Source organism: Rhipicephalus microplus, unplaced genomic scaffold (assembly GCF_043290135.1).
Source record: "Rhipicephalus microplus isolate Deutch F79 unplaced genomic scaffold, USDA_Rmic scaffold_25, whole genome shotgun sequence".
In the NCBI taxonomy this organism is placed as follows: domain Eukaryota; kingdom Metazoa; phylum Arthropoda; class Arachnida; order Ixodida; family Ixodidae; genus Rhipicephalus; species Rhipicephalus microplus.
In genome coordinates, this window is record NW_027464598.1 from 407,950 (window position 1) to 480,038 (window position 72,089).

Genomic DNA, 72,089 nt, shown 5'->3' on the forward strand with positions numbered 1-72,089 from the left:
AGTATTCGAGTTTCCGTCTTTCACTTTACTTTTTTTGTTTACTTTCAGAAGCTTGTGCTATTAAAATCAAATAGAGTGCATTTCGTGTGTTAGTACAAACCACTATACAAAGTAAACATACGGGAAGTTTTACAGCTTTAAATTTTTGAGGAACCTTCCCTCAAAAATAACCAATCGAAGTTAAGTTCATTAGACTTACCTGTAATGTTACAGTGAAACTCGTGTTCTAGTAGATCAACAGAAAACAATCATTCGTAACAGGAAAAAAAGGTAACACAATTTTGAAGGGTGGGTACGAACCCACGAAGCAATTCGCTGTTTTAAATACACCAATCGACCCTCTTCAAAAGTGTAAAGTTAGCTTTGTGCTATAATGTTTCAGCAACTAAAGACGGTTTGTCATTTAGTGAAAATATCCTGATCAAGTGCGGTTTGCATACGCAATGACGTAGACAATGGTGAGTTGCCTGTCATACAAACACTCATAATAAACATGTTCAACATGTCCAGCATGGTAAACTAGGACCGCGTCTCCGCTTAAGGCACAGCAGGTGCCGCCATTACTTGTTTAAACATGCAATGAAGATAAGTGTACTTGTAAACTATGAAAAAGGGTCTATAGAAGTGCTGTTTCGAATGTAAGAATTATGTGAAGCAGAAACATAAACAGCATCTGTTCCGTAATCTCGAACAGCAATATATTCGGTATATATTTCTCTAACTATGAATGCCCTGGAGGCGGAAATATTGTAGGCCCGTGTTCTCAGATAAGGGTGCACGTTAAAGAATCCCAGGTGGTTGAAATTTCCGAAGCTCTCCACTACGGCGTCTCTCATATGGAGGTTTTGGGACGTTAAACCCCACATATCAATCAATCAATTTATCTATCTATCTATCTATCTATCAGTAACTATGAATGTCCATATTTATATTGTCCTTTTTTGCTGTCATTCTTACTTGTTTGGTATTTTCATAATATTTACTCTGTATAGACGTTCCTTGTTTTCATTCCGCAAGGCAGGTTACATCTGATCAGGGCGGCCATTGGTGTCTACTTTGCGCGAAATTGGCTACGTTTTTACTCGTTTGGCACAGAAAATTTTCTGTTGGCGCCTTGACTAATTCCTAACTGCTTTTAAATCTCTTCTCTTACTTATTCGAAATAGATTAATTTAACCTTCAGTAGTAAGGACTGTGTTCACAATAGCACTGCTGTTTGATCTGGGTACAAATTTGACGATGATATTAACTGACATTGCTACTTTGCGTATACATTCAGCTCGAGTTCTGGCGTCTTTTCAATTCCATCCAACGACAACCCTGCATCCATTATGAACGTCGAGCGTGTCGATTTGCGCGAATACAGCGAGCGAAATACAGCTTTAACGGTGCCCTAGCTACAGGAGGCTGGCACTTGCTGGAGACCTCGCAGATATTTCTCGAACGCAAACACCGCTACAGAGCCGGCCTAGCGAGCGTGCCGTAATTCATGCATATTCAGCGAGCTTTTGCGGCACCCCTGGCTGTCCAGGTTCTGCGCCTTCCCCTAGTACAGTAGAGAGATGGCAGTATTACTCCTTAAGAGTAATTATGTTGTGTTAGAGATGTATTCCGGCTAAAGAAATGGTGTTACATTAACATTACCCTTAATCATGACAATTTATCTAAAGTGTGGTGCGCTCAGTTGATCACCTGTTCATGTATTCATCTCTTATTTATTAACAGTGCTTATGCTGGGAAATTCCCGAAATCTTTGTTCAGCTTTCCAAACTTGATGCTGTGCCATCCCATAACTCGTCTTTTATTGTTTCCTTTTTTCACCAATTTGCTTATCCCTAAAAAAGAAATAGCGGGCATACTACATCGTAGTAAGAGGTAACTGAGAAAGTCTCAAATTACTCACTTTAATAAAGGCATTGTATCAAGCTAATACCTTAATTAGTGTAATCTCGGAAATGTATTTGCTACAAAGTCAGCAAGAAATAGAACAACTGAATTTCGCTAAAATATTTATTTTTCGTCAACCAGACATCAATAAGTAAGTTTTTCTAGAGTAATTAATTTACAGGAATCTGTCGTCAAGTTGGTAAATTATTTACAAGACAGTAAATTATTTACAGGACCCTGTTGTCGAATTGCGCAGCCATTCTGGATAGCTCACATCCATGTATACGTTAGCACTCCAGCAAGCCCGCGACGGGGAGTTGAGGCAAGGCATTCGCGTTTGCCCGAAGGAGGCAAGGAGACCAAACCAACATGGCGTTAAGCCTTGCCGGGCATTCCATAAAGTTTTATTCATCCTTCTATTGATTGCACTACATTACTTCTACCACATATGCTGTTGATTTAATGCTGTAATGAAAGATGAATAGCTGCTTGGTAATTTTCTAGAAAAAGTGTGCCGTTCTTACAGCCAATGAAATCAGCTATCCGCACTACTTCTGGCTGATGTACTTATCCGCTAATCCCAATTTGACTTTCTATGCATGTTCTCTCAAATAAGAGAAACAATGACAACTGAGCAGCACATTGTTCACTGCAGGTGTTTTACCACATAATAACCTGCAATAACACTGGGGTTCATTATTTTCAGACATTTCTATCAAGTTTTCAAATGACTCTCCATTTCGATTATTTCCTTTAGTATAACCATCTCTGTACTGCTCGATGACAAGCTGGACGCGATGCTGTGGCCACGCCAGTTGGAAGTTCTGCAGTTGCAGAAGCGTAATTGCATGGGATGGAGAGAGAGAGCGAGTGGTGGGGGGGTGGCAAGGGAAAGTAATTTGCATATCAGGACACCAAAGTTGGCACAATTTATCACACGTATGAAGCATACTGTACAGATTTCATTATTTGCCATGAAGTCTAGAGGTGTCCGAGTATATCGCATAATAAATGTGCTTTCCGAATCGGATATACCACGAACTGTTCAACTTACGAAGTTTCGAATATTAGCACAGCCCTACTTCGAACGAGGTCTTTACAACAGCGGCTCAAATCCCTGCTCCGAAAAGATGAGTTTTCACGGCACCCCCAACCCATAACATCTGCGCCAACCGGTAGATGGCAGCAGTTCCCACGGGACGCATCGAACGGGCCAGCACCAGTCCTCCATTGAGCTTGCGCGGATCCACGCCAGGGGTCTCCCGTTTCGCAGGGACGTCCAGTTCGTGTGAGTCCTTTCTGCTGGGTGCCTTGTGCGCCGGACGCTCTGAGCGAGGGTGGTCTCGCGCGGCTCTGCAACCGCGCGCGCGAATCTAATTCGGGTTTCGTTGCGCCGTGTGCTCTCAGCTTACTGTGAATCCTTCATTTTAATCCAAGCCAGCGCCTGGGATCGTCACATAAAAATTTTGCAATGCGCAGTCCCGTCGGCGGATAAGGAGAATGGATTTGGTGTTGTGCATACTTTTCTGAGAAGGGAAGATGTAGATTCAGATGAGCTCGGGTGCAGGTGCGAGCACCGGAAAATGTCGTGTATCTTTCAGTGCGGCTCAACTAACGTTTAGGGGTCCACGGGGACATGCGTTCCAAAGGATGTACCAGTAGTATTCAAGTAGGTTTACGTTTTGTTTGATTTTCTTTTAGTCTCTTCTAAACTTTTACTCACGGTGCACTTCGTTTTCTTGTTGTGATAAGCATGTGTCGTCAGGCGTTCGCATCCCCAAACGGAAACGGACCGAAGGTGTCTACCACCATTTATTTGCTGTACCGACCGACAATCGCATCTCTGGAACGGATTTACCGAGGATTACCACGCTGTGTCACTGACAGTGTCGCACAAGACCATTGTGAGTGGACATAGGCATCGAGTCTCTTCGCCGGCCAGGAGTAAGCTGTCCGATGCTACCACGTGCTTCGGAAAGTGACGAATCTTCCCACCACGTTTTCGCTTTGTTTGTGTGCGCGCCTGTGTAGTTTATCGACTGCTCTAGCGCCGTCCAAGTGTATTGTTTGAAATAATAGTGCGACGACAGCGTGCCTGTTTTGATTGTGTTGTGTGGCTTTGGTTGTGTGGATCCCGAAGATGGCTGTAGGGGGCTGGTTGAGCGGAGGTGCGCAATCGTCCCTGCTTCACGCCTACCTAGAGTCATCTGCAAGTGCGTCCACCGCGACGGCGCTTTCGGATTACTCTGACGGCGATCGGAAATGCGGCCGTCCGTACACATGGCACAAACGTTGTCGCAGTAAAACAACGAGCACTGCGGACACTCTGCGTGCGCTGACTGGGTCGCTGGGCGCCCTATGTGCTTCTGTAATCGCGAGGATGCGTTCTTACTTTATATTTTCTACGAGACTACGTGCGGCCAGTTCGAGTGCGGTACCAGTTCAGGACGACAACCGCCAGCAGCGGCAGTCATCATTCAACTGCCAAAGACGTCCGCGCCTCACGCAACAACAGTCGCAAAAGAGACGCGACAAGGCAGTTGGTGCCGCCGATGAACCGGTGTGCGGCACGGCACGTAGGCCCTTAACCACGTGGATGCCCGCGTTGTGTGCCGGTGTTGTGGCGGTGCTGTGTTACGTGAACTCGCTGGATGGTGATTTCGTGCACGACGACATGGTGGCCGTCGTTGGCAACCCCGACGTCACCGGCGAGAGTAGACGGCATGCAGTAGCTTCGTCGTCGACGTCGTCGTCGTCGCTTTGGATAAACGATTTCTGGGGCCGACCAATGGCGGATCCTCGAAGCCACAAATCGTACCGGCCCCTCACAGTGCTCACTTTCAGGTGAGGTGTATGCGTGTTTAGAAGTAGGTAAATGTAACGTGCTTCTCTTTGTAGAATTATATGCGCACGCTGTATCCTAAAATGAATGAGTACAGGTATTTCTACATCCTCGCCAGGGCTCGCTAACACCCCCCGAAAGTGAATTCTCAGACAGCAACGTAAATTATTCCTAGACGACTATTTTACTGCGGTGGAAGGCGCTTGCGGTGCCCGGCTGCTGACCCCGAAAATCATGGGCCAATATTGGGGAAATGCTAGAGGGTCATGCTCTGTATTCAGTTTAAACGCACGTAAATGATTTCCGTAACCGGCCACACAGGCTTGCCTTATTGACATATTGTGAATTTTGAACGGTAAACCATAGATGTTAATACTTTTCGTATCTAGGATACACAAATAGTCCAGATGAAGGACATTGAGAACGGCCAGACATAAAGGTGCGATTCGTCCACTGATGTGAATTCCAGTTGAACTGCGTGGAAAAGCTTCGCCTAAAACTCTCTTCTGCAGGTGGTAGGATAATCATAAGATGAACAGGTGAAGTGCAGGTGGTATGTTACATATACGTGATGTACTCCTGCAAGCATTTATTGAGCCAGCGTGAAAGAAGTATCATTAGTACAGCTAGTTGTTACGTAAGGACTTACTAATAATTCCTAATACGTTAAAAATGCGATTGATGATTGATTGATTGATATGGGGGAGTTTAACGGCACAAAACCACCAATGACAATTATAAGCGCCATATTGAAGGGCTTCGGAAATTTAGACCGCCTGGGGTTCTTCACCGTGCAGCCAAATCAGAGCACATGGTCCTACAGCGTTTTCGCCTCCACCGCAAACGCAGCCGCCACAGCCGGGATTCGATACCGTGACCTGCGGGGCAGCAGCTGAGTACCTTAGCCAGTATTGGTACCACGTTGCATGGTAGTGATAGAATTGTATCTGTTGTGTATCGCATCCCGGATGGTACAGAGATGTGTACTAGATGCGTTATATATTAGATACTTCATAGATAACCAATAGGCCTGCCATGCAACCTTGGTTGGTAGGATCGTATTGCTGGTGTACTGTTAATTTTGAAAGCTTATACAATAATTAGTATTAACCAACTTAACATAGTGGCATAAGTTCTACATTATTATTATTATTATTATTATTATTATTATTATTATTATTATTATTATTATTATTATTATTATTATTATTATTATTATTATTATTATTATTATTATTATTATTATTATAATTATTATTATTATTATTATTATTATTATTATTATTATTATTATTATTATTATTATTATTTTATTATTATTATTATAATTGTTATTATTATTATTACTATTATTATTATTATTATTATTATTATTATTATTATTATTATTATTATTATATGAGCACACAGTAGAGTGGGTGGACGACACGAAGAGTACAAATACCCACTGTTCGGCCAATATTTCTCGCTCAGAGATCGTTCCAGTCAGCTGCGTTTAGCGTACACAGTTTTACAATACATCCGGTGTTTTTCGGTTGAAATGTTCACATTCCCGCTTGTCGAAAGCGCTTTTCGAATTTTGCTCTAATTCAGTTTTTGTTTTTGAGCTTCTAAGGAAACTCTCTTTTTCTATAGCGTTTGACTCGCCCCGAAATTTAACCTCGCCGTTGCAAGACTGTGTTATGGTAATTCACTGTAGGCTTTGGTGCTTGGTCAGCATACATTAAATGCAAATAGGGGTCCCGTTTCGTACGTTTATCCGCGCGCGCGTCGGCTGGCGTTCGATGGGGTGCCTAACCTTTCAGTATTGTTCAGTATGCCAGTTTACATTTTTAGCAGAGACTGAGAGCAAATGCTAAAAAGAAAAAAAACACCCAGTAAGAATAGTGCTGAAACGCCATTTGCGCTCCTAATGACCAGCGGCATGCCGGTCGGTCACGCTAGCCCGGTGGCGTAGCGGAACGTTTTCTATTCTTGCGGGTAAAGGCTGCTGTGAAAGCCTGAAAGAGTGTGAGATGCACGTCTTATTGTTTTTATTTCGCATCAACTGTACCTGTGTGGCCAATAGAACCACGGAAAATCTGGGAAGCGAATGAAAGATTCTGGAGTGTATTGCAAAAATCGTCCAGTGAAATCGCGACGAGTTATCGTCGCAGAAAACGTACGCGACAGGGCTATCACCAGAAATTTCTTCCCGGAGTTCTACTACAATTTATGTCATTCGTGCCGTGAGTTTGTGTCATTGTCTATATACACGATTCATATATATATGATGAAATTGCATTGTTGAGTAACTCAGGGGACGAATTGCAACTCATGATTACGGAGTTAGACAAGGAGAGCGGAAAGGTGGGTCTTAAAATTAGTCTGCAGAAAACGAAAGTAATGTACAACAACCTCGGAGGAGCAGCGCTTCGAGATAGGTAATAGTGCACTTGAAGTTGTAAAAGACTATGTCTACTTAGGGCAGGTAATAACCGCAGAGCTGAACCACGAGATTGAAGTAACTAGAAGAATAAGAATGGGGAGGAAGCACATTCGGCAAGCACTCTCAAACTATGACAGGTAGATTGCCACTATCTCTCAAGAGGAAGGTATATAACAGCTGTATCTTGCCGGTGCTTAGCTACGGAGCAGAAACGCGGAGACTTACACAGAGGGTTCAGCTTAATTTGAGGACGACGCAGCGAGAAATGGAAAGAAAAATGGTAGGTGTAACCTTAAGATACAAGAAGAGAGCAGAGTGGATTAGGGGACAAACGGGGGTTAAGGATATTATAGTTGAAATAAAGAAGAGGAAATGGACATGGGCCGGGCATGTAGCGCGTAGACAGGATAACCGCTGGTCATTAAGGGTAACTGACTGGATTCCCAGAGAAGGGGAGCGGGTTAGGGGGAGACAGAAGGTTAGGTGGAAAGATGAGATTAAGAAGTTTGCGGGTATAAATTGGCAGCAGCAAGCACAGGACCGGGTTAACTGGCGGAACATGGGAGAGACCTTTGTCCTGCAGTGGATGTAGTCAGGGTGATGATATATATATATATATATATATATATATATATATATATATATATATATATATATATATATATATATATATATATATATATATATATACATACATATATATATATATATATATATATATATATATATATATATATATATATATATATATATATATATATATATATATAGTAAACTAGAAAATAACGTGAGTCAACGCCTTTTCCATCGCCACCTTGGTATACGACACGCCTATGTAAATATCGACATGCGAACTTGAAAATTCTTAAGGGTTCGGAATTCACCCCCTCTCGTCAACTTACCTTTGTTCGGGCTAATGATACTCTGAGATACACAGATCGCGTCGAAACCTCGCAGAATAGGATTTCTTTCACACACACACACACAAATACTTTGCAAACTGGTGAAACAATGCGGAACTATAAATGCTGGCCCATTTACCCTAAGTAAGATTTAACCATTGTGGTATAGCGCAAGTAGTTAACACATTCGCGCAAAGCGTATCGCGAATCCTGCGCTGTAAAATGGCAACAACAAGCGCACAATAAACGCTGGTACTCAATATTATCTTCTTCAAAGCGTCGACATTTACGGAGACCAACGGCACGATTTGCGTTCCCCCGTAAAGGGGTAACCGGCGCCAATGCTCAAGCATACACAACACTGCACTTCAGCGACACAGAAGGCCGACGTTCACAGCTTGAGCCGCGAACGGGCAGAGTATAATATTGCGTACCGGTGGCCTCTGCCTCGGTCCACCAAGGCTTGAAATTGGCCCGTCGATATCATCGCCTTTGCGCAGCGCTTGTTGCAGCAATTCGATGCATTGGTGTTATCCCCCTGAGATAAGTCGGCTGCGGAGATACACCGTTCGCGCTCGTGGAAACTGCAACACTAGGACAAACTGTCACACGCTAGTATGAATCGTAATGCAAAGAACGTAACTGCGTTTCGCCTTTTAGGTCAGTTTCAACGTAGTAATAGCAGCAGCATGTACGGCTACCCAAGAAACTTACGTTCACTTAATTTATTACTCTCTAACGCCGAAGCATGAATATTGTGTTTTAATTTTTACTGCAGTAAAAAAAGCACTTTCTCTGCTTTCAGGTAAAAGGAAGGTGCTCAATGCGAAGGACGAGCTCTTATAATGTTACATCTAGCTTAAAAGAAAGAGTATTTGAAATATATGACTGGAAACAGGGAAAAATATTTTGAAAATGAATGGTCTCCTCGTTAGACCTTCAGTTCCTCCTCAATACTGCTGGGGTATACGCCGGCACACAGAACCGGAAGCCATCCAGCACCTGTAATTGTAAACAGAGACAGGCAACTCTCAGGCGGCAATGCCCCGGGTGCTCCTAGCTGTGATCGAGACGCTTTAACCATGACCTTATATACTTTAACCAGACCAAGCTTCAACTGCGTCGCCACCGAATCGTTCCCTATAGCCGCTAATAAATGTCAAGGCACATTACTTCACTTTACCGCTCATTGACGAGGCAGGAACCCATGCCCTCTTGCTGGACCCAACGCAGAGCCCCATTCGCTAAAAAAATATCCAAGCTACAGAAGGCGTGTTTGTGGAGTGTTTTGCATGCGACTAGATAGCTTAGACAGTAACGTAAACAATAAAAAGGGCGTTTGGTAGCTTAGTTGGAAGAATGCCGGGCGATTATCATCATGATCCACGAGATCGTATAGGTGTGGTTTCTGGCTGTGCAAATTTCTGAGATAGTTATTTTTCACTTTCGTTAGCGTTCACTTTGTCAACCTCGTATCTGTGACTCATATACGCCACTGAAGTATTCATGTACTGCGGCATGAAACATTTTTTGTGTTTATATTTATACACTGGTTCATACAACACTAAAAGCCCGGTGAAATAACTATGACGCTGCTCACAACACATGCATTCGCTGAGAGGGTCTTATATGTAGCCGTCATAAGTGCATTCAGTAATGTTAGGAATATTGATGTTGTCTGAAGTAGTCGATCAAATAATAATGAATGTGTTGGCAAATCCGGCGTTGAGAGTTTAGTTTTTGGGCTGACCTAAAGAAACGGTAAATTGTAAAAAAATACAAACAAGAGACAGCACCCTTGCTGCAAGCCCACTGTTCTTGATGATGATAATCATGATGATGATGATGATGATGATGATGACCTGGATGGCGCTCACCCACAAAGGGGTATATTCCAAGAACCGGGTGGTAGGATACTAAACTGAAACTAAAACCGATGTGAAAAGGTAGTTTTGAGACAAAAGTATTGACATTTTTAGTTGTTCGTTCTCAGCTTGTTTCTACTAGCCGAGCTAGCGCGACCAGCAGTGCCGATTTTGCTTCCCTAGGACATATACATACGGGCAATCTTCAAGCCAGGTCTTTGTTCGAGCTCTAAACGAGAGGGAAAAACAATGCGTACAGTCAACTTTTCTCATACCTGACACGCAAGGGACTTTAAAATGTGCGTTGCTCAACCTTTTATTCTGTATTTTTAGTCTATTTGTATATACCCCAGATCTCGCAAGCTGATAAATATTAATCGCCAACATCACTTCGTGACCAACTTGTACAAACTCGGTAGCTGTATACTTCTGACTCACCCGGCATTTTTGAGAATGGCAAGCTTCCACATTGCCTAGTTTTCTGCGAAGTTGGTGACAGAGAGGCATTATTAATGTGCGAGGCAGGGTTGCTTTCTTCGAAGTTTCGTGTTCGGACCGCTTTCGCTGTGGTAAGCCCACTATAAGCTTCTGAAACAGAGGTGAAAACAGAGGGAACAAAACAACCACACGCACTCGGAGATGCCACCCACGTGGAGCGTAACAAACGATTACAAGCTGCATGAAAAAGTGGCCGGCAGGGAGCCCTCGCCATGGCGGCTCGAGGAACATGTAGGGGCCGAACGTTAACGCGTATAGCTCGCTGCCGCAAGCGAGCTTATGGGGAGGCCCCCGACTCGCGCGGGGCTCCCTTACTTTCCCAGAGTTCTTTTTTTTTGTCTTATCTCCGCCCTCGGTTTCGCGACAGGACGTTGCAATAGACGAGAAAGAAAAAAGGAAATGCACGTGTCGAGGTGTGCGAAAACGTACCCTCGTTTTAGCTGCCACCTTCGAAAGGAACGCCTTTTGCAGAACCATAACGTGGGCCGCAGTGCGGCCGCCACGATAGGACGTTTTCGAAAGAAGTAGCGTCAAAGCCACTGCACATGCACAAAACCCAGACCAAGTTTAGGTTTTGCACATGTGCAAAAAAAATAGCGTCCGCAATCCAGAACCCAAATCGATTATGGGTTTAAGGTCTGGGACGCTATTTTTCTAATTTAGCGGGAGCCCTGAAGCCTGCCCACAGAAGTTTTGGGTCAGACAAATGTGACGGCACCCACTGAAGGGACGGCTCTCGGCTAAGACTAGAGTGACATAGATAGGGGGAGCGTCCGAAGCGCTGCAGACTCTATTCGCTGCTGCTTCACCCAAAGCGCCCACACGCAAAGGGCTTCCAAGCTTTTTAGGCCCCTATATTCGACAACTTGCTTATGATGCTTCCGTGAATAATGCGAAAAAGAATGAATAAAGAAAGCACGCAGCTGGCAAATTGACTTTATTTTGTTGTCCTTGCAATATGTATGTGTATCCTGTTCATAACGAAGCGAAGAGGGGCTGACTTGATTTGATTTTACTTTTCTCTTGTTACGTCTCTCGTTGCACCTGGTCCCATAAATGGTTGCAAGGGTGAGTAAGCTATTGACAGACAAGCTGTTTAAGGCAGCAGTAATTTGGACTGTCTAGACTGTGTGGCCTGTCCAGCGCCTCCTATCAGTTATGTGCCAAATAAATTGGATAAACCCCAATGCAGGCTTACCACTGGTCCCCTAACGATGAATACGCCAACATTTAGCACAACAAACGGGTATTTGTCACGGAAACATTCGCGGTCTATCAGAAAGTTATCACATACATGGGGGAAGTCTTGTTGCTCACCACTGGTCAGTTAAAAAAAGGAGGCAATCGTTAGCCCTAAAGTAGCAAACGGGAAAGGCAACGGAAACTGTGGAAACACCCCAGAAGCGACAGAAGGCTTACGACAACGAAGACGAAGTGAAAGCCGAGTAATTCCATCACCAAGAAGACTGCTTTTGGCATCCGCATACTCATTCGCACAAGGCATTGTTTTCAGCAACACATTCTAAAATCACTTTACTATGCTTTCATTAACAGTCACCTAACCTACTGCATTTCATCCTAGGCCAACACCTACGCCACACACCTAACATCTCTCATTCACCTTCAGAAAAGAGCAGTCCGAATTATCACACATAGTTCCTAGACAGCATCAGCAGCACCCATCTTTAGCACTCTGGAAATTCTACCGTTCATTTCCACCTTTCAAATTGAACTTGGAATTTTATTATTCAGAAGTAGAGTCGGTGACATTCCCACTGACATACTTCCCCTCACACATCTCCACAATACTAATAACACACGGTTTTCTGAAAATAGTAACCTTCTGCTTCCAAAAGTAACCACTAACTACGGCAAAATGACAGCCTTGTTTTCTGCAATTTCCTTCTGGAACTGTCTACCATCAATTATTAAATCAAGCCCCTCATTACATTGTTTCTGGCAGCATCTAAAACAGTTCTTACTAACTACATGCGACATCTGAATATATATGTATGTGTATATATATATGTGTGTGTTTAAATACGGTTATATGCATTTATGTGTACGTGTATAGGTTCTGAAGTGACACTGTAGTAGTTAGTGATATGTATGTGTTATGTTATAGTCATTTAATCCAATTAGTTATCTCCTGTTTTATCACTTACATGTAAATATCTAGAACTACCATAACTTTCAATAATAATTTTCATTACGTTCATTTTGTTTTATTTGTTTGCTGTTTTTTTTAGTTGCCAATCTTTGTTCTATATTTTTATACATAAATACACAGGAGGTCCCACTGACAGTTTTTACTTTGGGACCTCTTTCTGTATTATATCAACTTTTTACTTGCACTGTGTAAAAGCGCCCATGACTTAATTTCTAACGCGCGATTCAGTGCCTACAGTGACCGGTTATGGAGCACAAGCCGTCGTTTTTTTTTTAATTTGTTTTTACTATCGCAGACTCTGCCAGTTTCGGCTTTGCGAGGCGAGAGAGGGAGAGGAAAGCGATAGTTCTGAGGGTGCCTTCCTGAGCCCGCACGAGATGCGAGCATGCGCAGTGCGAACGGCGCTGCCGCCGACGCCAAGCGTGACATCATGCGACTAAGAAATGCTCTGCACTAAAGAAAAAGTTTTCAGCTTATAGAGAGATTGAGAATTATTGATTATATTGAACATTATATTGAACATTGTACTTATTTAGTTATTTGTGATGAAAGAGTCTTACAGAACGTGAGTCATTTTATAATTTTGGGATGATTCATTCACAAAAAATTCGCCATGACAAAAGTAAGTCTGCATCGCTGTGGCAGGATCTTAAACTAGGAAGCTATAGTTCGCATTAATCTGCAGCGATTCATTTATTCCAAGAACATCAGTACACTTGAACCGCCTTTCAGGATCTGTGGACATCTTGACTGATCATCACTTGTTTTGTTCTGCGCTTACTAGCATTTTATAAACACACTTACTTGTTCTGTTTGTACACAATGCTTATATTTTGTTCTTTATTGTTTGTCATTTATTTATTTGTTATTATTAGCTAACATTGTATGACTAAAAATTGTGTTTCACACCCTCTCCACAATGCCTTTGGCCCGGATAGTATTACGAAATAAATAAATATATAAGGCGAGCAGCTGTAAACAGAAATGCAGAGAAAAAAGCATCGGAGCTTGCTCAGTGCTGAAGGTTTCATTCGAAGACGTGTGACGTGCGCGCAACTAGTCGCGAGGACTCGGAAGTTATTCGCGTGCGCGTGTTCCCTGTTCATGCCCATTATGAGGGATGCTCCTTGCCGTCTTTAGGCTTTACCTAATTTTACAGCGCAAGAAAGCTGTATAGCAGCCGTTAGCTGTAAAGCGCCACGTTTTACGAATGCGTGCAGACGTGAAACATACCAAGTACTGAATTACGCAACTTAACCGGCTCCTCACGTTAACGTTATATCAGCTACCGTATTCGCAGGCAAGACGTCGTGCGTGCTCTTCGGGTTTGCAAAGCGTGCTCACTGAGTTCTTCAGATTGGGCATCCGCTATCACCCTACTTGATGACTATTCCGTTTTTTCCGTCCTCCTTTCACTTGTAGGGTAGCATACTGCCCATAGTCTGATTGGCGTCGCCGTTTTCGCTGCGTTCCCTCTTTCTCTAGACAGCGAAGTCGAAAGATCTATAGTTGTAATTTATACACGTTGTCTCCGTGGCAGTGGCTAATCGTTGCCCGATCATCTGAAAAAAAAAATCCTCATGATTTGCAATCTTCGTATCAAACAAGTACCAGTACTGCACACTTCGAATGACGTTGTACTCTATCATTATTGGTGTTCACCACTACTTCTTAGAAATAATATTATTTGGGTTTTGCTATTCAGAACTGCGATGTGATTACGAGAGACGTCGTAGTAAAGGGCTCACGAAATCTGGTCTCTGAGTAGACTGGTCATGACCGACCTACTCAGGACCGATTGGTCAGGACCGACCAGGTCCTCTTTATTGCGCACTGACATCGCACAGTACACGAGCATCTACCTTCTCACCTCCACAGAAATACGACCGTCGCAGCTGGAATTGAGCCCGCAACCTTTAGGTGAGCAACCAGCCACTGTAACCGCTGCACCACCGCTGCGAACTGCTTGATAGAAACACGTACTACCACTTTGCTTTTACAGTAACCATAGCTCGTGAAATACAGTGAAATTTAAGTATACGATACGTAAGATTTCTTCACAACTTCTACATGAAGCTACAAGAAGCGGGAAGGTAGATTTCTCGTTCGCGCATGAGCACTCCACCTTCCACCCAATCTACTTGCCGAGAAACCACAGAGCGCGAAAAGAACGGCGCCGTCTTTGGCTTCGTGACTTGGGTGCACGCGTATATAAAGCGGTCGACGCCACCGCACAATGGGCACTTGTCTCACAGCGAGACGGGACGGGGGGTCCACCCAACTAGGAGACCACAGAGCGTCCGTGCCGCCACTCAACTGAAAAAAAAAAGGGGGGGGGGGGACTCGTGCCGCTCGTCTACTCTCCCATCTGTACACGGTGGGGCGAGGGGCACACGGCGTCTCCGTAGGCGGGCTGCTGCCCTTTGGGATGTCCTGTTCTGGCAAAAAACTAACCGTAAATCCTCACTACAACTCCCCCCCCCCCCATTCTACATGCTTCGATGCGTATAGCGCCCAGAGGACCCCACACGAACGTCCGGTAGGGTGCTCCTCGATCGTGCCAGCTTTCTCGCTTGCTCCTTGAGTTGCTTTTCTTTTTTTTTATTTGTGTTAACTTGCGTGTGTGTGTGGCGGGTGGGGAAAGGGGGGTTATTTCTTGCCATTCTACAGCGAACACGAGAAATGAGGGGGACGAGCTGGAGGAGAGCAGGAGAGGTGGTCCCCTCTCAGCAATGTTCTCGACGAACCGATGCGTACACTTTACTGCCTTTTCAGGCGTGATGCCATGTATCATCGTGACAGGCTCTTTTTACAATCATCCTTGCAACCCTCAAGAAACCATATATACACTAGAACTTGCTGTCGAACTAGCTGATGATATACCATCTTCAAAAGTAGGTGCGACTTGGCATTCCCCCATTCATACACGCATTCAGAGTTGCAGACTCGCTAGACGATGTTCGAGGAGTGTGCTCGTCAATAGGTGTGTGTGTGTGTGTGTGTGTGTGTGTGTGTGTGTATGTGTGTGTGTGTGTGTGTGTGTGTGTGTGTGTGTCAAGTAAGGAGTGCCAAGGAGTTGCGTCTAATATTCAAGATGTTTACCTACGCGAGCAAAAAGGCTCACCACTGAACGAGAGGTTGTTCCTTACGTCCGAGGTGTATGTAATAAGACCTCAAGACAAGATCAACACCATTGTTCTATTCTGTTTTGCTATTCTTTTCTGTGAATACGTGGTTGACCCATCCAGTGGCGCTCTGCCCGAACTATCATTAGGTAGACCCTTCCGTGAACGATACATTTAAAAGCAAGTGAAGCTACTCGCGAAAGAATAAACAGGTACCATGGCAACGCTTCTATTCTGCGAGCATATATTCAGCATTAACTATTGATTATCTGAACAAAACAACAGCATATAATTGAGCTTCTTTTGTTCAACTTTTGCGAGCAATTTTGCGTCGGCGAATGGCAACGCAATTAAGTAAAAACATGGCGTCTACCCGCTCTTGCCTTTACAACAAGAATAGTGGCTGTTGCAGCACACAGCAAATAAAAGACTGGATAAAAAATGACAAATGCGCCCCTGCGAGGCGCGACTAGTTTTGCTTTTGCGTTGACCTGCACCACAACGAGCGAAGCACAAAACAATTGAGCCTTGTCCTATCGGTGTCTTCACACCAGAGGGCGGGGCGGGCTTCTGTACACCGTTCACTTGTCACGCTTGTCACGTACCTGCCATGGCTGACGCATACGCTGGCATGAACAGGCCAACTAGCGCTGCGAGCGCAAGGGCCAATCTCAAACTCCGAAGTGGCGCGATGCACGTGATAATAACACAGGCGCGTGCAGCATGCTGCAGGCTTCGTGGCCAGAGCCTTGCGGTTGTCGTTAGCGCTCCTATTGCATTTTTTAAAGGGGGGGAGGAAGACGAAGTGATTCGTTTACGGAACGAGCCATGAATTAGAGGATACAAACAAACAAACAAACGGAACACACCTTGCTTGTCTTTGTGCTTTTCTGGATTTTTCGCCGCAGTTGTGGGGTCTATCGCCCCATATATCATAGTGATGAATGTTCAACCTCACGGGGCACCGTCCGAGTCCGGTTCGACCGCGGGGACTGCTTTGAGGAAGCGAGGAAACGCGTCCAGTGGGAGTGAGGACACTGAGCTGTACTCCGCATCAAGCGACGAGTCCTCGGATGACGGCTTCCAACCCGTCCTGTACCGCAAGGCTAAACGACGGATCGTCAATGCATCTTCGGCATCAAGCACGACCACCGTGAAAACTGCCCCTCAGTGATGGCCTCACTCTATCCTGTTTGTGCCGCTGAAGGCTACCGACAGTCTACGTGGGCTGAACAGGCAAGCGCTCTCTGTGTATCTCGAGAATATTACGCCAAATCAGATCAAAGAAGTACGTCTAAACGCAAGAAGGAACATCTTGGCAATCGATGTGCTGAACCAACGTGCGCTAAACGCGCTTCAGAAAGTAACGCAACTGGGTAACATCAATGTCAAGTCTATAATACCAGCTGATAGCACCACTTCAACAGGAGTCATTTATGACATCGCCACTGAAATTCCAGACTCGGATCTTTCAGTGCTAATAAAACCGGCAAATGAAGATAACGTCATTGTGAATGTCAGCCGCCTTGGTAACACACATTGTGTGAGAATCACGTTCAAAGGGGACTGTCTCCCCTCCCATGTGAAGGTTGGCAACTTTCGTCGCTAGGTCCGACCATTTATTCCAAAACCTATGCGATGTCATAAGTGCCAGAAGATCGGCCATGTGCAGGGAGCGTGCAGGAACTCTGAAGTGTGCCCCCGATGCTCAGAACCACACACCGAGGACAAATGCAGCGCAACCATACTAAAGTGCCCTTATTGTCAAGGTGCCCACAGTGCATCTTCCAAAGACTGTCCACGCATAAAGAAGGAGTTTACTATTCTTAGACAAATGGTGCGAGACAGCTCCACCCACAAAGAGGCCGCGGAAAAAGTCCGGCGAAGACGACGACGTTACCGTCGAAGATATTCGCGAAGAACACAGTCAACTACAAGAAGTAAGTCAACACATCTAGAAACGGCGCCCACTGCAGGGTACACCGCGGCGAACGCAGACGATGGAAGAGAAAAAAACAAGTAGATCTCTCTCTACTGAAGAGTGGCCGCCACTTACGCGCACGCAACTTGTGGAAGAACCGCATCAGAAGCCGCATTCATCAGAGCAAGCTGCGACAACAGAGGAGCAGCGGAACTTGGATAAGCAAGTGAATGCTCTTCTACGACCCATAATTAATGCCATTCGCACGGTGTTAAACAACATGCGCACAACGTCAGCCAGAAGTGCACTTCAAGGGCTGGACGCTCTGAGTCCAGTACTGGCGGCTCTTGAGTAGATAATGGCCCACCAGCCACTGTCTTTCAGGGAAGAGGTCAAAAAAGCAACAATTTTTCAGTGGAATGCACGGGGAATGAAATCACGCATTGCAGATTTCCGTCGGTTCGTTTCCACCAATATATTTCCCATCATCGTCATCTGCGAGCCAAATTTATCGAGCGCTATCAGGCTCTCCGGATACGAATCTTTTATGTCGGCTTGTTATAGTGGAAACAGCAAGGTACTGCTGTTTATTCGACGTGACCTGACCTACATTCTTCGGCCTGTACCACCTGACAACGATAACCAATATATATGCTTAACAGTGAAGAAAAATGGTCTTATTGTCACTGTTGTCGGTGCATACCTGTCGCCATCAAGTAGATTTGACCACAAAAGACTAGGACACATCCTATCATCCACTCCTGGCTCATGGGTGATCATCGGAGACTTCAACGCCCACCATACGCTATGGGGGAGACCGAAGATCAGCGCAAAGGGTAGAAGTCTGATAACGTTTGCTTCAGACAACGAGCTGTGCTTGTTAAATGATGGCACCGCAACATTTTTACGTGGCCCTGGATACAGCAGTTGCCTTGACTTGGCTTTTGTTTCTCGAGGTCTCGTCAGATGTGCCGGATGGTTTGCGGACATAGAAACACATGGGAGCGACCACATCCCCACATATGTCAGGATCAGAGGGTTATCACCTTGCAAGGTACGCGAAACTATCCAAAGAGCGGACTGGACCAAGTTTGAATCTCTCATGGAAGAACGCTGTCAAAAGAACACCTCATTTGACTTAGAAGATGTGATCAAGTCCACAGTTCAAGACACAGTGTGCACCCTCACGTGCTCTTCGAGAGTAACCGCATTTGATGTGGAATTAGAACGACTTCGGGCTCTCCGACGGTTTGCGGAACGAAAGTACCGACGCACGAAAGCAATCGACGATTTACGAATCGCTAGACGTCTTCAGAAGAAGATACAACGCCGCATAGACAAGCTAGAGTCACAACGTTGGGCAGCCTTCTGCGCTTCGTAAGATCCTCGCAAGCCTTTATCACACTTGTGGAGGACGATAAGAGGGCTCCGGAGAGCTCCCATTCAGCGGTCTTCATTCAAGGCTCTAGCCCTCTCTCAACAAAGATCGGAGGTCGACGTGGCAGAAGAGTTCTGTGCCAACTTATCTGGTCAACTCGCAGATCCCAACATCTCCACGCTCTCACGTGGTGGCACGACATCACACGATCACCACATGGACCAATTTTTTTCTACTCATGAGCCTAAAGCAGCACTGGCTTTGTGTAGACGGACATCAGCACCCGGGCCTGATAGAATATTATACAGAGCACTGTGTCCCCTTGGTGAGTGTGCGAGGACTGCCCTCCTCGAGATATACAACGATGCGTGGGGAGAGGGCACCCTCCCAGTTAACTGGAAGACCAGCCGTTTGGTTCCATTACTGAAGCCTGGCAAGTCACCATTGGTGCTCATATCATACCGCCCGATTGCACTGGCTAGTCGCTTGGGCAAAGTGACAGAGAGGATGGTACTTGGACGGCTAGAATGGTTACTGGAGCATCACAACATATACCCGGACGCTACGACAGGATTTCGCCGTGGCCGGTCATCAATTGATAGCGTCATAGACCTGGTCAGCTACGTGCAACACGAAAAAGGCCGTAAGCGTCTCTGCGCTTCTGTATTTCTTGATGTTAAAGGGGCGTACGATAACGTCACACATGAAGCTGTCCTCACCGCTCTCAAAGAGGTAGGAGTGGGTGGTCGGATGTTTCAGTGGCTACGCAGCTATCTCTCTGAGCGATTCTTTTTCGTGAGAACCGAGGATGGTGACACTTCGCTACATTACAGCCACCGTGGTGTTCCCCAGGGTGGCATACGTAGCCCTGTACTATTCAACCTGACGCTAATAGCTCTCAATGAGCATCTGCCTAGTACTGTCAGATTGTCAATGTACGCGGACGACATCTGCGTTTGGACGTCTGCAGTAACACGTCTACAGCTGCGAGCGCGAATTCAGAGAGCTGCCACTCAAGTTGCTATTTACCTCCGTCAACGAGGTCTGGAAAATTCCTCTGAGAAATGTGCATTTGTGGCATTTACGCGCAAACTAATGCAGAACTACAGCGTTCTGATAAACAGCGAAAGGATACGTCACCTCCGATCATACAAGTTCCTAGGTGTTATAATTGACAGAGAGGTCTTTCATGGAGCTCACATGTATCATACATGAAAAGGCGATTGACAGACATCTGTCGTTTGTTCAAGTTCTTCGCTGGAAAGAACTGGGAAATGTCCACAACTGCTATGTTGCGACTATACAAGATTCTTTTCCTTGGATTCCTTCGGTACAGCCTACCTGTGTTAACCAACGCAAGTAAAACAAGCATACGAATGCTTCAAAGTGTCCAGGCTCAAGCACTCCGGATATGTTTAGGCTTGCCCCAAAGTGCGTCAACAGCGGCAACTATCGCCATCACAAGGGACAACATTATCAAGACCCACATTAATGTGGAAGTGCTGAGGACACATATACGACACCTTGCTCGAACCTCTCGACATCACCTAGCCTCTCTACCAGTGGTCCGACCATGCACATCTTACTGCAAAACAGTGACCGCACATGTTGAGTCGTTCCCAATTTCTCTGAGTCGTTCTCTCCTGCCGCTAGACCTGTGACTCCGCCATGGTGCCTCGCTCAACCAATGATTAATATTAACATACCTGGCGTCCAGAAAAAGGCCAATTTGTCGTCACCGGCTCTCAAACAATTAAGCTCACACTACTTCTCTTGTATGATAAATATCAAGACTCCACACATATATACACTGAGGGATCGGTTCAGCCGGACAGCTCTACAGGAGCAGTAGTAATACCAAGGTTGGCCACGACAATTAAATTCAAGACATTTCACGCAACAACATCAACGGCAGCCGAATCGGCAGCACTTCGTGCCGCGTTGCAGTTTGTAGTTGATCAACCTACACGCAAGTGGACTATTTTCTGCGACTCGAAGGCAGCACTGCTGTCTCTACTATCAGCCTTACGCCGTGGACCACATGAGCAGCTGGTACTAGAGATAGCAGAGGTTATACACCACCTGACTGAGAAAGGGCTACAAATTACATTTCAGTGGTTGCCCAGTCACTGCGGAATCATCGGCAATGAACGGGCCGATCAAGCTGCCCGCTCAGCCCACACAGAAGATCAAAAACTGCGAGTATACCACTTTCTAGGACAGATGCTGCACGAAAGCTCCGCAGGCTTGTTCGCCAGCAAACCACATCACAAAGGAATCAGCCACAGTTCAAGCATGCCTGACTGAACTCGCTTAACCCTACACTAAGTCTTCAAGTCCCGTCGAGGCTTTGCCGAGCAGACCAGACCCTGTTATGTAGGCTGTGGTTGGGCGTTGCGTTTACCAACGCCTACGCTTTCCGCGTTGGGATGGCCGACACCGCAGCCTGTGGCCACTGTGGCAAAAAAGAAACAATTCAACATATTCTTTGTGAGTGCCTAGCGTATAGTAAACAACGACTATGCCTTCGCAAGGAACTCAACAAATTAGATGATCAACCTCTGTCGGAGCAGGGAATTCTGCAGTATCGTCAGGATGCGACTTCACAGAAGAGGGCCCTGAAAGCGCTACTAAACTTTTTGCGATCGACCGGCCTTACTGAACGGTTGTAGCTAGGACGCCCTTCCTGTGTGTGTTTTCGTTTTTTTTATGAGCTTGCGTGCGTTTTTTGTTTTTTTTTCTCCCTATCTACCCCCTCTTTCTTGCCCCTACTTCCCCGCCCCCAGTGCTGGGTAGCAAACCAGATGCTAATATCTGGTTAACCTCCCGGCCTTTTCTTTCTCACTCTCTCTCTCTCTCTCTCTCTCTCTCTTGTTTTATATGCAGCTGCTACATATGTCAAACAGAGCGCACAAGCTTTGGTCACATTGGGCTAAATGTTTTTAGATAATGCGCAGCAATACGCTATTGCGGCAGATGGTGAGAAGTCATATTCTGATGTTCGCCTTATGGCCAGTTCGAACGAATCCGTGCTGCTACCATCATTTCTCGTCAGTGGCGAAAGAGTCGGCATTCTTGGTACTGCAGAAAGCACACACTTTCGAATATTTCTTCGGGTAGCGGACAAATAAATGCGTAAAGCACTGAAAAAGGCCAACCCGCTGTAGAGAAACCACAGTGAATCGAGGTTACGCGGAACGTGCCAGGGCACGATCATGCGTGCTGGTGTTCCTCAGTTTAAGGTCACAGAAGGCTTTACGTATTCGGTCAAGCTTGCGTCACTGCCGTGACTCAGCACGGTCAAGGTGCAAATGGTGTCGCTAAGGGTACCGTTCATGAACATTACTGTTTCCGAGCACATGCTTTGCCCTTCTTTTTATATCCGTATATATTTTTGCTTGCAAACATGGCCTAGCTCTCCGCAGAAGTTTTTCCTTCCATAGTTTGGATTCAAGTGGCGTGTGTATTTTTATGACTATTTGCAATACAGTATTGTTTCATGAGATTATACTGAACCAACATGTCTATTTATGCGAATCGGTTGAAATGAGCCCGGTGTCAGCTTTGCTCATTTAGTAAAGCGCGTGTAATAATAAATTTGTCGAAAACTTAAAAAAAAACAGGAAAATGAGTTGTTTCCACTCTGCCTTCTCAATTAATTTTTTATATAGCTAGGCAGCTTCAGATGATTTAGCATATTATTAAGAACACTATTCAGGAAGGTTAAATTTAATAAATGTTTAAATATTGTAGTTAGGATGTTATGTGAAATGGAGATCTCGAGACTGAAGTTTTTCACGCGAAGAACAGATCGCTGCGTTGAGATATAGAAAAAGCGGCCTCTAACAGTTTTGGGGGCAATGAAATTCAACATAGTTAAGCGGTGAAACTTAAACCAAAGTGCCAATGAGCGCAACATGCACATCCCCCCAATAACGTTATTGATCAAGCAAACGATTATAAATGTGTGTTTCTTCCGCGTTTTTGAAATCAATGTGGGCCATAAGGGCTGAAATTGCAAGCGTAGTCCGCACATCTACGCTCAAAAAATGCCTCCTCGTGATTGCTCTAAGAGGATCATTCTTTTTGGAAAGCTGCTCCACACTGGTCTACACTCTAAGCCAAAACGGAGCAACAGGGGTATAGGGGTTGCTCCTTTCATGGAGCAATTGCATTGCCACTCCCATTACTCTCCTAAAAGGAGTAACTGCAGAGGGAGGAACCGTTGCTCTCCTTTCAGTTCCTCCTTCGGGGGATGAACAGTTACTCCCTCCAGTTCCTCCCTGCAGACCAACAATTACTCCCACCAGTTGCTCCCTGCCGACCAACCCTTACTCCCACCAGTTGCTCTTCTAAGAGCAACAGTTACTCTTTACCGTTCCTCCCACGTGTTTGCAGTTACTATCTGAAAACCAACTGCACATGCTTCCAGTTACTCCTTGGGGAAATGAGTATTTATCTCGAGTATGCTTGTCACACGCTTAACACATGGCGAGAGCTCCTTGGAAGAGCACTGCTTGGGTGCTTCTAACACAAAAAGTGGACAATATTGAAAGGAAAATAAATGCTTTATTGTTCTTTTTATGAGGCGACGTGTGACCACACGTAAAAGTAGACTTCGCCACACCACAGCCAGCACTAAACAAACACCATAATACATCAAAGCTTTTCTGCGTCATCCGTGGAAAAACAATCTTGAATTTCTAGCATAGGGCAGTCTGTGTCATCATTGGTGAGAGAAGGGCAACTTCTCCAATTCTGAAGAACTCAAGTTTCGCAGCTGGTGTTTCCATCAGGCTAGCGCAGCAGAACGTCACCGCAGGCATATGTGAAGCATCTCATTGCTGCAAGAAAAAAAATAGAAGTGTGAGGTTAAACATGCCAGAATCAATTCATAACAATGAGTCACACACACTGAAGCAGCGCTTACATTCTAGGATGTCTACTGCAAAACGAAATGTGAAAAAAAGGAAGGTTCGGCCAAACGTTACTTGGCAAGCCATATAAATGCTGATGTGGTAGACGCTCTTCACATGATGTCTCGGACAGCAATATTCTGGAAGAAAATGTGCAGCACCTCAACAAGGCATATTTGTAGCAGTTAAAGATACCCTTAAGTTCAGTTAGCTTGTTTCCTTTACACAGCTGAGTTACATTTCTATGAGCCCAGTCACCAATGGGCATTCTAAATGAGGTCATGTGTGTGGCAAAAAACACCTACTGTCCGCTCATGTTAAAATACTTATTTAGCTCGTGCACATAGTTGCTCTCGATTCTACTGTTCTATCATACGCTGCTGCGTCTTGAATTGTGCAATACCTGTAGGCACAAGCCAAGCATGCAAAGCCTGCTTGAAAGCAACCATTTGCAGAGGCTACATGATAATCTTCAGTATATTTCTTTGTACCTGACGCAAACGGCTGGACAAAACTATAGACAAATAAATGTAGACCGTGCTACCTTCAAAAAATGCTTTAAATTTAGAAAACTAGGGTGCATTTGTTCACTCGGTTGACGAGTCACAGCCACGAGATATGTAAACGAAGCAATATATCTTAAGGCATGCACAGATATTCTGATTCTTTGTTTGACAGTGTCACGGATAGCTTGCCAATACATATATATTTGAGAGCAACAAGATGTGAAGCTTTTATTAGTTCAACGTCTTGTTGGTTCACAGCCAAACAGGTTACTGCTTGTTAGACAAATTGGAATAAGCACACCATGGTTTCCAAAAAAAAAAACATTATCAGAAGTTAGCTCCCGGTGTGAATGTCTGCCTATTTATTTTGTACTGCCTTCTACGTGTGCCACAAAGACATTTGTTGAGGATGTGCTACCAGTCAAGCCAAGATCGCATACTTGGTCAATGTGATGGAAATACAAACATTAGAAACACTGCCACCTCTAGTAAGAGCATAACACTTCAGTATCTTGGACTAGCAAAGAGGTGCACAAGAAAGTTAAGCCCACTCTTGCGGAACTTTGAACGCGAATATTTCAGAGTGGGGGAGGTCAACATGCTGTGGCACTTTTAAACCCACGAAACATCTGCAGAAAACAGGGTAAAGGCAAGTCAAGAAACGCTGTTATGAAGGCCTGCGCATGGACAGCTTTGTGAATCTAGGCCCAAGTGTTATGCTTTGTGCAAGCCAAAATCCTTGTAAATAGGGAAAGCATACTTTTAGGAGTACCAGCGTAAACAAATCTTGGCAGTTGGCTTTTTAGTACAAACAGCAATCCCTGCAATGAAAACATAAACATTTTATCTTAACGGTAACAGTGTGAGCACACACACGGGCCAGCGGAGCCATGTCGAATTGTCAGTGCCAGTGTAACCATGTGGCATAATGAACTATTCTCTGGCCAACACATGCACAGTTTGCCCCTAAAAAGCGATGCTTTCATATACGTAGTACAAAAAGTCTGCACTTACCAAAATTCACTTGCTTTCTGTACTTTAGCATCGTTGGGAGCATCTTTATCTGCAGTATAACCAAATTTGTGTCATATCCCTGAAAAAAAAGTAAAAGACATGCATCAAATATTGTTTCATTTGGTAGCAGTGAAGTCAGGTTAAGAACAGCCAAGTGGGAATCAGCCGAATTATGTGCATGCGGCAAATCCCAAACGGCGTTATTGAGGTTGTCGAAATTTTCGTCGATTGGTATTAACGTCGATATGTGACTTCAACGGCATGCCAAGTTTTCACAGCGCATAAAGATTTCATGATGCAGAATAATGACAGCGCTAACGAGAACATACAGCATTTATGATTGTCTTTTACAATATTCAGTTTTGCTAAGGTTTTACATCACTAAAGAAATCTGAAAGATTTGGGTCATTCCTCCTCCAATTGTTTTGTCAATATGTAAACTGCTCGCTTGATGGTGCGCTTATAAAATAGTACGTTCAGCGCAGAGGTGAAGCAAGTGACGCAGTGATGTGGGCAGATTTTTTTTTTTAGGCGTGCGGGGAGGGGGGGGGGGGGGTCCGCTTATCTGAATAGGCCGGGCAAGCGAATATGGTCGTCAATTTGGGCTCCCTACGCCCGGCCTAAAAAAATTCTGTGCGCAACCGCCTGGCTATGCCAGTGAAGTGATGCGACAATGATTTGTTCACTTACTGATTTACATACACTTTACATCTCTAAAAAATGCGGCCCAAGGCCCCAACACTCAGCCGTTAACATTACATAAAGCCAATGGTAGAAAAGTGCCAGTATGAATGCAGCTACAACCCCGCCCCAATGTTTTTTCAAGCGAGGTAGTGTTGCGGAAATGAACTTTTAACTGCAAAAGTACACTGGCACTGCAGTGGTGACAGGGGAAGCAAGAGGGTATGCAGGCGGTAATAATAGAGGTAATTTAGTCCGATACGGCTAGCAATGGATACGGTGAATAAGAGCAAATCATTTCTCTTTCAATAGCGCAACCACTCAACAATGTATTGTAAGAGCATTAAATGTTTCTAAAAATGCCACTCACCTGCACGCTGATGCATGCACAGTCCTTTGTCCGACGAGTGAACAGGCTTGCAGATAGCTGAAGACGTGTTTACGATGTGTTTGTTCCACCCAGAAGCAAAATCCACAACTACTTCGCGCTCCATAAAGATAAATATACACTAACCTTCATCACGAATAAGCAGAAACGCAAATCTGCGGCACACACACACGATCAAAACATAGCTCACAAGCTCGCCCGTCCATGTGCTCGCCAACCACAGACCATATGAAAATGAGTAAGTAGTGCGAACGGGAACCTGGTTGCGCCGAAAAAAAAAAAACGTCCAGCAGTGGCAGCACAGGCGTCAGCGCAATAATTTCAGTGTGTTCTCCTAATACAATTATAAAAAAAAACTGAGGTACACTAAAACTCATAAATAAATATAAAAAGTTGAGTGTAATTTTTATTTAGTGCTAGTCAACATAAACACTGAATAAAAATTACTTTGTAACTTACATCGTTTGCTACACCAGCGCCACTTTTGTCGTGCGGGCGCAGATGGCGTAGATTTGTCATTCTGCCCTCAAACTACACGGTGAAGCGTGCTACTAAGTGTATGGCTGATGAGAAGCGCGTCTGGGTCCGCTTTTTTTTTTTCTCCGATATATCTGGGCGGGGGGGGGGGGGGGGCTCCTTATGCACGTGTTTCGGTGCTTGATTGACTTTGACGCCCTTACTTCGCGGACGAACGGCGTGTCTAGGCTTTTTTTATGGTTGTTTTGCACGTGTTTCGGCATTCGGTCCGCTTTGACGTGCCAACTCTCCATTCTGCTGCTGCGTGTGTTAGGTATTTGCCGTACTGTATTCTCAGGCCTTCTGTGTTCAGCCAGCGCTGCTATCTTATTATCTATGGATGCTAAAATAAATCACTGTTTTGGCTTGGTGAAGTTTGGCACACAGAACAAACAATAATATGGCCCATAAATATCAATGTGGGCGGCATGCATATTTGTGTGCGGGGTCCTGCCGGGGAGTAACCATTGCGTGACGAGAGCATTTACAGCGGTTCCTCCTTCCGTTTCTCCCTTACAAACTTAAGATGAATACAGTTGCTCCCCCATTCTCGAACAAGTCGGCCATCTTGTTCCGCTTGGTCTTTTCGGAGAGTAACAGTCGGTCTGAAGGAGTAAAAACAGCCGTTGCTCCCATTTTGGCCATTTTTGGCTTAGAGTGTGCCATTTTTGGCTTCGGGTGTGCCATAACCACTATAGTGGTTATGGCACACCCGAAGGTCATCGGATCGGATCCTGGCCGTGGCGGCTGAATTGTCGATGGAGACGGAAATGTGTCAGGCCTGTATACATAGATTTAGGTGAGCGTTAAAGAATTGACCCCATATAGTCGAAATTTCTTGTACCCTGCCAGTACGACGTTTCCCATAATCATGTGGTGGCTTTGTTTCGGGACTTGAACCTCGGGTATTATTATCATTATTTTTGGACGTCTTGGAATAATACAGAAGTTGCGCTTTGGCACGTTTCACTAGAATCCGTTTTTTTTTGAAATCTCAAAATTATGACTTCTAAACTCCACTAATTATAAGCGTAAATTAGCGTAACCTCCTAATTACTGTTGGAAAAGATGTGTTTAATGATTATAGGATGCCTATGGCTAGATAAAAAATTGTTGTACAGGTATACAACTTAAGTCGCATTTGCGTGATTTTTTATATTTCTGAAAATTTTCCAAGAACCTTGCACATATTTCATAATAGAGATTTACAAGTCCTATTTCATCCCGTATACAGTTTTTTTTCACCTGTAGTGCTTATATCTTATCTTGCCCAGCAGGCCATTCTTGACAATTATTAACGCAACACATGGTTCTTATTGGGGCACATGGCACACCATAACTATACGGCTCACTTCCACGAGAAATGAGAGATTCGCTATCCCGCAACAGTCGTTCTTTTTGTGGAATCGACAACGGAAAGTCTTAAGTGGAATTCCTATCGTCCGTTCTCTATACCACATATAGGCTTGCTTGGTGGGCGGCAGTGTGGTTGGTCCCTGTGTAAAAGACCCTCTTATTTCTTTATGCTCTTAAAATAGGATGTAATGAAGAAAATCCCAGCGAACGGATCCCTAGTGTTCCGTTATCAGCAAAAAATGAGAAAAATGTAATGGAAAGAAGCGACGAGGGAAATCCGATTTCATCCCGCAGCTCCAAAGAGCAGTGTAGAGGACGAAAGGGGGGAAAGGACGCCCTCTGAAACGCTGGGAGGTTAAGGCCTTTGACACGAACCCCGATGCCGTTCATGACAAGCGCCCGCAGGGATTAAACTATGCCCTCGGTGCTCGTATCTACACCCTCCAGGGAGGTGCTCCAACTCTCTATTTTCCTCTCAACCACCACTCGGTGGAGCGCAATATGGACTTTGAAAGCGCCAAGGGTACTGTTATCTCACGAAAGGTTCAAGTATGTGCACGGCACGAGAAGCCCGCTTCAGCTTCGACATTTGGAAGCAATGATTATGTCAAAAAAGTATTAATGAAAAATCACTTAGAAGCAAGTAAAGAGCAAAGAAAAGAAGCATAGAGGGTATTGACCTTAGAGTCATGTTTTGAAGGAGCCCTAATGAAATCATCAACTTTCGCAGATAACTTTGAACCTGTCTGTTGTCTCTGTTTACCAAACGGCGCAAAATTTCATACAACCCCGCCGCGGTGGTCTAGTGACTAAGGTCTAGCTGCTGCACCGCAAGCCGCGGGATCGAATGCCGGCTGCGGCGGTTGCATTTTCGATGGAGGCGAAAATGCTGTACGCCCCTGTGTTCAGATTTGGGTGCACGTTAAAGAACCCGAGGTGGTCAGAATATCTGGAGCCCTTCACTACGGTGGGGATGTGGTCTCTGCCACGCGTTTCATTGTCCGCATACCACTGCACCTTGGTACTTAGGTTACTTGACACAAACGTTAGGCCGAGACAGCTACTATATGTCAGACTTCGTAAAAACGTGGGAGTGCCGTCCTTTAAACAATATAGTTGGTGGTCAGATGCAAAGAAGGACACATTTCTTCCGCGACGGTCCATCTTCTGGCTTCGCCACAGGAGTGATGAGCGTTAAAATCACCGGTAATAATCCATGGCCCAGGTGTCGCTGATATAATGGCGCTTAATCTTGCTGGGTCGAAGCGGCCTGAAGGTGAAATATATACTGCCACTAGCGTGAAGTTCACGTTCTTACGCTTAACTGTCAGGCACATGTATTGGTTGCTGTCGTCCTGTGTTACTGGATGCTCAATATATGTGAGTTCGCACCTGATGTAAACAATGACCTTATTGGTTTTCTTACGGGTTGCAGATCTGAAAGCCTCGTATTTAGAAAGTCGTATAGCATTGTGAAGACGTGGTTCACAAATTACGATAATTGGAAACTGATTCTTGAAAACATATGGTCGAAAATCCGAAATGCGGGGTTTAAGACCTCGGGCATTCCATTGGAAAATTGATGCCTCTTTCACTTGTTTACGGAAGGGCTGCAGAGAAAAAAGCCATGGTGTTTCTCTAGATTTGATAGCACCGGATTCAAAGCGTCCAATACTTGAAGAGCGCTGAGGGCAGCCGGAGTCTGAATATTGTTACACATGTGGTAACAATATTATTCAGGAGTACTCGAATTGTCTTCATGAGGGTCTTAATCACGTCTATTATTTCGTTATCTTGACTTCCATGACTTACTCGCTCTGAAGTAGTTTTCAGCGGGCGATGCTGCGGCTCTACTGGCGGTGTCACTGACGGCAGCGCAGGCCACGCGTCAGGGTCAATGTTTCTTGCGTCTTTCTTAGGATGCTTGTTGTTGGCACTCGTTGATGCTTGTGGTGGTGAGTGCGTGATATGGGGTAGCGGTGTATCCCTGGCCTTGGCAGAGGATGTCCTAGGAGTTTTCCTATTGGCGCGAACGTCGACGTCGCACTTTGGCAGCAGCCTCCCTGTGGGTGGAACCGTCTCTAGTCATATGCCTCAGCACTTGCATCTCCTTCTTCACGTTTTGGCACTGCTTTGATGACGCCTCGTGAGGACCTTGGCAATTGGCGCATTTGCGATGTTCTGCCTGGCAGGCTTCCGTGTTGTGCGACTCCGAGCATCGGGAGCACACAGCAGAACTTGTGCAAACAGCACTCACGTGTACTATTTTACAGCACTTCCGACACTGAAGAGGTTTCGGCACCAATGGCCGTACTGTGTGTTGAAAATGACCAACTCTTACTTGAGTTCGGAGGCTGTCACCCTTGAAAACTAGTTTCACGCATCCTGAGTTCCCGAGACGGCGGGCTTGCAAGAGTATAGTAGCTTCCGTCACTGGTTTGATTAGAGTGGGAAAATCAATATCGCTGATAGAAGTGTTGACGTCGTAGATAACGCCTGCCCTAGAGTCCTTGCCATCTGGTATGAAAGAACGTACGTTGATGTTGCCCAGCACAATCACCTTGGTGAATACGTCGAGAGCAGTACGTTGCGTAACGTCTTTCGCCAGAACGTTCTTGCGGCCATTGATTCTCACGTCTGTTATTTGTCCCGGAACGGGCGCCTCAAGTGACATAGACGTCACCTGGCGATTAAGTCGGTTCATGCTGTCAGCGGCATTCAGCGGGACAAACAAAATAGTGTGAACCAGCGGCTCTGAATATTTGTGGTGGCCTTACTTTGGGAAGGAGATGTCGTAAGCAGCCTCCTCTTCGCCTTGTGTCTTCCCACGGGCACAAAGTCACTTTCATCGGAGCTCTCATCACTGGCCTTAGAGTATATCAGCGTGTCCTCACTGTCGACGTCACTTGGGTGGCCGGAGCGCTTTCTTAGAGTGGCCACAGACGACGTGGAAGGTATGGGTGGAGGCCCTGGTGATTCTACGTCCATTTGCGCAGGCAGAAGAGCGGCGTCTTCCACAAGTACCAAAAAAAAACGAGAAAAAATAACAGAAACTGAAACCAGCGTTCCATTCAGGAAAAACTTCGTCTTCTTCCTTCAATTCATAGTAATCCTCAAAGGGAGAAAGAGAGCTTAATCACTTGCGTTACGCGACGTGAAATGTTACCCAAAAAAAAACACAACTCGCATACGTATAAAAATGAGCAACGGTGAACAGTAACGTAAGAGTGATGGGGCCTTTTTTTTTCGTCGTGGACACTATTCATTACCTGCTCACTGACCATTCGTTTCAGTTTCCAGGAGGTTGTGCCTGTCCCTTAATAATAATATCCGGGTTTATACCTACTGAAACAACGATTGCTGAAACCATTTCTTTGCGCCATCTCGCGGGTGGTGTAAAGCCGCTAAAATCGAGCATCACCGAAACTCAAAGGTTTACATTCAGGGCCGTTAGCAAGTTGGTGTCCACGCTAAAGCGGCTGAACGCATAGAGCCATGGGGACAGGAATGGCAGGTTCGAAAGCCTGGTCGCACTTGAACAGATCTTTTTTTACTTCTTTATATAGATCTACATGGAGATTTTGCTCACGGACAATGCTGATTTTTCGCTCACAAAGAAGGGCGGCGACTCTAACGACTGACGTTGGTGTATCGTAATAGTCCTCGCCCGCAGGCGATTACGCAACCTCGTCTATTCTTGAAAAGAAGAAATGTCAGAGCCCCAGAAGGAATTGAACCCACGCATTTTGCGCTGCAATCAAGCATTTTACCACAGAGCCACGCGAGGTCTCGGAACTATTTTTCAAACACAAGTTCATGGAACCTGAACTGTTTGTTGCCGTGCTGGCTATTCAATTTTAGATGCATTACATAAGTACACCTACAATAAAGCCGGGACGTTTAGTTAACATCGATTGTAGTTGGGTAACATGTTGTGAAGTTTACTTATGTAGCAGCGTCCAGGTCTACCATCCTCGCGAGCACCAGTGCTTCACATCAGCTTATGTTGCTTATACTCTTGTTCCTGTTGGAATTGTTGCACAAGTGCAAATGACTCGTTATATAAACATCTGCAACTCTTGAAGAGATGTCTGAGCGTGTGATATTTGTATACCTAATGTCGTGTCGCTATATAAAATTTATAACACGGTCACCTTCCCTCCACATGCTGCGCATAACACCGATTACCAAGGTATGAGGGATCTGCCGAATTTATTTTCTGAATATCTATCCTCATCAATGCCGCAGACCCATCTCTTAACAACTTCTCAATAAAACAATCAAACGCTTCATTGAAGAACCATCTGCAGAATCGCCAAATTGAATGTCTCGACTTATGCCGCACAGTTGGTCAAATATATATATCAGTGAAGCGTTACACCGGAAACAATAACATGTGAGGCAGCTTATGGCTGACTTCAATCCAGCGTGCGGCATCCCAAGCACTGCCAGAACACGCCCACGCGATAGCGTGTTCTGGCCTTTGTAAAGGGCTGGGTAAGACGCGGTGGCCTCTCCCCCCACACTCTCTCAGCAATCATGGGATGGCGTCAGAAACCGAGATTCTGCAGACGTGCGTAGAACGCATGTTCTCCCACGTGGCGTGGCGATGAACCCAACTAGTGAGCTCCAACAAGAGTACGGGACGAGTAACAGCCCCGCCGCGGTGGTCTAGTGGCTAGGGTACTCGGCTGCTGACCCGCAGGTTGCAGGATCGAATCGCGGCTGCAGCGGCTGTACTTCCGAGGGAGGCGGAAATGTTGTAGGACCATGTGCTCAGATTTGGGGGCACGTTAAAAAAACCCCAGGTGGTCAAAATTTGCGGAGCTCTCCACTACGGCGTCTCTCATAATGATATGGTGGTTTTGGGACGTTAAACCCCATATATCAATCAATCAATTAAGTCTACCAATGCGTTGCTTCACATGCTACTCATGGTTTCTTTTATTGGGAATGGTGTTTTTTTCTCCTGATGTGCGTATTGATGTCTTCTCTCGCAGGGCCAACTACTACGTCCATGGGCGACAAGTGCGTGGCTACCACGTGGTCAACGTTGCCCTGCACTGCGCATGCTCAGTTTTGGTGGCCGTCGTCGCACGTCGTGTGATGAGGATAACTGCGCTCCATGCGTGCCTGTCCTCGATGCTGTTCGCTGCTCATCCAGTGCACACCGAGGCGGTGAGTGTTCTCTGTGACGTTTAAGACTCGGAAAGTTTGAGCACGCCCTGATTCGCGTTACGAATATCGCATGCACTCTAGGTACTTGCATCAAATCTTGCACCAGTAAAGTTGTGTCCGAGAACAGCCAACCAGTTTGTCATGTTACCTTCATATTTAAAGAAAATAAATATGAGATTTGCCGTATCGTAGATGACTCAGAAATGAATTATTGTAAATCACGAAATAATGAAGATAATTAAAAGGGTCTGTTTTTTTTGTTGGGACAAAACCTAGCAATACGAGCAAACGATGAAGCGAAAGAACGCACAAGGTACATTACTTGTAGTCTTCATCTTCGGTGTGGCAATCATGGCAGAAACCATGTAAAGAAATAGGCTTGCAAGAAGACTCAATTTGCCGACAGTACACGAATCGAAGTTGAAACCTTTAGGTAACACGCCCTATATGCATTAACACATCTGCCATGGCGGCAGTCATGCTGCCGTCGACTCGTATATATATATATATATATATATATATATATATATATATATATATATATATATATATATATATATATGTATATATATATATATATATATATATATATATATATATATATATATATATACGAAGCTTTCGTGGAAGCGTCTTTACTAAACGTTTTCAGCTGGTGGACCAGCCTTCGTCAGAGTAATGTGACAACCAAATATATATATATATATATATATATATATATATATATATATATATATATATATATATATATATATATATATATATATATATATATGCGTGTAAACATGGCAGAGTTAGCCAGCGCCACGCGTAAAGAGTGAGTAGTTTTAATATTTTTCTAAAAGCATTAATATTACTACGATACAACTAAACCGACATATCCAGTCCCTGGAAAAACACTTCAGTATCAACTCAATTACTCATGTGTTCTTCTCCAACATATATTAATATCGCATTTTCATTATCATATAAAAAAATATAAAATTGTAAGCCAGATCTTCAGAGTAATATTATGAATGCATAGAGCAGTGATGTCTTGAGAGTAAGCAAAGCCTCGTGTGAATCTATGCAAAAAAAATTTAGTTTTTAATACAATAACTGATAGTCAATCTCTGTGGCGTTCTAAAAGATCAGTCAGAATCAATGAAATCTACGACCGCGTGTGTGCAGGTGGCAAAGCAACGTTAACCTATTATCCCGCCTCGCTCTTTCAGCCCCGTTGAGTGTATTACGAAGTCATGCAGTTGAAACAGTTTATATACCAGATAGAGAAAATATTTACATTTCACGCTAAGCCACACTTAAGGTTGAAACTTAGTTTTAGGGCAAGTGTCAAAATGACAATAATTTATAACACAAACTAGTGGGGTTTCATGGTGACAATGAGATTCTTGGACAGTCAGATGGGCTATGTACAATCGGCCTATTTTTATCTGTCACCCTGTCGCAGGTGTCCAGCATAGTTGGCCGTGCTGAAGTGCTCTGCTGCCTCTTCTTTCTGCTGTCGTTCCTCTGCTACCACCGGTAAGACAACGTACAAAGGCCGAGGGTTCGTGCATTTGTATGAATGATAGTGATGTTCATGGTTAGTCTGCTACTGTTACGTTAGGCAATGCCATGATATCATCTATGCTATAATCAAAGACACATACGTTTTAAAAGCATGTATGTTTTCCTCGTATCGAAAAGTATTGAATATCAAAAAGGAGGAGCTCTATCTATATTGCAAAGACTTTGCCCCAACACACTTTCTTGTGCTCAGTTACACAGAATAATCTCTTTTTTTCGCAAGATTAGGATTCCTGGTGTTCGTAGGACTAAATTTCTCACGCGAGAAATTTGAGTGAGCTCAGCTGATGATGCTGCACAAAAAAAGCTCCTTGCCCGCTATGTCGACGCATGACGTAACCTGTACTCAAAACTTCCAGTGGTGAACCTGTTGATAAGAAGCACTTTGAAAGTCTACAGTGAACTGCAGCAAAAATAATAAAAAAACAACACTGATGGTGAATTGTAGCCAATTAAGTAAGCACCTTCAGTGAAGTGTCTTAGTAAACATCATGTTTCTGCCTTATTACACAGCATAAATACCAACAAAAATTTCCTGGGAAGAAAATAATTTAATCAATCTGGTACTTTTGCCCCTCCGCCGTGGTCAAGTGACTAATGTACTCGGCTGCTGACGCGCAGGTCGCGGGATCGAATCCCGGCTGTGGCGGCTGCATTTCCGATGGAGGCGGAACTGCTGTAGGCCCTTGTGCTCAGATATGGGTGCACGCTAAAGAACCCCAGGTGGTCGAAAATTCCGGAGCCCTCCACTACGGCGTCTCTCATAATAATGTGGCGGTTTTGGGATGTTAAATGCCACATATCAATCAATCATCAATCTTCTACTTTTCGAAACGTTTTACGGTATTCGTTATTCCTTATTTCTATTCTAAGTTGCAGAGATCTGGTACATATTTCCTAGAATCAGTCGTTGCGCAGCCGACTTACCTTGTATTAGTAATTTAAAAAAAACGCGCGCTTGAGGCGTCTTTCTGTAGAAACCTGCAGGTCGAGCTTTTATAAATGAACTTCTTAGCCAATCTTTTACTGCGACCTGGAACCTGAACGTTTCAGGTTGAAAATGGTTCAGAATAGAATTGCGAAACCACTTTTAAATTGCTCTTTCAATTGCTTTAGGTAAAAATGGTGTTGTTCAATGGCTTTTCAGTGTATTCCCGCAATAAAAATGCCGTTTTTATGGATGTGCAGTTTAAGTGACAGATTTATTTACGGAAAGAATAAAACTCAAACGAGACCAACTCAAGAAGAGACGTGGCCTTACTCTTTGCGCATTGTCCGAGTCTCTATTGCACAGTTATTGTAGAAAAAAGAAAAGACGATGAGTCTTTGATGCGGGCACTGTTTATATACTACGCAACTGATAAAAGATATTGCCCATTTTTTTCGCAATTCTTTGCAAGTCAAAATGCGCAGGCGTAACCCATCTAGTCGTACATCGCTATAATAGGCAGTCGTCCCCGTTTTTGGTATTATTTTGGCAAAAATAGAATTCTCTATTATCTATTTCCGATAGCCCATTGCGTGATAAAGTTATTCAGTGTAGGCCGTAGCCTTTTCTTATGTTAACACTCTGAAAACTGTTTTCTGAAGTAAGAGCTAGATCAAGGTAAAAAAAAAGTGTATTTGCTCATTTGTCTCACCAAAACATTTTTACTTCTAACGTTGGAACGTTTTGTGACTTGAAGTCTTCGGTTATGCGAAGAAATGAGCGAGTGAAAAATGGCTCGTTTAAGCCAACAGCAAAACATGTAGGGAAAATAATGATCCTCACAACCTATTGCTCAATAGATAGTTTTTAGGCATAAAACACTTCCCTATATGATTTGATTTTAGTGGGATAACCAGACAAAATGTTTCCATAATACATCATTACGAATGTTATGTAGTGAAGAGGAATGCCCACTACTAAAGCGACATCGACACGTTGGCGCGAGGCAGGAGCTAAGACTGCCTGGTTGTTGCTGCGACGCTGCCCGTACACCAGGACAGCACTTGCTACTTCTGTACAGACGCTGATACCGCTTTTGACATAGCATTTACATTATATTTTGGTGGAGATGCTGGGCACGTCAGGCCTAGTAGTCTGCGGCGAATAGGCACAAGTCATTCCGGCGACTTCGTGTTTGGCGGAAGGATCAGTCGACATGTCGAAAATTGCAGAAGGGTCGAGGCTGCAAACACGCCCGACGCACTCACCCCGAAGTAGTGTTACAGGACATGACAAGAGGTTCGAGATGAGCAGTCTGCTGACGCCGTCATGAAGTTCTAGAAGGGCGTAAGGTAGCGGCGAACGAAAAGGGCAGATGGCGTGAAAAGGGCACTCGACTCGCCGAGCGAGTTTCAAGATACCATGGTAAGGCCGAAAGAGTGCGGCGGTATGATAACGTCTTCAGCAACAAATAGTTTGTCCCAGGTTTCAGGAGCATCATTTAACGGCGCGTCGCCAAACACTTCAAATTCCACCTCAGCGCGAGAGCAGTCGATGACGGCTTTTTAGCGGAGAGAAAGTCCCAACCCAAAATGAGGTCATGGGAGCAGGAATCCAAAACTAGTAATTCAACGACATAGATGAGGCCATCAATCGCTATGCGAGCAGTTACTCGTCATTCCAAGCCTTCTTCGTGCTGCAATGTGTTCAGCTTACCGCACGTACCCTCAGTGCGCACATGCGGGCATCTTCAAAACCTACGCTCGGCTTTCCTCCCGGTTTTATTGGCGAGGCATGTACATCTTTTTGCGCAAGTACATTCAGTCATGACCGCAGTGCCAACGGCTGAAAGCTCTGCCTCATCATACCTCTGGTCCGATCCAGCCAATCCCTTGCCCAGCCAGGCCTTTTGACCGCATTGGGATTGATCTGTAAAGGCCTCTTCCATTCACGGCTTCCGTAAACCGTTGAATTGATGTCGCTGTCGACTATTTGACGCGATACGCAGAAATAGCCGCTTCGTCTGCTGCCAAAGCACGCGACGTATCTTCTTTTCTCTTGCGGAACTTCATTCTCCGTCACGGCGCACCGCGTGAACTTCTCAGCGATAGAGGACGTGTATTCCTCTCTGCAGTCGTCAACGCACTCCTTGCCGAATGCCGTATCATTCACCGGACTACCACCGCCTACCATCCGCAGACGAATGGCTTGACGGAAAGATTCAACCGTACCCTAGGGGACATGATATCAAAGTATGTTGCCTCACACCACTTCGTTTGGGACCTCATTCTCCCTTTTGTGACGTACGCATATAACACTGCTCCACAGGCAACTAGGGGCTTTTCGCCATTTTTCCTGTTATATGGCCGAGACCCTTCCCCCACACTAGATACCATTCTACCCTACCACCCAGATTCGTCCGAGTCTACGCCTATCTCTGAAGCTGCCCGCCGTGCCGAGGAATGCCGTAAGCTCGCCCAGTCATTTACAACTGTCGACCAATGGAGACAAAAATCTCGACGTGACGATAACCAGCCGTACCCTAATTTTGTTCCGGACACTCTTGTGTGGCTTTGGGTTCCCGCTGTGCCTACAGGCCTTTCCTCGAAGCTTTTTTCAAAATACCAGGGACCCTACCGCAATGTCTCGCAGACTTCACCTGTTAACTACATCGTCGAACCCGTTACGCCATCCACAGACCAGCGCTTTCGGGGACGTGAAACTGTTCACGTACAGCGGCTGAAACCTTATTAGGATCCGCTCGTACTCTGTTCCCCGTGAGTCGCCAGGATGGCTCCTTTTTCGACGGGGGACGAAGTGTAGTGAAGAGGAATGCCCACTACTGCAGCGACATCGACACGTTGGCGCGGGGCACGAGCTAAGACTGCCTGGTTGTTGCTGCGACGCTGCCCGTACACCCGGCCAGCTCTTGCTACTTCTGTACAGACGCTGATACCGCTTTTGACCTTGCATTTACATTAGAGTTAATTTAAAAATGCATGAAATATGCCTACTTTATAAAAGAGGTGACTACATCAGCACGCGTATATTTCCAAGTATTTTTTGGTATCCCGCTAAATAAAATTTAGTTTATTGCTTTATACCCTTTTAATTGATAGTCACTCAACTTCACCAGTTTCAATGATGTTGTTGAATCATTGCGTGGCAGCTTGGCAGGCTTACTACACAAAAAGAGGGCAATGGATGTTATCAAGTTGTGTGCCTGAGACGTCCAATTTTTTACAAGAGTGCGCCAGCCTAAGATGCCTGATGAGAAGGCAGAATTTTACTGCGACAAAATGTCGTCATTTTGCACGTCACTGGGAAGAATAAATGTTAGTTCACAAATTCAAATAAACTCAACCGAATTCAATTGAATTCAATTCCCGCACCGGGAATTGAATTCAAATTCCAGCGCGGTTGACTTAAAAGAAAACTTGCGTCACCGACAGCGTCACCGTCAACATCACTGCAGTGGTAGCTTGGCCTTTTGCGTGAGAGGCAACACGCTATCACTGAAACAATTGTGCACGCCACTAATAATTATCATTCGAAAACTACGGTACAATTATGAGGGTTGCCCTAAAGGGCTTCATATATTTCCACCACACAGGGTTATTTAACATCCAGTTAAATTCCAGCTCATGGGCATCAAGCATTTTCCTCCTCCTACGAAAATAAGGCTGCCGCAACCTTCGCTTCAGCATTCGAGCATCATAGACAGGCTTCTGAGGAGGGTTGGGATGCGTGTCTCAGAAGTTGCTACTAATGTCTTTGTGCAACTGATTGGGCATGCGCATGTGTGCAACGTCACCCTCATTCATGTCGTTCCGTTGGTTTATCTTTTTTCTTCTTTCCTCTCATATTTGCTTCATTTTTCATCAATATACTCATTCTACAGAGCGGAAATTGAAATTCAAATTCCGCGCGAAATGTTGATAATAACGTCTGACTTAGCTTCTGTAACGGGATGTATAATGACCATATCAGATTAAGAATATGGAATAGCGAGCGCTAACCTTGCACCAAAACGCATTCTGGTGATTTCACCTTAAGCCTTAAGTGCGAGTCAAGCCATTGCATTTGCGAATTAAATGAGAGTTGAGTGTACACACGTTTGATAGGATTTAACTCGAGAAGTACGAACTGCCATGATGTAATCGAGCGACTTAGCGTTACTAACCTTATTAGTGTTGCTTTGCAGCTGTCAGCCAACAAGGAACTACGAAAGAAAACGTTAAGTAATAACGTTCGCATATATATGCCTACGTGAAAATGCTTTAAAATGTTTGCATTAGGTGCGGCCTCATTGCCGCTCTTTTGATCGCAGCGTAGTCCTCACGAGGCTTGGTATTGAAGGCGTACTCAGCATTAGGAGGACAGTTGCCCAGCTACAATGTCGCCGATGTGAGCGTACGTTTATTTCGGAAAAAAAAAAGGTTACTGGCTTGCATGAGAGCTTCCTAGGCGCATGCTCTGTCAGCAGTCTTGTTAGTTGGCTGTAGAGGCTGACGCGCCATTTCACGCATTAGCGTTTAATTTTTGCGTTAAGTACAACTGATCTGTGGGAATACTTGGCGGGTATGTATACAGTGCAGAGCTCGTTAGCAACTGTATATTGCGTGAGTATAGCGGGCCCTAATCACCGCCTTTAATTTGAAAAGATACTTTCGATTTCTATATATAAGAGTGCCAAATATTCAATGTGTGAGTTATGAGTATTTCGCAATAAAATAATAGTTAGCCGTTGACTCATTTGTTTTTTTTTTGTCAAGACATAGTGATAGAGAGACGGATATGTGTAGGATAAGTATTCACCTGGTCTGCTGTGACGCTTGAGATATCTTCGTTTTATACTTCTGCACGAAAAATATCATAGCATTCGGAATAAGCTAACATCGAAATACCGGGAAGGGTCATGTGTTTTCATAAGTAGCCATTAGCATGATTAGCGCAGTGGTACGGATGTTGGTGCTTCGTGGTAATAAGTGTTGCTGATGAAAATCAACATTGGCATTAGCTGTTTTCACATTTTTAATGACAGTATATCGTTATAGGACTCAATTCTCGACAATTACAACAAAACAGATTCTTCCCTGGCAGACTGCAAGAACGCGCGAAAATTCTGAATTGCTGAAATTTGAACAGGCGACGTTAACCTGAGACTTTCAGAAATCCAATTTCAGATATAGTGTCTGCTTACGTTTTCCTTTCTAGTGTAAATAGGGTAGTTTCGGCGTTTTATCATCTTTTTGAACTTTGCTACGCGATTCTCAATTTTGCACTGCTAAAACGCTCTCCGCACAACATCTTGCTCTTTTTATGCCATGTGAGTAGCGAAGCCAATGAAGCTACATATATTGCATTTTTCATTCTGTAATCCTCCCCCCCCCCAATTATAAAATGTTCGCTTTCCCAAAAATGTACCTACGTGGGGAAAATAAACCAAATCTTAAATCTCATAGGTTAGGTGGTTGAGTTGTCCTACAATCTTCTACTCACAATTTGCATGTAGACAGCGTGCTGTTAACAAAATGTTTTGAAATACTCGTGTTGTTCTCGCAAACAGATATGATAGGGCAGAATATGAGGCAGTTTAGAGAAGTGCACTCTATTTTATTTTTTCACCGCAACAGCTGCCGACTTTCTCGAGATGTCCAAGGGAGTCATGGACAGTCAAAGTGGCTCGCAGCTAGTGGTCTACTATCCTTATGTGCGCTGCTTTCCAAAGAGCAAGGCATCACAGTTCTGCCGCTGTGCATGGCTCTCAGGATGAGCACATTAGTGCGGGATTCTATGCACACAGGAAAAGAGATGCAACGCCGCAAAGCTGGATGCTGGACGTGGTAAGTTCTTTCACTATCTACAGTTTCTTGTGCTGAAATACATCATGATGCTTTCTTTACTGCATATAGCGCACTGTGATTACTAGTTGGTCATTTCCTACGCTCAAGCATGCAACCTTAATTACGGTATTCTTAGCTTCACGAAAGTCTGTACAAATCATTCGCTGCTCCTTAACTAACTCGTGCATTCAATCAAGTGTTCAGAGTTCACTTTGAATTGACTGAAAAATATGTTTACGTATGAGAGATGACAGAAAAAACCTTCATAAGAATGCATTAGTGTTAGTGGGGTTCCAATTTGGAACTGAATCAAACAGTGCACCAGAAAACGTTTGAAAAAGACAGCAAGGTGAGACTAATTGACGAGGTCGTTCTCTCTTTTGTCCTGTTTGATGCACTGCTTGATTAAGCTTTATCACAAAGCTTAGCATAATGTTTTTCAGTGCCGTCTTCGCACTGTGGTAGCTATATTTTTGGGCAACAGAAGACAACCCTCGTGTTGTTGTAGCTTTGTTTCAAAGTTGTAAAAACAGATTAGTTGCCTTTGTTTTATGCTGAAAAGGCAGGCCTAAACCGCTGGTTGGCCGATTTTGCAGCCTCATGTTTTATGGAGATAAATCGCGTTTCCGTCAAACCCTCGACTTCAAGGCAAGCCATAGTACTTCTCATCGAAGTAGATATAATTGGTGATCTCAAACAATGTTGTTAAATTGTATTACACCAGCGCCATTGAGTGTATCTTTGAGAAAGTGCAAGACATGTACATATAAAATTTAACGACTATACTTTCAAACACCTGAAAAAGTACGTGTAACTGACTTTCAGGCCAGTCTGCAGGTACTGCATACGAGGTATTGCCTACCGATGCATCACCGATTCAGAGCTTGTGGCTCTCACGACACTGGTAAGTTATCCATTGTTTCACATTTACCTGCGTGGTATAAAAGTTCTCAACGTAGATATCTGGACATCTGTAATTATGTGGTAACTCTTAAACTAGCTAAGAGACATTTTGAAGTGTTCGACGAAAGACCATTACGCTTTTCTTCCCTTACACTTGAAAAATGCAAAAAGTTTTATCTATATTTACAACTGACATATCCAATGAAGTGCTGAAGGTTATAGGTCAAGTGCAGCATACCATGTTACTTCTGCCTATAACTAGTTCGTGCGTGGAGTGGTGTACTTGCAGCTATGGTGCAGAAAAATATGTAGTATAAACGTGTGCACGCGAGCACTGCTAGACAATATGAAGACGTTGAAACCACAAACGGTATTTAGTCTGGTTTCTTTGCTGATCGATCGATCGATAGCTTTCTTTACTGTGGGGTGCCGAAACCAGGGACCACAGTGGGATGACAAGAAGAAATGAATCGAGCAGCAGCAGCTATCAGCGTTTCGAAATCTACCTCCCGTAAAGTATGGAAGTGGCGTACGCGGCCTCCGGCCACTTTACGATACCACTCAGCTCAACGTATGCTGTCTAACCGCACTAAACGTACTAACGGCCACTTTTTCTTGCTCATTGACATTCTACGAGAATCTTCGCCACATGTTATCGTACTGGCGTGCACACGAGCGAACCACGGCCACGCTTTGAGACACGAGCCTTCTACTAATGCCTTAGACCCAGCACTAGCAGCTGCAACCTCGAATCCAAAATTAAAAGAGCTCACTTTCACACGCATTGAAACAGATAGAAAGCCGGGAGCAGTGTCAGCGATTTCAGAATGAACTCTCAGTGACCACACTCTAAGTCATCTAAAGGTCAAGCCGGCAGCACCACTTCGTTACCGCACAGCACATCAAACAGCTGGAGCTAGTGTTTTTCCTGCAAATCGAAAAAAAAAACACAGCACACGCGCCTGTGATGCAAACTTTCCGCTTGACTCTAACAAAATAATACTGACGAAAGAAAACCGCTGCTATCAATGCACGTCCCGAGGCCATCAGACACGTTCTTTCCACGTCAAACTTACGTGCTCAGCTTGTCACGGAAGGCGCACATCGAGTATGTGGGACCCTCACTGCGTAAGTAAATTGGCTACAGCGGAAACGTCGTTACAAGTAGAGGTTTCGGGATGCACAAGAGAGACGTCACACTATGTGATGCTATACGACAAGAATTCTTCAAGTGGTTGCGCGAAGACAGACACAGGAGTGCACCGGCAGATCTTTCACGCCTTTGTCATCAACGGTAACACATGCCGCTACATCCGAGCGATTCTCGTTGGAGGAAGCTAGAGATAATACATCACTGAAGTTCTAGCTGAAAAAAAAATGCAACTCAATCTGCTGGGAAAAACTAGATCTTAATTTAACACGTTTGACATCGTTTCTCCAACTTATGCGGAGCAACGAAATATTTTTTTAAGTTCCCTTGCGTAGCCTACACCATTCTAAAAGCCACACCATTCGGGTCATTGTTGTACCGTTTATTTGTGACGACATTATTTTGCCGACATGTGATGGCTACCTAACACAGAAGTCGCGTCACGAAGAAAAACGTATTGCTGATAAAAATAACTTAACTGAGGCGGAGACAGTGACTGGCATCAGCTTGTTGATTGGAGCTGACCACCCGTGGATAATGATTACAGGAGAAAAAATGAGAAGCAAGGATATTCCAGGATTTTTGACAATAAACATGGCACTTGGCTGGACAATTAATGCAAGGACCCAGTCATCAAAGTACCTCTCTTAGTGATTAGATTTCATATGTGGGGCTCAACGTCCCAAAAATACCAAATAATGATGAGAGACGCCGTAGTGGACGGCTCTGGAAATTTTGAAAACCAGGGTTCTTTAACGTGCACACAAATCTCAGCACACGGGCCTATAGCCTTTTCCCTCCACTGAAAATGCAGCTGTCGTAGCCAGGATTCAATCCCGTTACCTGCAGGACAGCAGCCGAGTACCTTAGGCACTAGACCACCGAGGTGGGAAAAGTACCAGTTTTGACGGTGACACTAAACCCGTAGTCTGTGTACTAAGAGTCGAAACGATCAGCGTCAATGAATCTATCACGGATTCCTCAATAATTCTGGCAGCTTGTAGCAGTGGGCATCAGTGATCCTGGAGAACGACACTGATAATAGCTCACTGCAGGCATCCGAAAAATTACCTGCACAGAAAAAGTGCCACAGTTTAGCCAAAAGGGCAAAGCAATGGATGGGATAGCAACACATTGAAATGTTTTACGAAGCAAGGCTCGCATTTTCGGGAGCAATAATATTTGTAGTAAACATGCGCTTACCAAGTAACCAAGTTTCTTCTTGCGGCGTGGTCACAGTAGATGATCACATCAAGAACCATGCGTAGCGACAGCGTTGGTGAGAAGTGCCTCCCGCGGGCAGCGCATGCTGGCACTAAGGGTCATACGTCGCGTGTCACCGCTGGTGGCAATTTGTTATGTGCCGAGCACATCTATATGTGAACGGCCACTCCTGGTACACTTTTGACACCGTTGTTTCGTGTTGATCAAGGTGGACGCTTGAACCAGTTGGTGATACATAATCTAAGAGTACTACGCGGTACAAAACACGGACGGTAAAAAGACGCTTGTCCTTGTATTTTTCCCGTCCGTGTTTTCTACCGCGCAGTACTCTTGTTTCGTGTTGATAGCAGGAGCTCCGGCCAACTGTGGGAGAAAGAGCGGCGCACTGTTGACAGTTATTACTGAGGGGAACAGTGCAAAAAACGTGACGGAGAAAGATTAAACACACGACACAGCGCGTGTGTCGTGTGTTCAAATTTTCTCCATCCCGTTTTTTGTGCTGTTTTCCTCAGTATCATGTACCAACTCGCCCTTCAAGAAAAGCCCTTCTGCAAACAGTTGTTATGTGAAAGCGCATCTACTTTCGTACTTTTAACCTTTCGGCAACACCGAAGTAATTCCTCTGCATATAAGCCTTATATATATATATATATATATATATATATATATATATATATATATATATATATATATATATCCAGCGAGTGTCTTCTGTGAATCCAGTGATGAATAGAAATTGGCTTGAGCGGACAAACGTGCGAAAACTTTTATTGCTCCTGCGTTTCGGCCGGGGTCCGGCCTTCGTCAGGGAATACATTGCAAATGTCAACGTGCTGCTTATATACATTGGGGGCCCCCAACACGTGTCTATTTATTATCAAATGTCACATATATGACAGTGGCACACAAATCAACATGCGAAAGAGCACGATGTGATAATGACAAGACTATATCACGAAATGATAACATACGGTGAAGTCTGCGCAGCAAAAAAGGGCGTTTTTCACAGTCACGGAAAGGATCAACATAACAAGGGTGATAATGTACCACGAATGCATTTAACAATATTGCGTTAAAACAACTCGATGAACTAACAAGAAACATAGGTAAACAACCAGCAACAATGCGCTAAAAGAATTAACAAAAAACAGATGTAAAGCAACGAGAACAGCAATATGTGGCAATGGTGATTTGAAAAAAAAAACACTTTGGTAAAAGTCAGATACATGGCATTCATGAGAACGAAATATAACAGAATTGTATGTAACAGGCTGAAAACTGATGAAAGCTGCAGACATGTGATAGGGAATTTAGCCTTGTCCGTGACATAGTGATCCCGTTGCTGAACGTGCGCCCAGGAACGTGAGCTTTCCTGCGCTTTCGTTAATGCCGAATGACAGTGCTTTAAATTTGTAGATGAGAAATGATTCGCGTGCTTCCCGTTCGTGGTAAGACTTAAAACCAGATTCTAATATGGTTGCTGTTAGGTTATCGAGTGAATGTCCTGTCGCATTCAGGTGCTTAGATAGGGGTAGGTTAGGAAAAGTTGTGACATGCGCCTTGTGGTTATTAAACCGCAGTCTGAATGGTGTCGCTGTGTGGCCTAAGTACTGAAGCTTACAGACTGAGCACTCAAGTAGGTACACACAGTTACTTGTATCGCAATCATAATCACCATTAATTTTCATTGTGAAATTTGACGCCGAACTGTGAGCTGAAATAGAGGTGGTCATGTGTACGCAAACCTTGCAACGTGGTTTGCCACAAGGGTGGCAACCTGAATAGGCAGGATGAGTTAGTACAGATGAAGTCAGCATATTGTGCAAGTTTCTCGACCGGCGATAGACTACACGTGGCGATTCCGAAAATATGTTTTTGAGACGGTCGCTCTGCATAAGAATGTTGTGGTGCCTTCGTGGGATGTGGTTAACGTTTGGTGCTGATGCGGAATACGTTAATATGAGGTTTGTAGATGGTCACTGTTGAGCAGGCTTGTTGGAGTGGAGGAGCACGCTCCTGTCCACTTCATTAGCACGTTTAATGGCATCGTCAATTATCATAGGCGGGTAGTTTTGTCTTCTTAGTGCATCACTGAGCTTGTCACAATTATCCCTGAAGTCAGATTGTGCGGAGCACAACCTTTTCAAATGGAGCGCCTGGCTGTATGTTATGCTTGTCTTGTTGTGTCTTACGTGGCTACTTTCAAAATGAAGGTAGCGGTGTCTATCAGTCGACTTTCTGTAAAGCTTTGTCGTTAGTTTATCACCTGAAATGCATACCGTGACGTCCAGACAGTTTATGTTTGATGCTGAGTAGGCGAGCGAGAAGGAGATTGATGGGGGAAAATTGTTAAAGCTTTCCACAAAAGACAAAAGTTCAGTTTCCCCGTGATGCCATATCAAAAAGATATCGTCAATAAAGCGCTTATAGTATAACGGTTTTAGGGCGCACGTGGCAAGAAACCTGTCCTCCAATGTGCCCATGAATATATTGGCGTAATTCGGTCCTATCTTCGTGCCCATTGAGGTGCCACTCGTCTGTACATAGGGAGTTTGATTAAATTCGAAGTTATTTAGTTGCAGAATTAGTTTTAAAAGAGAGGCTAGAGTTGAGCTGTCAATAGGTTTGTCTAGCGAAGATTCGTCATATGCACGTATTACGGACTGAATGCTGCATCATGCTGCATCATCATTTTTACTGATGCATCAGTAAAAAGACGATGGAATCACTAATACCGCTTAGTCCTGTTTCAGAAAGGTTTTATTTATTACCGAAGGTGCACAAACCAAATAACCCCGGTCGCTCAATAGTTTCGGCTATTGGTACGGTTACTGAACCTCTTTCTAGCTACATTGACGCTCTTATCAGAGTAATTCCCGCCTCCTTTCTCTCGTATCTTCGAGACACTAACCATTTCTTGAGTGACATTGCTGATCTTGACGTCCCCGACAAAGCGCTACTAGTCACTCTAGACGTAGCTTCTCTATACACGAATATCCCGCATGACGACGGCATTCAGTCCGTAATACGTGCATATGACAAATCTTCGCTAGAAAAACCTATTGACAGCTCAACTCTAGCCTCTCTTTTAAAACTAATTGTGCAACTAAATAACTTCGAATTTAATCAAACTCACTATGTACAGACGAGTGGCACCTCGATGGGCACGACGATAGGACCGAATTACGCCAATATATTCATGGGCACATTGGAGGACAGGTTTCTTGCCACGTGCACCCTAAAACCGTTATACTATAAGCGCTTTATTGACGATATCTTTTTGATATGGCATCACGGGGAAACTGAACTTTTGTCTTTTGTGGAAAGCTTTAACAATTTTCACCCATCAATCTCCTTCTCGCTCGCCTACTCAGCATCAAACATAAACTGTCTGGACGTCACGGTATGCATATCAGGTGATAAACTAACGACAAAGCTTTACAAAAAGTCGACTGATAGACACCGCTACCTTCATTTTGAAAGTAGCCACGTAAGACACAACAAGACAAGCATAACATACAGCCAGGCGCTCCATTTTAAAAGGTTGTTCTCCGCACAATCTGACTTCCGGGATAATTGTGACAAGCTCAGTGATGCACTAAGAAGACAAAAGTACCCGCCTCAGATAATTGACGATGCCATTAAACGTGCTAATGAAGTGGACAGGAGCGTGCTCCTCCACTCCAACAAGCCTGCTCAACAGTGACCATCTACAAACCTCATATTAACGTATTCCGCATCAGCACCAAACGTTAACCACATCCTACGAAGGCACCACAACATTCTTATGCAGAGCGACCGTCTCAAAAACATATTTTCGGAATCGCCACGTGTAGTCTATCGCCGGTCGAGAAACTTGCACAATATGCTGACTTCATCTGTTCTAACTCATCCTGCCAATTCAGGTTGCCACCCTTGTGGCAAACCACGTTGCAAGGTTTGCGTACACATGACCACCTCTATTTCAGCCCACAGTTCGGCGTCAAATTTCACAATGAAAATTAATGGTGATTATGATTGCGATACAAGTAACTGTGTGTACCTACTGGAGTGCTCAGTCTGTAAGCTTCAGTACTTAGGCCACACAGCGACACCATTCAGACTGCGGTTTAATAACCACAAGGCGCATGTCACAACTTTTCCTAACCTACCCCTATCTAAGCACCTGAATGCGACAGGACATTCACTCGATAACCTAACAGCAACCATATTAGAATCTGGTTTTAAGTCTCACCACGAACGGGAAGCACGCGAATCATTTCTCATCTACAAATTTAAAGCACTGTCATTCGGCATTAACGAAAGCGCAGGAAAGCTCACGTTCCTGGGCGCACGTTCAGCAACGGGATCACTATGTCATGGAGAAGGCTAAATTCCCTATCACATGTCTCCAGCTTTCATCAGTTTTCAGCCTGTTACATACAATTCTGTTATATTTCGTTCTCATGAATGCCATGTATCTGACTTTTACCAAAGTGTTTTTTTTTTTCAAATCACCATTGCCACATATTGCTGTTCTCGTTGCTTTACATCTGTTTTTTGTTAATTCTTTTAGCGCATTGTTGCTGGTTGTTTACCTATGTTTCTTGTTAGTTCATCGAGTTGTTTTAACGCAATATTGTTAAATGCATTCGTGGTACATTATCACCCTTGTTATGTTGATCCTTTCCGTGACTGTGAAAAACGCCCTTTTTTGCTGCGCAGACTTCACCGTATGTTATCATTTCGTGATATAGTCTTGTCATTATCACATCGTGCTCTTTCGCATGTTGATTTGTGTGCCACTGTCATATATGTGACATTTGATATTAAATAGACACGTGTTGGGGGCCCCCAATGTATATAAGCAGCACGTTGACATTTGCAATGTATTCCCTGACGAAGGCCGGACCCCGGCCGAAACGTAGGAGCAATAAAAGTTTTCGCACGTTTGTCCGCTCAAGCCAATTTCTATATATATATATATATATATATATATATATATATATATTTATTTATTTATATGCGTGGATGACGGTGGTGGCAGCGGCGGAAAATCTAGCCGAGACTGTCCATTTAATCGCTATCGCAATAAAATGGGTGTACTGTGGAACTACCTCGAATATACAGCTCGAAACAGCCACTTATGTTGGCATGCTCAGACGTCCCTAAAAACTGGCAGATCGAGTGGTTATTCATGGAAGGACTATTGGTGCAACACGACACAGCCCTTCGGCAATATTTCAAGTTAAGACATGCTGAAGTGGTGCCTGAAAACGCTTTATTTGATCACGCTATATTTATATGCTACATCGCAGAGTTATAGGAGAACAATCTCTGACTATGAAGTTCAACGTTATGGTCGACACATCGTCGCAAATTCAAGGCATCCCATTCATCATTGACTACCTTAATAGAAGCCTGATTCTTAATCCAAAGTTGGAAGTTTCCGTCACTGTGAACCTGAATGCTTACGAAACATTTGAACCTACCGAAGCAGTGTACTGTGAATTTTCAAGTGGGATTTCTGCCAACGCCTTCTGGTTGCCACTGCGCAGTAGAAATACGCCCGATACGCTGTACTTTAATAAAGCACTCCTACCTGAAGCAGGAACAATATATTTCCAAGACATTCTGAATTGCCAAAGACCTCTCAAATTGCATATTTTACTGCTCGTGACTCATCGTAAAGATTTGAAGATCACTTGATACACCTTGCTAAGATCGTTGATGGAACATACTTTTACAATCCAAGTCATTCTTAAGCAAAGGGCTGGGAAAATTAAAGTTCAAAAGTAATACAACTAGGACTGTACAACTGGTGAACGACTTCGTAGCTCCAAGTGCGCAGACTGCTTGACGTGACAAGAAGCTGAGTTACCGTCAAAAGTAGCTAGATCACCGATGTATGGTGGAAAAAAACAATGACCACTGATATTCATCTTTGCTCAGCATACTCTAAAGCGGCCTTCAAGCGTATCGTGTGGTGATAATTGAGGAGTCTGGCAGCTGTACAAGTTTATGGTCTCTAGTCTAGTCTCTCTGGACTTCGGTTGAGGTGGAATTATCCAAGCTTGACGATGACAACTAGAGCACGCATGTTTTTTTAGAAGACCCATACATTTTACAAGCTCTAGTTGTGACTGGGAGGTGAGAGTATTTTTAAAAATATGTATTACTATAAACGTGTGCAGACGTGCACTAGCTGCTAGCGAAGAAATTGAAACCATGTACGGCGTTTGGTCTAATTTCGTCGCCGATCAATAGCTTTCGTTACATGTGGTATGGGGGACACGCAAATTACCATCGCTCTACCACTATACAGATTATAATTGAAGTTGAAATATATATATATATATATATATATATATATATATATATATATATAGCATGAAGAGGCTATGTTCTTTTCTGAGTCAATAGTATGGGCCCCGAGACTGTAATTGATGGAGGAATGGTCTTGCCAATTTCTCAAGCAGGAACGCACTTATCTGCAGTTCACTTGCCAAATCGACAAGAAGTTAATTGAAAGGTGTGTCGATTTGTGGCAACTCAGTCCTTTAAGAGCCAGCCTTATGTTACTCTCACATTGATTTGAAAGGAAAATTGCTCTAAAGTCTTGCTTCATAGGCTGTAAACCTATTTCATTACACGTCTTATTCCCGTGATAACGATGACATTATGGGAGTGAAAATTCTTTATATGAAGTCACCATTGGCGCTATGTATGATCATTGCCAGGACATATTTTTAGCGTGTTGAGAGCTTGTAATTTCTTCCACATGCATATACAAAATGATGAAACCGACAATTTATCCTGGCACGTATGGACTTATCATTCTCACAACTCTCTGTTCAGTATGAATGTCATATGTTGAATTTTACGAGCGAGAGCTACGAAATGAATAAGTCACTTCGAGCTCTGAAAGTTTCCATCATCTGGTGTTCATTTACAAGGAACTGACATCACACAGTTGCCTATGCAGGTACCAGGCAATTCGCCTGCATTGAACTGTGACGTTTCAGCCAGGATAGATCTTTCGTGTCAGCAGCCAAGCTCTGTGATCCCTGTACAACCAATAGAAATGTTTTTACTGGTCACCAATACTAGCTAACAAACGCTACTCTCTAGCGTAGTACAAAAGGAATAGGTCCCGTGGCAGTGCCTATGCCGATTATAACCAGGCAAAATGTCTTTACTGGTCATTATTACTAGCTAACAAACGCTACTCAGTAGCGTAGTACAAAAGGAATAGGACCCCTGGCACTGAGTATGAAGATTTCTTATCGCGTACATGGTCTACACGCTTTTCTAAAAGCAACGAATGGCGATCTATAAACGGCGCAGCTTGGAACCATCCGCGAATAGGTCTGCCTCGCATCAGAACAATAGCGTTGCCACGCTGTGCAGGAGTGATAGAACAAAGCGAAACAGTCGCTATTGTTTTAGTCAAGCTTCCCTCGATCAGTAAACGTCCACGCATACTTATATGCTCTGGATCTTGCTTTCTTGTATAGCCAGTATGCGCTAGTGGTGCGTAGTCACTTACTGAAATTTGTAAGAATAGCATGGCGATATCACAATTCTCGATCCTGTCTAGCTCGCCATATTCTCCCGTGTTTGCTCGCTTTCCATTAACTCTACAGTGGGAACAAGATTGTTTCGCATTAAATCCTGCGTGTTGCCGGCGTCATTAGTTATAAAAAAACCGTGTTTTCTGGTAATGAAAACTTCAGAAAGATGCAGGTGAACGAAACAGTGAAAATAATGATAATCACAGTGATTTCTATACACGTGCTGCCTCATAAAGTGCAATGTTGTCACAACCAAAATGTGACTGAAGTGTCGGCGAATAGACGTCGAAGGCTTACTGTTTTTTTTTTGTTCTTTAAAAGAAAGTGTTAGGTTCTCTCAAAAAGAAATTAAGTATACCAGCAAGCAAACTATTTTTACCGTATAACTCATTGCTTCCGACAGAATAGCGTCCAACAAACCAAGTCTTTGTACCTTTATTTATTCCTTCACGTGACATATATTTATCAACTGCCTACCTTTTCAATGTGAGAAATGTCTACTAGTTTAGTCCATAGACTGGTGCAACTCCCCGGTGGATGGGAATTGTTGTCTTGAATGAACCCAGAAAATTTATGACGTTTTTGGACCAATCACTGGCAGAAACTAAAGCAAGAAAAGCATAAGGCAATGACATCAATTGCGCTGATATCGTGTTTTTTGTATTTCTATGTGCAGACGATATTGCTCCTATGCTTCAGGATATGCATTCTGCAAGGAAGCTTTCCTGAATTTTCTGAGATGGACAACCCTGCAGCCTTCTCCTCGATGCGTACAACCAGGTGAACGTACCTTTCAAATATGGCTAGTGGTAGTAAGAAAGTATCCTAAATCATTAGGTTTCATTACAAATGCAATACCGGCTTATAACTATTATTATACCCTTTTATTATCAGCAAGTGCACTTTTCCGCACTGTACATACCCTCAACTAGTGCCGGCATCTTTCAGGTCGAGACTAACTCCTAGTTAGTCTGCGTTACCGTCGGTACCGCCGGTAACGTCGGTAACGCCTGGTAGGCGTTACCGACGTTACCGGCGTTACCGACGGTAAGGCGTTACCGACGCCGGAGCTTGTCGGTAACGCCTGTTTATGTCAAGAGAGGAAAGTCAATATTTTTGATGTCTTAGCGCAATTAAACTTTGCACAAAGAACCTCTTTGCAGTAACTGCCTATCCACTATTAGTTTTGATAGCTTGCTTTACAGTTATGAAAAGTGTCTATTGTATCACCATATCGCAGACCCATCGCTTAACGAAATATCTGAGATCGGCAATCTTTATTTGGGGGCAAGCGGTTCCTTGTATAGAAAAGAACAAGATTGCATTAGTGTCAATAGTAGAAAACTGAATTCTTACAATGTTTTCGCTCGTAGTCATTATGAAATCCCGTATCCTGTATCTCGAACTTTTAGAACATATAAAAAACTTGCGCAAAGTCACAGAGATCAAGCTATGATTTTGAAATGCAAGTCTTGCGTTACTTAGTATAAGATGTTACTTTGAAATGATAGAGAGGAACAGCATTATCAAAATACAAGCATTTTAAATTGCGCATCTTGAATCATTCTTCATTAGTCCACTGTTGATTCCACGATGATGAACATGATGCTTCAAAGTAGAAAAAATCAGAGAGAAAAAGTCACGCAAAAAACCAAACAAACAAAATCGGGGATGGAGGAACGCGATGAAAATGTAGTGCAGAACATTTGTACATGTTTAAATATTAACTGCAGAGTTCCGAGTAAAATTTAATTCCTCCGTAAACGTTTCTATATATGCTGCAGTTTTTATAACTTCACTTATGTATATGTCTGTGTATACGTAGAGCTTTGTGTAGTAAGAATACTATAGAGTTTTTTTGTTACTACCAACTCCAAAAAACAATACTCCAACAAAACGGTATACTCAATTACTGGCACCTACATAAAAAATTGAGCACCTGCTAATATTCTAAATTCACTCCACAGAGAGTAGGGAGCGTGTTGGCAGCACTGCACAAACAATATTAGGTGACGACGCTCGTTTTAGGATAAGCCTTGGAAATGCGTGTCGCCCATCCTGATCCCTTCCTTTTCTTTACGACAGGCTACTCACTTACAGCTACTTGTGTGCCTTCAATGCCTGGCTCTTGCTGTGTCCACGCACCCTGTCATATGATTGGCAGATGGGCAGTATACCTCTCGTGACATCACCGTGCGACTGCAGAAATCTGGCTACACTGGCGTTACTCACTACGCTATTGGCTCTTGGCTGGTGGGTTTTGACGAGATTGAAAAGAAAAAGCAGCGTGAGTTGCCATTACGTTTCATAATTCTTATTCTACGGGCCTTGCCTAAAAACGGAATAGCAATGAGTTAACTTCGATTTCATGTATGTTTTTCTGGGAGGGGGGGGGCACTGGAATGCCAATTTTTGTGTTGATCATAGTGTTACTAAGATCGTACTTTCACCGAACGGTCGTTCTATATTTCCTATATGAATTTTTTTAATTATTATGTTTGCTTCGGTGGGTCGAACGCATCCAAATTTTGAATATGTAAAGCACTAAATAGCGTCGGTTTACGAGAAACCATCACAAGGCTAGCGTGTATTAAGTCTCGTACGAAGCGTGTAGCCAACATGTATTCAGTCCAGCTCGTCGGTATGTTTATTCTCCTCACAGCGGATATGGTAATGACGTTTAAGCCTATTTGCGCAAATTCTCTGTATGTCTCGTTGCAGGGAAGCTCCACATTGCTATATTTATCCGCAGACGGTCCTTCGATACTTGTCCTTCTAGAAGGTCACGAGATAAATCGTCCATTAGCTGGGTTTTTGTAAAACCGGCCAACAAGTTTCCTCATAACTGGACCAGTAGTCTCAAGAGTACATTTATACACTGCTTCGCTCTTCTGTCTTGAAGAAAATAAATGAATGAAGGTGAATGGCTATGCACATACATTTTTAATGGGGCAAACTTTTGTTTCCTTGTGTTCTTTATTATTTTATGTCCTCTACCATAAAAAAATTGAAGTCACAGAATTTTCTCAAAAATTGTATATTGGCCATTCTGGCAGTAACACAGTCAGTGATTTCAATAAGACCGATTAAACATTCACAATCATAAACTTATAGCGGGCTTGCTCATCATAAAAGCAAGAAAGACACCTTTACTACCTGAGATGAAAGCAACATTTAAAGGCAAAAGTGCTTATGAAGGCTGAGTGTTCAAACAAAAACTCAAATAAAGGAAACAAGACAACACAAACGTCGTCTGGTCCCTTCTGTTGCGTCCCAGTCTACACGTGTTACCTTCTTCTATGATAAGTCCTTACTGATTCGTTCGACTTTCTGCCACTTTAAGTATTACCTTTAACATATGTACACGTGTGCGTGAGGGTATTTGTGTTCTCGCATGTGTGTGTATTCATGCGAGACATTTAAGGGGCGAAGCCCCTTAAGGCGTGTTTAGCTCGTCACCTGTATGTATGCATGTATGTAGTAACCACCTCAAAGCATATACACGAGGTGAATGATGATGAGTGGGGTGAAGCTTCGGGGGGTTCCATCGGCAAGCAGTAAATCATCCGCCGCATGCGTCTGTCCGTCGTCTGTCTGTCTGTTCGACCCATGGAGGAGCACACGCACGGATGAATGCACGGATGGAGGGATGAACGGACGCAAGGACGAACACACGGATGAATGCACGGCCACAAGGACAGATGTACGGATTGACGTACGGACGGCCGCGCGGACAGACGGACGCACGGATAGACGAATGAATGCACGGACAGACGCATTGACGGATGGAAGCAAGAACGAACGTATGGACGCGAGCGCTGAAAAACTGACCGACGCTCCGCCCCACTGATCATAATTCATTCCGTGGATATGGTGTGATTTTTTGTAACCATACACTGCACGCAATTGTCATCGATATCAGCATGTTAGGATTGTTTGAGAACTTTAAGCGATAGGTATCTTTTTATGTGACGCATGAAGCCTGCCAGTGGATCAAGAGAACAACTGTGTTACTGCAACAACACTGAGCAACTGCGTGACCCTTCATTAAGACTACTGGTGCCCCTGCTCCTGACTGTGCTGCCATTCCTTCCGGCGTCCAACCTGTTCGTGACCGTCGGCTTCGTCGTAGCTGAGAGAGTCCTCTACATTCCCAGGTACGGAATACTTTTTAACACCGCACATGATAGTAATTGTATGTGTACCCATGATAACGGATAACGAATGGTGGTCAAAAGGCGGAATGATACAATTGAATCTGTTATGTAAAAATTACCTTTTATGTAGGAATTGAACCGTGCAAATACATCTTTCAAGACGACGTTGCAGCCTTTACCTAGAGACGAAAGGCTGCAACTATCAGTGAAACTACTTTTTTACAAAGCTTATGCTAGTAATGCCAAATATTTGCGAGATATCCTATGTTTTCGCAAGTAGTACTAAGTATGCCCAGACATGCCTAGACATGTCCCGTACCTATCTGTAACCTGATGTGATTTTAGTCAGGTCACTCTACTGTTATGTGGTTTATGAAGGTAACATGCCACGTGAGTAGCGATTACGAGATTTATATATGACGGCAACATGTGACGTAACTGGCTGTGATGCGATGCAGCCTTATATCAGCGACCCGACTAATTGCTACGTCTTTTTAGTCATGCTGCGACTAGGCGTAGTGCGATTTTTGGTGACGCAAGTGTTTTTCTATAAATACACACAAAGATAGGTGACGTGAGCGTTATATGATGTTCAGTCATGTGACTTTGTTACGCGGTTATAGTTAGGTGAGCGAGCTTTACGTGATGTTACACAATTTTAGTCACGTGACAGATTATAATATGAAGGTATATAATATTCAGTCACCTAACAGACTCGCCCGTCTTAGGTTTTGCATTCCACATCAGAAAAAAAACTCAGCGATCATGCTATGGGAGCGAAGCGAAAGTTAAAAGATATTAAGCAAGCGTGTACCTGTTCAGAGTTATCATCCCTGTTTGCACTATCTGGACAAGGAAAAGCTTAAAGAGCTCCGCGCTGGAAAATAGAAAGTATGTTTGCGAACAGTCCTCTTTCATTTTCGACGTAGTCACCCCACTCTGTGTACAATTTGACACCGCATTCACTAAGAAGCGCGCGGATAATAGCGAAGCATAAAAACAATAATTAGAATAAATAGCGGAATGCAAAACTTTTTAACTCTGGCAAGTTGGTTAATTTCCTGCGGTGTGTGTACGCCATCGCCGGTGGGCACTTTATTTATTTCCTATATACCTTCAAAAGGGCTTTTCGGGCAGTGAGTACCTTTGCCACATTAACACTAAATATACAACGAAGCACCCTTTACAGGCAACTTCACAACGATCACAATTATAGAGAAAGCTTGTGAAGAAGTGGAAAGACTGAACTGTTGTCATATTAGTCTCACGCGGAAGAGCCAAGTAACAGTTTAACATGGCTTCTTTATTCGTGAAAAAATTTAGGAATGCGACAACGTTTACTTCAACACAACAGACGAACAAAATAACTATCCTCAATCTTAATCGCCGCTTTGATGCATTGCTGGACTCAGCGTAGTTCGCGTTTCGTATGAAACTGACATTTTAATTGAATATTTTTAATACCTATGCAAACATGTTGTTTATTTCGTTTTTCATTTTATAAGATTTTTTTGTCTGGGGGTGCAACTGTTTTTTACGGGCAGCTGACGCAAGATTTTTCTGCTCTCTTCTCGCAATACGATGCTTCTCATGATCAAGCAAACAAAATGGGGAACGTAGCGTTTGTCTCCTGTGAACAAGCTTGTTGACCTACTTGCGTTATATATGAGCTTCCATGTTTCTAAAACTTCACAACATAGTTCCCAACCTATGTGTCTGCGTTGATGCCTTGTACCCCGCGTTAGTTTCAACAGCACAAGTTAAAAACACACGAACATATGAGATGCAAGATGTCTAAACAGTAAGTATCGCTGCAGCGATACCATCTGTTCAAGGACTCTTTCATCGTTTTAAGTTACCATGTTCCCCTGTACCTGTAAAGTTCAGAGCAACTTGAGAACTTTGCATGTACACCGGAGGTGTGGGTTTCGGAGGCATTTGAATTGCCTCTGTTGGACGTACTCAAGGGGAAGCTTGCTCTAACATACAGACAAGCACTTGTAAATGTTTCTGCGTCTTCAGTCGAACTACTGTCATACGAAGAACTGCAACGCACCTTATTTTTTATTGCCTGATTAACCGTCTTGGTTCCTACATCGATATCACGTAAACTTCACGAGCACGAACTGCGCTAAATTTTATTCCGCGATGTTCTGTGAACATATTAGAATTTTCGATACGTTCTTTGACGTGGTCGTGTTTCTCCATTCTGTACGACGTTCACCCAGCAATTTAACTGCCGCAATTTGTTGTGTACACGCACGCACAAATCGCTTCGTAGCTTTTTGAAAAATAGTGGAAATGCAAACGAATATTCCGCGAACAAATATATTAAGTGGTTTGTATCTTCATATCCAGAAAAAAAGAGGATAGGCCTTTTTTTTCTACATGATTTCAATTCCTAGGTAAGTGCATCCTCAGCTGTTTTAGTAAATTCCCGGTATGCTCGTTCGGCGCCGTCACTGTCATTCTCTTTTCTCTGGCAAGTGCCTGCATACGTATTTTTGGGACAATATATTTTCTTCTCTGTGCAGTAAGATATTCGCTTTCTGCAGTTTCATTATTACTGAGACTCTTCAGCAGCGTTCCACGCAGATGGTATTTTGCTGTCTCGAACCAACTTGCGCTTGCATTGCCAACGAAAGCATGCGATACATTGCTCAGTACCTATTCTTGTGAGTTTGGAAAAAGGCGCTTAACGATTTAGAGTACTCGGTACTCTACTATGGGAGAGCTGAAAGCTGTTCCTTGGGCATCACCACCTTAATGAGGGTGCGGAGATATTTCGCCGCATATTCGATTGCAGTTAGTCTTGTGTGTGCATTCACACATTCTTCTCGCAGATTCCTGTTATTTTGCAGCACACAGCCTTGGAACTGATTATTGCCCCTACTCCCCCTTGTAGTCCTAACGACTCCATTGTCTCCTGCCTGCTAATTGCTATAAAAATCACTTATGACTTCACTTGGTTGCGGGTAATCTGAGAAAAACACAAGAATATTCAGACTTTTCTTTAGCTATTTAGTTCTTTTTTTACTTCACCAATTCTGTATTCTTTGCACTAATGCCTCTAATACTGAGATTAAGCTTTTTTATTTGTATATACAGCGTGATTGCACAACAAACATAAGTGAAAGGCGGTAACATGGAAATAATGTCATGCATGTCACGCACTTCATGGCTTACTCTCCTCACGAATGGTGTGCTCGCGGCCGGTTGCCTACACTGATCTACAAAAATTAGTATTCTGTGACGCGACTACAAGCCAAATGTAATTGACTGGTGGTAACATGAAATTAGTCATATGCATGCCACGAACAACAACATTTAGATGCCACGCTATCGGTGTGCTCGTGACCGGTCGCTAGCTTGATATGCTCTAAAATTGTTATTAACTGACGCGTTTGTATGACGAACATAAGTGACAAGTTCCAAAATAAAATTTATGCCACGTTTAATATGTATTGCATGGCCTACGTCAAACTATATTGGTGCGTTTTCTGGAGTTTTGTTACCAGGATATGTACGAAAGTCGGTATGGCACGACATCAGTGCATGACGAACGTAAGTGCCAGGTCATGCATGACCAGGTCACGTACGTACGGTCATATGGGTTTTTGTTCTGTTGTGTTGTGTTATAACTGTTTTGCTGTGGAGAGTTTGACGTACATATTGCCTCAGCTCCTCCATATCAATAAGTTCTGCAGCGAAAAGAAATTAAAAAATCAATACTGAATGATAATAAAAATCAACAATCAGCAAAAAAACAAAAAAAAGCATAATAGCACATTTAAACTAGTTGAAATAACTTGTGAACGAACAGTTTTTTTGCAGCAGTTCACACTGTCATAAACTGTTTCGACGCAAAATTTTCTAATCTTACTCTCAGTTAATATACTAACACATCATTTCATAAATAATAACCCCTGGCCCATCACAAGCGCTCATACAGCCCGGTTTCCACTAAGAAGTCTGTCAGGACCTATAGGTTTCATTCGCGTGGTGTATATATCATGTTGCTCATGCATTTGGGCATGACAAACATGTGATATGCCGAGTGTTCAAAGTCAAGCTTAATGGTTTTTTTTTTAAATTCAGCACTAGGAAGAACATGAAATCTATTTTCGCAGATACGTTACGTATCCAGGGGGACACAAATTGATACAATAATGGTGGCTGTCAGTGGCACAATTAATTAGGATTCAATAATTAACTTTTCAGAGATTGCAGTGAGCGCACATATTTGTATTTAGAAGTGGGAGACAGTTGCGTTTCTACACAATTACACGTTGGAAAAATTCTTCTAGCATGCCTGTGCTCCGAGATATCGCGTGGAAACCTAATTTTGCTTAGCATGACTACACGTGCAAAAAAGTCAGCACTGGCGCGAACCTACTTTCCGAAGGGCCATGGTAGTTACGTGCATCGTTTAATCTGACAATAAGTCGAAGGCATTGGTAAAGATGATAACTGTTGGCCTTTTACTACAGGCTGGCGATACCAAATTACGGCTGTTTGTCACATGGGGCAGAAACATTGCACTGATATACACCGCCCTGCATGCGTAATGATGCAAAGTACAATTAAACCATACCGCGGGACACCTCGGAGCACAAAAATACTAGAGGAATGCTTTCACGTGTAAATGTTTCGAAACGCAACTGCCTCCAACTTTTCAATACAAAAATGTCTGCTTACTGTAGTCATTGAAAAGCCAATTACTAATGGCATCTTCGGGAAAGCGCAGCGATGCGCACCAGTGTGCGCCGGTGGGTCTTTACGTATTCGATATATCGCACCAGTGCACACAAACCATCTTCGGTAACCAGGGCGCACCCTGTCAGGGCACTTCTTTTTTGCGTTGCTGCGAGGTGCTCCGAAAAAATTGGTGGAGCGACGCTGTGTAATCCCAGCATTCGTTGCGTGCCATGTGCGTAGCCGACAATCAGCAGACGACCCCCAACGGCTGGTATGGCGACAGCGGAAAAGATAGCGCGCCTCGAATTTCAGAAGGCTTTTTTGTCCATTTCATTTGATGACGACAGAGAAGATGGAATTTTGCTAAGCTTGGAGACCAGGCACACCGATGAAGTACCGAAAGTGCTCAATTTCGTAGCGGAAACTGTCAAGCTCTATTTCGACGTCGATGTGAGTAATTTTATATAGATATATAATTTAAAATTGTGTGGACTTGAGCCTATAGGCTCCATTCATAGCGGAAAACAGCGCTCATCGTGTAGCAGACGATGCAAAAAGCCGGACGGAGCAAAGGGGGGGGGGGGGGCGCAAATTTAAAGCGCGCGCGTTACGCTAGGCGGCGCTAGCAGTGCGCACCAAAGTAGTCCATTTTGTCTTCGGTATCTCCATTTGCCCCTCCACAGCGCCGTGGCCCCGTTTTGGTTTTGGGGAAATTCTAGACTACTCCGGGGCACAATTCCCGAATATTGCATAAATCCTAGTGGATTGGGCCGCTGAGAGCTACCATTATTGTCTCTCTTTGTGTCCCCCTGAACACATAAATGTTCTCCAAAGGTGGTTTTCCTGTTCTTCCTAGTGCTGAAACTTAAGAAAACCATAAAGCAAAACTTTTAACACCTGGTATAGTGAACAAGGTCTCAAAACACGACTGACTTCATTTGCAACCAAATACGAAATAAGCGATGTATGCGACTCTTTTTTGGCTGCTTCCCAATGCATTGATTCTCAGCCGGATTGTTTCTTTGCACAAAACACTGCGTATGGTTCAGCTTGCCGCGTTATGCTTGGCTCGTCAAGCAATCATTTGCTTTCAGGGACATGAATACGAGCTTCTTGTATAACGAAGTTCCCCCCGCCATGGGGGTCTAGTGGCTAAAGTCCTCGGCTGCTGACCCGCAGCTCGCGGGTTCGAGTCCCGGCTTTAGCGGCTGCATTTCTGATGGAGGCGCAAACGTTGTAGGCCCGTGTGCTCAGATTTTGGTGCACGTTAAAGAACTCCAGGTGGTCGAAATTTCCGGAGCCCTCCACTACGGCGTCTCTCATAATCATATGGTGGTTTTTGAACGTTAAACCCCACATAACAATCAATCAATTTCGATCACCCATGGTTCTTTAACGTGCACCTAAATCTAAGTACATGGGCTTCAAACATTTTCGCCTCAATTGAAAATGCAGCCGCCACGGCCGGGATTCGATCCCGCGACCTTCGGGTCAACAGAAGCGTCTTGACCACTAGGCGGCCAACATTGAGGCATGACAACCCCGTAGTTGTCTCTCACAATCATATCTTCTAATCATAATCATCTCTCATAATCATATGGTGGTTTCGAGACATTAAACCCGACATATCAATCAATTAACTGTATAACGAACTTCGCATAGACTTGACACAATAGTTGGCTTTTATTCGTTTGCCGTCGTATTGTGAGCTTTCTTGTTTGATGTTCCATTTATATATGAGATGCTGCAAAGTTCGCTGCACTGTAATTCTCCTTATTACAGCATCGGAATGTCCCTGTTGGTGGCCGAAGGGCTGTGCCGCCTTCAAATGCGGTGCTCTAGAGCGCTCCGGTGGTGCTCTACAAGCATCTGCTTCATTCTAGTGCTGCTTTTCGCTGCCCGCACCTGGAACAGGAACAGCGTGTGGGCGTCCAGAGAAGCCCTGTTCGAGTGGGTGAATTCGAACTGTTTTCACGTGCAGTTTAGCTTTTGTTTCACATTCATTGTTCACCAAACGTAGAACGTGAATCTACATTGCACGCTTTGTTTTTTCTCTTTCGTTCATTATAGTTACATTAGGTGAATGATGCATTTTGTTTGTTTCAGATCCGGTGTAAGGGACCTTCCAGGAAACGCAAAGGTGCATTACAATTACGCTAATCTGCAGAAGGACATTGGGAACTCAGATTTGGCCGTCAAACACTACCGGCTAGCAATTGCGTGAGTTCTCGGTCACTGTAATCTTTGCTCAACGCTTCTTACATGCAGTGTTCTTGTCCAGAAACATTCTTCCTTTAGTGCTTATTTGTTTGTTTTTATGTATAAAGTGGTTTTCACTCTTTTTGTCACCAAACGTCGCGTGACATTGAAGGACTGCACCACGAACCACGTACTCAAATGATACCATCCGAATCATAAAATGAGGCATGCAGGTTTTTATACCACATAATCCAGGCATTCTCACTAGGTATACCAGCCAAAGAAGCTATCTCTTTCTTAATATGGTCTGTGGCCAATAAACATTTGAACGGGATTGCATTACCTACACTTGTTCAGGCCCAGACAAGCGAGAAAGAATATTTATTTTTACTGCGATTACTGAAGCCTTCGCTTGCGCTGGTGAGGACGTGGCATACTGTAGCAGGTGATGGGGCGTAATGCGATAAGGCGATCTTTGAACACTTTTTCCGCTTCCCGCAGGTTGTGGCCAAATCACGCCAGCGCTCACAATAACTTGGGCACTGTGCTGACGTCAGCGGAGGAATCTGAACAACACTTCCGGTACGCCTTGAACGTGAATGCAAACCACCCAGGGGCTCATTTTAACCTGGCGAATATCTACAGGTACGTGTGACTTTTCTAGCAAGGTGTGGGTGTAGCGAGGTCAAAAACTGACAGGAAAAAGGCACACTTGAAACGAAACATTATTTTTCGTTGATTGTAAATATAAAGCCATTAAGCAAAATTCACAGCATATTTACGGAATGATCAATCTCTCTGTGCTTCCGTCCGTGTGTCCATACGTCCTTACGTGCGCCCGTTCGCTCATACGTTCTTGCATCCGTCCGGGCGTCCCTCCATCCGTTCGTGCGTCCGTTCTTCCGTCCGTCCGTGTGTCTGTCTGTCTGTCCACCTTCTTGTCTGTTCGTCCGTCTGTGCATACGTCCGTCCATCTAGTGAGCACCTCAAGTGCCGCCATGTCGCTTCTTTTCATCATATATTCATCTTATCCAAATAACGCCTTCCAGCGGATAATTCAAGCACTAAACAAGAGTATGTACCACATTTCTGCTCTCAGCGTTTTGTTAGCACCGAGCGCGTGACAACGACGCCATGCTACGTTTTTCGTAAAATGTGGACACGCGGATATGATCCCGAGAGCGGGTAAGTGCCGCTGGTATGCGGGTATCTAAAGGAGAATATTCCTTCTTGGGGTATGCGCCACAGGTTACATGCTACGACAACGGGACGCACAAGCCACGCTATAAGGAGCTTCGCCCCTAAAACACTTTGTCATATCGCGAAAAAAAAATGACCGTGTGTTTGCCTGCTTCACTGCTAACGGTGTCGAAAGAGAATAGTCCTCTGCTTGCCTTGCTACATGAATCTTGGTCACAATCTTGGCTACCTGTGATGCTCTGTTCTTGTACAATTTCTGTACGGCTTCGGTACTGCTCCAGCTAAGGTGTGCAATAGCTTGACGTGCACTTTATGCTTTAATGAAGTGCCAAGTTGCTTCCTGTGTCACTATTTAACGTACGCTTACGTTCATTCTGACGATTGTTCAGGTGCCGTCCAGTTTGACTGACATACACCAGTCACGCAGTGTGCATCAACCGACTGCACACGTAAGCTGAAGAAGACGCCAGAGCTTTGAAGATATGGCAAAAAGACATAAACGAGAGTTATTGGAAGTTATTGTTTCAACAAATTGGGCATAAAACACACCAGGAAGCCGTCTCTTGCTTTATTCTACTGTGAGATAGACTATCTTTACGACTAGTGCGATGCGGTGGTGTGTTATCTGTTTTTGATTTTTTTCCTATATGTGGGAATCTTATTGGTAACACGTGATGTTTCCGTTGCTTTATATTGGCAATTTACTCAAAGTTTGGTTAAATTAGAGTCTACTAAAAGAGAGGAGTGCCCGGTCTCAGCTTCAAAAAATGAAGCCCAAACAGGATCAACCCGCTTGTGGCACCGCGGTCGGTAGTTTGCGTTGTGTCGTCGATTTAAGAGTTGCGGGTGGATCCGAAGGGGTAAAATTCCCGCTTCTCACTCAAAAGGCCCAAGTTAGAATCGCAGCTGTAGATGGCGCATTTTATTGTAGGTGTTACTTGTACAGCTATATTGGTTTGGCTTTGTTTCTTGAATCTTACTTCAGCGCGCTACACACTGAAAAAAAGCGCAAAATTTGAAGTAATGAAGATGATGGTGATAAGTGAAGTTTGACGTCCGAAAACCATCATATGGTTCAGAGAGACGCCGTAGTGTAGGCCTCCGAAAATTCCGACCACCTGGGCTTCTTTAACTTGCACCCAAATCAAAGCACACGGGCCTGCACCATTTTCGCCTCCATCAAAAATGCAGTCGCCGCTGCCGGGATTTGTTCCCGCAACCTGCAGGTTAGCAGCCGAGTACCTTCGTCACTGGACCACCGTGGTGGAGCGAAAAAGGGGGAAACTTGACAGTAAGCGTTTTTTTTCCACGTGCAGCAAGCAAGGCCAAAAGGACGTCGCAAGAGCTCTGCTCGAGCGTGCGCTGGAGCTTGATCCAGACTTCTGCGAGGCGTACTCGTCGCTTGCGGCCCTCATGGCTGAAAAGGGTGACCTCGTTGAAGCAGAGAGGTTGCACCAGATGGCGTTACGCAGCGATGACCGAAATGCGGATGCCCGCAACAACTACGGCACATTCCTTCAGTCACACGGTGAGGCCGGCTGTACTGTGGCTTCTATTCATTCCTATTAAGTTCACAGTCATGCTATGTATAAAAGATGTTAAATACTTCTTCAATAGCTAAATAACGGGTAACTCGTCTGGTAAACTGTATCTAAGTCATATCAGACAGACACTTGAAAATTGTTACTGCAATGTATGACAAGATTAGATATTAATATGTGTGGTTGAACGTCTCAAAACCACTATATGGTTTAGAGAGACGCCGTACAGTAGGCCTACAAAAATTCCGACCACCTGGGGTTCTTTCACGTGCACCCAAATCTGAGCACACAGGCCTACACCATTTTCGCTTTCATTGAAAATGCATTCACTGGTGCCGGGATTCGATCCCGCGACCTGTGGGTCAGCATCCGAGTACCTTAGCCAGTAGACCACCGCGGCGAGGCAACGTATGACAAGATTCCTGAGGTCCTATTTCCACGTACAGGTGACAATTCTACCCCAGCACAGGGTAGCCAGCCAGTCTAAGAACTGGCTAGCCTCCCTGTCATTCCGCTTAAACTTTCTTCCTCCTCCTTCCTTCTAATAAGACGGCTGGACGCATTTCCTGATTCAATATTCAGACGTTATATTTTTAGCACGTCTTCCGACCTTTTTAACGGTATAAACATGATATGGTGCAGGAGCGGTAAAATAATGAAGCGTTTGGAGTCACTGCTACATGGAACGTTTGTGGATAATAATTTGAAACAGCGAACTTGGAAATTCCAAGCGAGCAGAAATTGCTGAAAAGACAGATTGTAGAGTTGTTCAACAAAAACGGCTGTTGGTACTGAAGTATATACCTGCCGCTTCGCACAAATGACACCCTGGTTTTATAATTTGTCATTTCTAATATAAGTAGAATTGCTTGTTTCAATATTATGCCTTTTGATGTTTTTATTCAAGTAATCACGGATGTGCTCTTTTGTGCAGGCCGTGCTGAAGAGGCCATGGCACAGTATCAGCAAGCTCTCGACATCCAGCAAAACCACACCGTGGCACTATTGAACGCAGCTAGAAGCCTTCACAGCATGAACCTCAACATCCAGGCCGAGAGTCTCTACAAGAGGTCAGACAGTATACCAACAGCCGACCTTGGTGCATAGAACTACATCAACCTATCAATTTCCCGGTTGTTGTGACAACATACTGACCACATGTCATAACAGCTGACCTAAATAGAGGATCAATTGATTAAATTTCCTGGCAGGTTCATTTGCAACATATACATATTACTGATGCCACTGAACCATCAGAACCACGCCAAGTGCCTCAAATCAATCGTTTCTTAAGTTTTCGATTCAGGGGGCCAAGCCGTGGTAGAGCTTTAAAAAAGGTGAGCGTTGGTTGAAATCGTCGTAAGCCAAATATTCTCAGCATTGACTGATGTTATTGAAGGCCACTAGCTGGTCCATCTTGTTAGGGGGAAAATCTGAACAAGATATCGTCACTGAGTGTTCGTGTTCCAGTGATGGCTTTCTTACAAGACGCTTCCTCGTAGTTAACATGATGTAATGTATTACTCGTGTTTTACGTAATACTTCCTTGACGTGTCTTTGTAAGAACTGCGCATCGATGCCCCCTAGTGCGTTCTAGCCTTTCAGATAGCACTAGTGTTACAATCAGTGCTTCAGATGTATTTAGTAGGTAACACCGATGTTGCATTTATATTCACGTTGTCAATTTGAATGAATGAGCTGCTGAGTGACATCTGCCATACCATGACATCACGAGTACCAGGGAGTGAGTATTCCAACCATGTTTCAAAAGCTTGGCTTCCTACAAAATAACTTTTGACACATCGTATCAGAGTTGCTTTTCATCGTATATACAAATGATTGTATAGAGCAAATGTGGGACGGTCGCTCAAGAAGCCTCACTAAACGTACGTTGCCGTTAAGCCAGCACCATGCACGCTATACGTGAATCTGGCATACTGGTCGAATTTTTGCACTTTCAGTTTCCTTGATATCATGTGTTCTTCTTTAACGGACAGGGCCCTCACTGTTGAGCCGGATCCACAGGTGATGGACAACCTGGCTGTGTTCTACGTCAACGCTGGCCGCCTGGCCGAAGCAAGAGAGCTGTTTGAGGATACTCACAGGCGTTTCCCGGAGCACCGTGAAAGCAAGGTTCACCATGTGAGTCAGGGACACGAAGCGGAATTTCGATTCTACCAATAAAATCTTTGTTAACACCTAGTATGTGGCATCATTGGCCTTCGCGCACTGCTCCTTTTCACAAGGGAGAAACATCAGACTAGAAATGGCAGACCATTTCTGTTCTATTCCTATGACCAACTTACGCACATAAGATCTTTTGTCTTTTTTGCTATTTACTGTCAGGCGAGATGGCTGTACTAAATAATAAGCACAGTTTTAAGTACAGGCTATAGTTCATTGCCTCTTAAACACAAAAGAGTCGCCAGAGTTTTAAACGTATTTCCAATAAACTGACCCAACTTTCTCTGTTGATGTCTGCGACACACCGCGAACGGCTGAAAGCATTTGTGTTTGTAGCGCGACTTTCATGCAAAAGTTTAGTTTAGAAAGGCAGTGACGTAATACCAGCCAAGGTGGTACAAGAGTACCGGACGCGTGTGCATGCATTTAAATCAACCTAAATCCTCTGAAGGTGCATGGTTGAGAAAAAAGAAAAATGAATTCTTCAAAATATAGAATACATTCTCGAGAGAGTGTGCAATAAAAGAAGGGGTATATTTGTGACTGTGTGAGGTTGACGTTAAAGTAATTTTGAATTATATGTTACGAGAGGTGAAAGGCATGCTGATGTTCGTTGCTGCAGTAGCTGTTTAGGCACTGCTGCATTCATATGTGTGAAATATCTGCATTTCTATGAGAGAACGTGTTTGTATTCGTGTTTCACTATGTAAAGGCTATAAATGAGTACTGTACCGATTTAGCATGCTGTGGAAAGCAGCTTATGGTGTATTCATGGTAATGAGGGCTGCAGCGCGAGCACGAAGGTGCTAGAAGAAACGGGAAATGAAAGGCGAGGCAAGACACCTTCGTGCTCGCGCTGCAGCCCTTATTACCATGAATTCCAACCAACTAGCTCAAATAGCCGTTCTTATGGTGTATTACTTTAACTTTATTTTCAGGCTCAGCTTCTGATTCAGCTCAGAAGCTTTCGAGCAGCTGAAGACCTCTTACTGGATGTGATTGAACACAACAGCACCGACAGAGGAGCGTTGCACACGGCTGCCCTTTTATACAATCACATCAACCGCACAGTCGAGGTACTTGTTACCTTATACCAAATTGGACAACCAATTTGTTTTGTTTGTGTGCGAACCAAGCATTTGTTTCTGCGCGGAATATCACTTGCTTGTCAATGTTTTCCTTGCGTGCGCGTACTTAAAATCTTCGCTCTTTATTTCTCCCTCAGCATTTTACACAGAAACATATCACTGGCTTTCGTCCGTTATATTATTTCACCGAATGTAATAGCGCGGGTAAATCTGCACTCCCTGTAATAATGTTTCCCGTTATCCCTATAACTCAGGTAACTTGATTTTTCTGCGAGAAATAATGGTTCCATTTCTTGCACTACACCACTGTAAAGAAAATGGCGAGCAAGCATGCGATTTTGTTTTTATTGTCAAATATCTTCAGGCAGCAAGCAGTAAGTGGTGATTAACTTCTGCAGATAATTTAAATGCCTAGCAAGTAGCTAAATTGTGGGCTGGGGTGTGGAATGGCCAAGTTTCGTATCTAGACATCAAATCGAGATGTGATTCAGTACTTTTCTCAGATCTGCTTACCAATTATTTGTAGAAGGCACTTATTGGTCGTTAAATTACAATGCCAATTCCACACAGGGTGCTCTATAACTACGGTACTGTTGAAGAGACCGTAAAAATCGCTCGAATGGAAATTTACGCCTGAAAAATACGTAAACAATTTGATTTTAAAAGAACTTGTCTTATACATCTTTATTTTACCTAAATAAACATTGTGCCAATTGTATACAGCGAATTAAATTGCCCACGCTGTCCTGAATACAACTAGTGACTGTCCGAACTGGTATGCTTTCTCGCACTGACGTTTATGATCAGTGCATCAGTCATCACGATGTTTATATTTCTCTCTAATATTTCAGGCACTGGACTACATTTTGAAGGCTCTAAAGCTATGCGATGTTGATGACCTGCGTTGTGCGAAAATACACAGCGACCACGGTGACATACTGAAGGACTTGGGCGACCTCAGCTCGTCGGCAAAGGTTGGTTCTTGGAATGAGGTATTTTTTACAGAATTAGCATATGTTTTTAACTCGAACTGGCCTGAGCTGATTAATTCTGTTGAGGAAATTTTAGGTTTTTATAATGTCTGAGATTTCGTTTCAGTAAGTTTAGCCAAAGTTGATAGTTTTGCGGTAATTTGGAGATACTTTTGCGTGGGCAGAAAGGTGTGCTTACAAAGTAACAAAATTAGCAAAAATATTGTAAAAGTAAAATTTTAGGTCAGAAAGCAGCTGTTTCACAAAAACGGAGTTTTTTTTTAATCTGGCTACATTTCACTCGGAGCTAATAAACATTTTAAAATAGAAGTGTGAAAACGTTTCAACCTAAATCAGACAGTAACATAATGCAATATCGCTGTAAAAAGCTGTAAGACTACTCATACATTTTTTGATTTTTATGAATACAAATATATTTTATCCATGAACAAGCATTCCATAAGGTTACGTCTTTGATCGTTCACTCAATATTGTAGTTCGTTTATTATCTATAGATGTGCTGTGTCGTCAAGGGCAGAATTAAAGCTAAAAATTTTTTTGTGCAAAGGTTTCAGTGAAAATAAAAGATGAGTGCCACAGAATTGTGGATTTCTTATTAATTGTTTTCCTAAGAGACAGTCGTCAGGCATGCATCTAAAGACGCCCACTTAAAAATTTGTCGTTATTATGCCCCTACGTGTTCTTCATATATTAACATATATAAAAAACAGAAAGGGCAAGTTTGTTTTCTGTTTCAGAGTTACGAATTGGCCATTCGTCTGGATCATGGTCTTGCTCACGCTCATCTGAATCTTGCTGTGATCAGACACTTGGAGGTGAGCATTGAAGTTGCGGTATTTGGTAGAACATTTCTAAAATTTGTTTACTCATGCTTCAATATTCATTTTTTTTGCCAAAACACATAACACTTGTTTGCTTATTCCTTGCATTTTCTCTTACAAGAGCTGCACTTGTGCATCAACAACTGATTATCCGACGCAAAAAAATTTCATGTGCGATCTACTGGCTAACATTTTATGTTAACCATTGTCTCACAGAGTGACTACCAAGGTGCCTTTCGACACTATCAAGTTGCCCACTCATTAGACCCAGAGAACAAGCTCATTACAGACAACATGGCCAAGTTGAGGCGACGAATCACCAGGCCACTCACGCCTTTCCACGACTGTGTATAGGGCGGATACTTCAAGCCGGAGTGCGGTTACCGTGCAGTTTTCGGCATATGAAAATTGACGCTTTGGGCGGTGCCTCTTGAACTGAATTCACGGTGTCGCGCTTTGTTGATT

General features: G+C 43.9%; 2 protein-coding genes and 1 long non-coding RNA gene across 4 annotated transcripts in view; 2 read left to right on the forward strand and 1 right to left on the reverse strand.

Moving 5' to 3' along the window:
• The first annotated feature begins 3,366 nt into the window (after positions 1-3,366).
• LOC142786555 (protein O-mannosyl-transferase TMTC1-like) lies at positions 3,367-57,038 on the forward strand. Its single transcript, XM_075884264.1, has 9 exons — positions 3,367-4,731; positions 33,394-33,571; positions 35,022-35,095; positions 41,705-41,914; positions 42,740-42,818; positions 53,421-53,524; positions 54,830-55,031; positions 56,726-56,901; positions 57,032-57,038. Exons 1-9 carry the CDS (start codon positions 4,028-4,030, stop codon positions 57,036-57,038), a joined length of 1,734 nt encoding a protein of 577 aa, XP_075740379.1. The 5' UTR covers positions 3,367-4,027.
• On the reverse strand, positions 23,566-26,397 carry LOC142786548 (uncharacterized). Of its 2 annotated transcripts, XR_012889086.1 has the most exons (3): positions 25,453-26,397; positions 25,199-25,259; positions 23,566-24,072 (listed from the first exon to the last, which is right to left on the reverse strand). It is a non-coding gene; the product is annotated as an uncharacterized LOC142786548 (long non-coding RNA). The 2 variants fall into 2 exon arrangements; XR_012889087.1 differs by lacking the exon at positions 25,199-25,259.
• A 6,351-nt stretch (positions 57,039-63,389) lies between the features above and the next one.
• The window catches only part of LOC142786547 (protein O-mannosyl-transferase TMTC1-like), an 11,717-nt gene continuing 3,017 nt past the window's right edge, over positions 63,390-72,089 (forward strand). Inside the window, exons 1-10 of the mRNA XM_075884259.1 lie at positions 63,390-63,549; positions 63,706-63,819; positions 64,300-64,443; positions 66,315-66,526; positions 67,474-67,609; positions 68,537-68,681; positions 69,662-69,799; positions 70,663-70,785; positions 71,541-71,618; positions 71,841-72,089. The exon at positions 71,841-72,089 is cut by the window's right edge and continues 3,017 nt beyond it. Coding sequence (XP_075740374.1) covers positions 63,428-63,549; positions 63,706-63,819; positions 64,300-64,443; positions 66,315-66,526; positions 67,474-67,609; positions 68,537-68,681; positions 69,662-69,799; positions 70,663-70,785; positions 71,541-71,618; positions 71,841-71,978 — 1,350 coding nt within the window. The 5' untranslated portion in view covers positions 63,390-63,427 and the 3' untranslated portion in view covers positions 71,979-72,089. The remainder of the gene's footprint in view (positions 63,550-63,705; positions 63,820-64,299; positions 64,444-66,314; positions 66,527-67,473; positions 67,610-68,536; positions 68,682-69,661; positions 69,800-70,662; positions 70,786-71,540; positions 71,619-71,840) is intronic.

Excerpts from the sequence above, each read along its gene's own strand:
- LOC142786555 (XM_075884264.1), top strand. The coding sequence starts at position 4,028 with ATGGCTGTAGGGGGCTGGTTGAGCGGAGGTGCGCAATCGTCCCTGCTT. Across the intron at positions 41,915-42,739 it reads AAAGCTGGATGCTGGACGTG|GCCAGTCTGCAGGTACTGCA; the intron begins GTAAGTTCTTTC and ends ACTGACTTTCAG. Across the intron at positions 53,525-54,829 it reads TCCTCGATGCGTACAACCAG|GCTACTCACTTACAGCTACT; the intron begins GTGAACGTACCT and ends TCTTTACGACAG.